This window comes from Petromyzon marinus, unplaced genomic scaffold, assembly GCF_048934315.1.
Source record: "Petromyzon marinus isolate PM22_M1 ecotype Great Lakes invasive population unplaced genomic scaffold, UKy_Petmar_22M1.pri1.0 PM_Scaffold_6, whole genome shotgun sequence".
Taxonomy (NCBI): domain Eukaryota; kingdom Metazoa; phylum Chordata; class Hyperoartia; order Petromyzontiformes; family Petromyzontidae; genus Petromyzon; species Petromyzon marinus.
Window position 1 is genome coordinate 3486864 of NW_027423612.1, and position 71265 is coordinate 3558128.

Consider the following 71265-nt stretch of genomic DNA (forward strand, 5'->3'; position numbering starts at 1 on the left):
GTCTCTCTCTCCCCGTGTCTATCTCTCCCCGAGTCTCTCTCTCCCCGTGTCTCTCTCTCCCCGTGTCTCTCTCTCCCCGTGTCTCTCCCCGTGTCTCTCTATCCCCGTGTCTCTCTCTCCCCGTGTCTCTCTCTCCCCGTGTCTCTCTCTCCCCGTGTCTCTCTCTCCCCGTGTCTCTCTCTCTCCCCGTGTCTCTCTCTCCCCGTGTCTCTCTCTCCCCGTGTCTCTCCCCGTGTCTCTCTCTCCCCGTGTCTCTCCCCGTGTCTCTCTCCCCCCGTGTCTCTCTCTCCCCATGTCAATTACACACAGATACATACACAGATACATACAGATACAGATACACACAGACACACACACAGACACACACAGATACACAGACACACACATATACATACAGATACACACAGATACACACAGACACACACAGATACACACAGACACATATAGATACACATAGATACACACACAGCCACACACAGACACACACAGATACACACAGATACAGACAGATACACACAGATACAGACAGATACACACAGACACATACAGATAAACGTCTTCATTAACATAGTAGATTAAAACCAGCGTTCAGGGTTTGTGACTTGGTGCTCACATAATCGCAAACATTTAAGCAAGCAAACCAATTACTTTAAGAAACAAGAATAGACAATTTTGCATTCTCCATGTTTTTTCTTTATACGACTTAATCCCTCCGCCCCAGGAGTGATGGCACAGAGGTCACAGCGTTGAGTTGGTACCACTGTTCACCTGGGTTCGATTCCAGGCAGCTGCCTGTGGATATGTATATGGTCCTCAAGTGCAATTAATTTATTGACTGTCTGGTCACCAATGATTTATGCACTTGATTTAGCTCAATTCCAGCTGTGAGATAAAAAATGTCAGGTTGACTACCATGCAAATTACCTCACTCTCATTAGCAGAGCGAGTCGGAGGTTAAGGTGTGTAATATGTGTGTGGACATTAGAAATAGCTTCAAGGGATTTGTGAGGTCGCTTTATAATATCCGTTTTTGTGGGCTGTTTTCAAACACGAAGGACTGAACTTCTCTGGCAGAGTTCCATTCGTCTTCTGACGTGTCACCAATACTAAAATCAGGATAAACTGGGGGGGGGGGGGGGGGGGGGGGAATTACACCAATAAATTTCCATCCTGAAACCCACCATCAAAGCATAAGTTACCTTCATCTGGCACTGGGGATGTCGGTGCTGTTGACAGAGGAGCAGTGGTTGCTGGAGAAATCAGCGAGCAGCAAAACCTGACCTTGTAGTTGTAGCAGAATGGCATGGTCTGATCCGTGTGTGAGCATTTCAACCCCACGTCCTTGTTACAAGTGATTGCCTGGCCCAACTCCTCCCAATGGTGTGTTCGGGTATTTGTCCGCACGGCAGTCGATGTTTTCCACCAAGAATCCCGGTGCGCAGACAACTTTCCCTGAGGCTATGACCTTCTGGTACGACTCCTCGTCGCCATCGTTGTCGGCGTCCGGAGAATGTTCGCTGTACCACTCAGACCAGCTTCCTGAGCAGGGCACTTGACTCACGCTCGTCGTCGCTGTTGGCTGCTGCACGGTGGCACCTTCAACCGGAGCGCCCACCGTGGTCGAACGTCCCTTGGGCGGTTGCATCGGAGCCACGTCGGGCACAGCTGTGCTCGAGCCGACGATGGGTGGCTCGGTTGGGAGCGGCGGTACGGCGGTGGTGGTGGTGGTGGCGTTGTTCACGTCGATGGGAGTTATCCCGCACTCCACGGAGTCTTCCACCTCCCCGAGTTGCAAGCAAGTTTTGGTGGTCGCGCAGTACTGATCGGGGTCTAATTATCTTGATATGAAGGCGCCCAGCTCGTACAGTTGTTCGTGGTAACAGCATCCATCTGGATATAAAATATTAGTGAGCGTTATGGGGTCGGGGGGGGGGGGGTTGTAATAACTGGCTTTTGAGCAATTGATTGCTCATTCCACTGCTAACACACTGCTGGGTGGACAGAGGCGAGGGGGGGTTTGAGAAACCTTCACCATATTTTCAACTTCTGCGCTGGGAGATTGAATCAAACTGGCAGCCTCTGGATTGCAAGCCCAGTATGCCAAGCATTACGCCGCAGCAGTACACCAATGTTGGTTTAATCGCACTGGTTATGCAATTCATTCGAGGGTGGCTACGTATTATGAAAGAGATCGCAATAATATCAGCTAATGACACGTATGCAAAAAGGTGATTTTGAGACAACAAAAGGTGACCATAGCCTCGGTCTTCCCATCGTGCCTGGGCATGTCACAGGCCATCTTAAAGAAAAGGTTCCCCCCTGTCCCTGACATGAAGGAATGGCTGTCCTTGGGTACCTGGTATTTCGCAAAGCAGCTCAGCATTGTCGCATGTGCTGCAGTCACACAGAGAAGACACACAACAAGGGCAATTATACAGGCACATGCCGTTGTATTTATAAAATAATGTTCAAAGTGAATGTGATACTGGAGAGAACGAGCACTCAAGCAGAGCACATGGATGGCCGTCGGTGTCCAGTGGAAGAGGTTCAGTAATTCCGCACAAACCGATGGCTTTTCAATCACCAGTGCGCATACTCATGCCGTCTGCTGCTGCATGCAGCTTAAATTATCACGCAAGCAATGTTCCGACCGAATGTTTTCAGTTTATCTTTTGTGTTGCAATTGCCGCGATTGGGGATTTACCTTGTGACCTACGTTGTGACAGGACTGTAAATTATCATAATATAAACTATCTACATAAATAAAGATATTTAACCTGTATGTATCAAAAACCTCTAGTGTACTTTCCGACAAGGTAGGAAGCTGAAATGTGCTACCCAGTAAACTTTTATGACACAAATAGCAGGAGAAACAATCTGAATATTCGAGATTTTTTTTATTTTAAGGCCCCCAAATCTCTATTTTAAGCACTCAATAAACATGTTTGTTCGTGTCATTCAGCAGAAACCATTCAAAATATAACATTGCGGGTTTTTTTCTTTTGATAAAACGTTAAACAGCAATAAAATTAAATTTCGATTTAAAGCTTTCGTGACTGCAATGATTCATCTTCTTTGGTTCTTTCGGTAAAGTCACGTAGAATGAGAATAAAATAATAAATTGATAAAATAAAATAACACAATAATATTCTCACGACGTTTCGGCCACAACACAAGCGGCCTTCATCAGGTGAAGCGAGCGAGACTGTCTGGTAGGACAGCGCTGGAGTGAGAGAGCCACGTTCAGATCACGGCTTTTAAGCTTAGAGTCGCGGCATCTCTTCAGAAAGGTGAGAGACTCGATTAGTTGAGCCTTCTTATCCCGAAGTCTGTTGAATGATCTTAAGGATGTGTGGAACCGCCTCTACGGGGAGGGATTCCACACATCCTTAAGATCATTCAACAGACTTCGGGATAAGAAGGCTCAACTAATCGAGTCTCTCATCTTCTTATCCCGAAGTCTGTTGAATGATCTTAAGGATGTGTGGAACCGCCTCTACGGGGAGGGATTCCACACATCCTTAAGATCATTCAACAGACTTCGGGATAAGAAGGCTCAACTAATCGAGTCTCTCACCTTTCTGAAGAGATGCCGCGACTCTAAGCTTAAAAGCCGTGATCTGAACGTGGCTCTCTCACTCCAGCGCTGTCCTACCAGACAGTCTCGCTCCCTTCACCTGATGAAGGCCGCTTGTGTTGTGGCCGAAACGTCGTGAGAATATTATTGTGTTATTTTATTTTATCAATTTATTATTTTATTCTCATTCTACGTGACTTTACCGAAAGAACCAAAGAAGAGCAATAAAATTCTATCTTTTATTGTTTTTGAGACATTTCGGATTCAAGTGGTTTTGAATGAAAAAATAACACATGTTATGATGTTCAAATCTGAATAATTCCAAAACGGTAAAAGATAGGAGCTTCACCTCATAGAATATAAAGTTCATTTTTTTGTGTTCTTTCTAATAAAAAAAAAGAGCGTAATCTTTAAATTGAGCGATTTCTGATGGGTACGTCTTTAAATATAAGAAGTTGAATCAAGTTGTCAACACATTTGTGTTTTTTTTGCGGAAAATACCTAATTTTTTTAGTAGGTGTTAGTGTCTGATCGTAGATAAAAATTGTAAAAAAAAACATCAGGTTCATTTTTATATTTATTGAAAACTTGTGTCTGGCGAAGACAGGCTTAATGAACTAATTCTAATATAAACAATGATAATTATTTTTTCTTATTTTACCAGGTAAGGCTCACTGTACCTATTCAGCTCTTTTTCTTAGAAGCCACCTTGCCCACAAGTGAGAGCCCAACAAAGTGGCTTATCACGTGTCAATATATATCAGCCAAATCCTCTAAATGCGTGTTCCTTAATGTGGAGGGAAAAACCGGAGGACCCCGGGGAAAAATCAACGTGACCACGAGGAGAGAGACACGCAAACTCCAAATATAAAAGCGTCAGGGTCGGGATCGAACCCACGACCTCCTGCATAACAGGCGAGGCAGTCAACATCTCCTAGCCACCGTGCTAACCCATCGCACCACGGCAGCATCCGTGCATTCGGGACAGACGAAACATGTCAAATGGACGCGATGTTGATCCTTGAGCACGCGGTGTCAATGTGGGTGAAAGCAGAGGGATCTCACCAGATTTGGCAAGTCTTGACGATGTGGATCTGCTGCCTGGCCAGGATGACGTCATCCTCAACAAAGCAGCTGCAGTTGGTTTTTGGCACGCAGTATTGCGCGTCTGGCGGGCAGTGCGGGTAGCAGCCTGCAGCAAGAATAGCGGTCAATCGTCATCCCTACGGCTCGCACCAACACCAGGACTACCGTCACTACTAAGACCAAGGGGCCATCCATAAATGACGTCACGCGATTTTGGACGATTTTTGACCCCCCTACCCCCTTGTCACACGGCGTCACAAAAAGTCAGACCCCCCCCCCTCAAATATGACGTTACAAAGTTCTGCATTCTGATGTTGTAGGAGTGTTGTTATAACAATTCTATATTTATTTAAAGTTGCGCATTTTTATGTGACGTCACATTTCTCAAACCCCCCCCCCCGTCACACATCGTGACGTCATTTATGGACGGCCCCATAGCTCGCACCAACACCAGGACTACCGTCACTACTAAGACTAACACCAACCGCCATTCACCACTAGTGGCGGTTACATCACCACGGCACTTGTGCCATGCTAAGGGGCCATCCATAAATGACGTCACGCACCTGGGGGGGGGGGTCAGACATTTGTGACGATGTGTGACGGGGGGGGGTTAGAAATATGACGTCACGTCAAAATGCGCAACTTAATTAAATAGACTTTTTAAGCAATGTTTTCTCCTACAACATCAGAGTGCAGCATCACATTAAATACACACTACAATGACAATAGTTTAAAGCGATTTGAAGCATATTTTATTTTTGTGGGGGGTGGGGGGGCAGAGCTTTGTGACGTCATATTTGAGGGGGGGTCTGACTTTTTGTGACGCCGTGTGACTAAGGTGGGGGGGGGGGGGGGTGTTAAAAAAAATCGTCCAAAATCGCGCGACGTCATTTATGGATGGCCCCAAAGTGCACTTTGAGGTCACGTGAAGTGGCGAAGGCCCACTGGCAGGAGGTCACGGAACAGACCCAGGTGCCACGGGTTGAATGACTGGGATGAGTGGCAGATGCACCAACTGTGCTTCCCACTGCGCCACTGTTCTGCGTTTTAGCTGCTTGTTGTTGTGAGCGTCGCTCCTCTGCCCTCCTTTATTGCTGGAGGACGACTGCCGCCAACTCCCCAAGGAGCGTCCTTCTCGCGCCTCCCACAGGGGCCGATCTTGACACTGCTGCTGCTGTTGTTGTTTTCCTCGCACTTTCTGTTTATAGGTGGCGTCGTGTCGCCACTTTCGAAGGGTTTAGCCAGAGATCAATCTATTTAATTTTTGGTCCGTGTTTTAGGCAACTGAGAAAATGGGAGACGTCTTCTGGCGTTGCTTGGCACAAAGGGCAGCAGTTTGGGTCGTTTGGGTCGATTCGATTTTGGTAATCGGCGAGCATGGAGCAGTGACCTGCCGCTGCTCGTACCAGTTGTCGGTAAGTCCAATCAGCTCCACATCCTTCGGCTCCACATGAGTCCATCTTTTCTCTAGCCTGTGCCATGCCCGTTTAGTCCCATATATCTGGCCAAACAGATGCTCCTTGGGCATGTGGTGGCTTAGCATGCAGGCTACATAACCCAGCTAACGCAGCCAACCACTAACACCACCACTACCGCTATTAACATTGGCAACCAATGCCATCAGTACTGGCACCACCACTGCCACCACAACTATCACAATAATGGAGCGTTTTGTAAGGTTGCACTCAGGGTCAGCAGATCAGAGGAGGTGGACAAACGTATGCATTCAGAGGATGTTGATACTGACGATGATGACGACGATGACAATGATGACGACAAGAACGATTATGATGCTAATGAGTTGATAGTGATGATGCAGTCAAAACAAACCTTCGATGGGAGGCAGGGAACCTTGGTTCAGTTTCTGGAGGTGGCTGCAGGTGCTGGGAAGGGAACTGCATGGATTGCAGTGCCACGTGCATTCCGATTCCTCGTTGTAGAAGTCGCAGAAGACGGCTGAAGGTGGGGGGGGGGGGTGCGTCGCGCGGAGGGGAGAGGGATTAACAGAGGTAACATCATAAGAAACTCATCATTGGCATCGATCTCCGCGATGCCTGAAGGGTTGCACCACTAGCTCGGCACGACATCCAACGTTTCTCACCGCGCGCTAGGGGTTTCTTCAGGAATTTCATCTGCTAGAGAAGCTCGTAGCGCGCGAAGCAAAATGTCGGGAAAATCGTCCGGAGCAAAACGTGGAACGACCCGAAAAACACACCGTCAGGCTATGTGTGTGTGTGTGTGTTTGTTGAACTTCTTTCCCACCGTACGTAGCCAATCGTGCTAATCGGTGGTGTGGACTATACGGTAGACACCCTCTTAACGACGGCATTTGGTTCAACAAAACCGGTCATTAAGTGATTTGGTCGTTAAGCGAGTATAGTAAATACAGGCAAGTCCCCGGGTTACGGAAGGGTTAGGTTCCTGAGCAATATCCACAATCCGAATTTTCCGTATGTCGGAAACTGAACCATTTTCCCCGAAAATCACGATGAAATCCCACATCCGGAAATAGTTGTGCCTCCCCTACGGTTTGCACTCAGTGCTGTATCGTGCTGTTGTCCGTTTTCTATCACTACCCATGTCGTATCGCAGTACATACGCTCTGCACTTCTTATGATTCTTTCATTTGATCGAATATCTACCCTAACACTGCCCATAATTAAACTAATGGAACATAAACTGTATCCAATTGTTGATTTTAATATTCATTGTTAACAGAAAGCAGTCACTTCCGAATGTTTACCGTGCATTTGGCTAGACCTAGACTTCACATACAAAAAGACAAAGATCCCCCAGTATCGCCTTAACAGACTTCTAGGGCAAGTGCTGAGTCGCTGAGAGCAGAGTTGCTGTGTGCAGAGTGTCTGAGTGCGGAGTCTCTGTGTGCGAAGTCTCTGTGTGTGGAGTCGCTGTGTGCAGAGTCTCTGAGTGTGGAGTCGCTGTGTGCAGAGTCGCTGTGTGTGGAGTCGGTGAGTGCGGAGTCGCTGAATGTAGAGTCTCTGTGTGTGAAGTCGCTGAGTGCAGAGTCGCTGTGTGCAGAGTCGCTGAGTGTGAAGTCGCTGAGTGTGAAGTCGCTGAGTGCAGAGTCACTGTGTGCAGAGTCGCTGAGTGCGGAGTCGCTGTGTGTAGAGTCTCTGTGTGTGAAGTCGCTGAGTGTGGAGTCGCTGTGTGCAGAGTCGCTGAGTGTGAAGACGCTGTTTGCGGAGTCTCTGAGTGTGGAGTCGCTGTGTGCAGAGTCGCTGTGTGCAGAGTTTCTGAGTGCGGAGTCGCTGTGTGCAGAGTCGCTGAGTGTGAAGACACTGAGTGTGGAGTCGCTGTGTGCGGAGTCGCTGAGTGCGGAGTCGCTGAATGCGAAGTCTCTGAGTGCAGAGTCGCTGAGTGCGGAGTCGCTGAGTGCGGAGTCGCTGTGTGCGGAGTCGCTGTGTGTGGAGTCGCTGTGTGCAGAGTTGCTGTGTGTGGAGTCGCTGAGTGTGGAGTCGCTGTGTGCAGAGTCGCTGAGTGTGAAGACGCTGAGTGTGGAGTCGCTGTGTGCGGAGTCGCTGAGTGCGGAGTCTCTGAGTGTGGAGTCTCTGAGTGCAGAGTCTCTGAGTGTGGAGTCTCTGAGTGCGGAGTCTCTGAATGCGAAGTCTCTGAGTGCAGAGTCGCTGAGTGCGGAGTCGCTGAGTGTGGAGTCGCTGTGTGCAGAGTGTCTGAGTGCGGAGTCGCTGTGTGTGGAGTCTCTGAGTGCAGAGTCGCTGAGTGCGGAATCGCTGAGTGTGGAGTCGCTGTGTGCGGAGTCGCTGTGTGCAGAGTCTCTGAGTGTGGAGTCGCTGTGTGCAGAGACGCTGTGTGCAGAGTCTCTGAGTGCGGAGTCGCTGTGTGCAGAGTCGCTGAGTGTGAAGAAGCTGAGTGCAGAGTCTCTGAGTGCGGAGTCTCTGAGTACGGAGTCTCTGAATGCGAAGTCTCTGAGTGCAGAGTCGCTGAGTGCGGAGTCGCTGAGTGTGGAGTCGCTGTGTGCAGAGTCGCTGTGTGTGAAGACGCTGAGTGTGGAGTCGCTGTGTGCGGAGTCGCTGAGTGCGGAGTCTCTGAGTGCGGAGTCTCTGATTGCGAAGTCTCTGAGTGCAGAGTCGCTGAGTGCGGTGTCGCTGAGTGTGGAGTCGCTGTGTGCAGAGTCGCTGTGTGTGGAGTCGCTGAGTGTGGAGTCGCTGTGTGCAGAGTCGCTGAGTGTGAAGACGCTGTTTGCGGAGTCTCTGAGTGTGGAGTCGCTGTGTGCAGAGTCGCTGTGTGCAGAGTCGCTGAGTGTGAAGACGCTGAGTGTGGAGTCGCTGTGTGCGGAGTCGCTGAGTGCGGAGTCTCTGAGTGCGGAGTCGCTGAATGCGAAGTCTCTGAGTGCAGAGTCGCTGAGTGCGGAGTCGCTGAGTGCGGAGTCGCTGTGTGCGGAGTCGCTGTGTGCGGAGTCGCTGTGTGCAGAGTCGCTGTGTGTGGAGTCGCTGAGTGTGGAGTCGCTGTGTGCAGAGTCGCTGAGTGTGAAGACGCTGAGTGTGGAGTCGCTGTGTGCAGAGTCGCTGAGTGTGAAGACGCTGAGTGTGGAGTCGCTGTGTGCGGAGTCGCTGAGTGCGGAGTCGCTGAGTGCGGAGTCTCTGAGTGCGGAGTCTCTGAATGCGAAGTCTCTGAGTGCAGAGTCGCTGAGTGCGGAGTCGCTGAGTGTGGAGTCGCTGTGTGCAGAGTGTCTGAGTGCGGAGTCGCTGTGTGTGGAGTCTCTGAGTGCAGAGTCGCTGAGTGCGGAATCGCTGAGTGTGGAGTCGCTGTGTGCGGAATCGCTGTGTGCAGAGTCTCTGAGTGTGGAGTCTCTGAGTGCGGAGTCGCTGTGTGCAGAGTCGCTGAGTGTGAAGAAGCTGAGTGTGGAGTCTCTGAGTGTGGAGTCTTTGAGTGCAGAGTCTCTGAGTGCGGAGTCTCTGAGTGCGGAGTCTCTGAATGCGAAGTCTCTGAGTGCCGAGTCGCTGAGTGCGGAGTCGCTGAGTGTGGAGTCGCTGTGTGCAGAGTCGCTGTGTGTGAAGACGCTGAGTGTGGAGTCGCTGTGTGCGGAGTCGCTGAGTGCGGAGTCTCTGAGTGCGGAGTCTCTGAATGCGAAGTCTCTGAGTGCAGAGTCGCTGAGTGCGGAGTCGCTGAGTGTGGAGTCGCTGTGTGCTGAGTGTCTGAGTGTGGAGTCGCTGTGTGCAGAGTCGCTGTGTGCGGAGTCGCTGTGTGTGGAGTCGCTGTGTGCAGAGTCTCTGAGTGCGGAGTCTCTGAATGCGAAGTCTCTGAGTGCGGAGTCTCTGAGTGCGGAGTCTCTGAATGCGAAGTCTCTGAGTGCAGAGTCGCTGAGTGCGGAGTCGCTGAGTGTGGAGTCGCTGTGTGCTGAGTGTCTGAGTGTGGAGTCGCTGTGTGCAGAGTCGCTGTGTGCGGAGTCGCTGTGTGTGGAGTCGCTGTGTGCAGAGTCTCTGAGTGCGGAGTCTCTGAGTGCGAAGTCTCTGAGTGCGGAGTCTCTGAATGCGAAGTCTCTGAGTGCAGAGTCGCTGAGTGCGGAGTCGCTGAGTGTGGAGTCGCTGTGTGCTGAGTGTCTGAGTGTGGAGTCGCTGTGTGCAGAGTCGCTGTGTGCGGAGTCGCTGTGTGTGGAGTCGCTGTGTGCAGAGTCTCTGAGTGCGGAGTCGCTGAATGCGAAGTCTCTGAGTGCAGAGTCGCTGAGTGCGGAGTCGCTGAGTGCGGAGTCGCTGTGTGCGGAGTCGCTGTGTGTGGAGTCGCTGTGTGCAGAGTCGCTGTGTGTGGAGTCGCTGTGTGCAGAGTCGCCGTGTGCGGAGTCTCTGAGTGCGGAGTCCCTGTGTGCAGAGTCGCTGTGTGTGGAGTCGCTGTGTGCAGAGTCGCTGTGTGTGGAGTCGCTGTGTGTGGAGTCGCTGTGTGCAGAGTCGTTGAGTGTGAAGACGCTGAGTGTGGAGTCGCTGTGTGCAGAGTCGCTGAGTGCAGAGTCTCTGTGTGTAGAGTCGCTGAGTGCAAAGTCGCTGAGTGCAGAGTTGCTGAGTGCGGAGACGCTGAGTGCGGAGTCGCTGTGTGCAGAGTCGCTGAGTGCGGAGACGCTGAGTGCGGAGACGCTGAGTGCAGAGTCGCTGAGTGTGGAACCGCTGATAGCAGAGCTGCTGAGTGCAAGATAGGTGGGGTGCAGAATAGACAAGAGCGGGGAGAAGTCAAGTGTATGTGACCGTAAAGAAAAGAGATTACTTATTACTCCGTGTCGGTGTGAGGATTTTTTAAAGACACTAGACTATATAGCAGTGTACACTACACTACTATACACTACACTACTATATACTACACTGCTATCCACTAAACTACTATATACTACACTATACACAACACTACTATCTACTACACTATACACAACACTACTATATGCTACACATTTGGCTCTATGGAGGCCCGTGGTTAAGTGATTAGTCGTGAACAGGGGTGCTCGTTAAGAGGGGTTCTAATCTCCTGTGAAAACACATGGGGTGATTTTTTTAAATGGTCGCTGTCATCGTGGCCATCATCATCATTATCATCCTCGCTTCGGCAACCCAAAGCCCCCGGTCGGTCAGTCCGCATTTGCTGGGAAGTCGCTCCCTCTCACACGAACCGTCGTGTCGGGACAATGGCGCCGTGGGAGATGCGCTGAGCGGCTGAGCAAACCGTTCATTGCCCGAGGCCGAGCGGCCGGGTTTGAGGAGCAAAGAGGACAAACGAGCAGGCCGGTGAGTGGAGCGACCGTGACCACCTACCGCCCCCCCCCCCTCCCCCTGTCACATGCATTCCACTCACGGCAGCGGTCGGGAGTCCTCCACTTGATGCACACGCCGGCCTCGTGCAGACCTGGGCGTACGCAGCCACCGCAGTGCAGAAGCACTCGCAGTCGCTGCCATCGCATGCGCACGAGTCGTGAATGCACGCCTCCAGGAACGGCGCATGGTCCACCTGGGTCAGGACAAGGGGAGCGAGGTGATATTGGAAATCCGCGATCAGTCGCCGACAGAAAGACAAGGGAGAGGCGCAGCCACGTCGGGTGTCGAGGACGTCCACAAAACAACAACAACCGCCGTTCACCACTAAGTGGCGGTGACGTCACCACGTCAGGTGAAGAAACGGGACTCTCCGGAAGACAGCGCTGTCTTCCGGACAGTCCTGTTTCTTCACCTGAGGAAGGCTACTTGTGTTGTGGCCAAAACGTCGTGAGAATTTATTCTGTTATTATTTTTTAATTATTATTTTATCTCCATTCTACGTGACTTTACCGAAAGAACCCAGAAGATGAATCCCTGCAGTCACGAAAGCTTTAAATCGAAATATAATTGTGGCTGTGTCGGGTGGTGGCGGATTTAACGACACATTTATATTCACACGATCTAGCCCAAAAAAAACCATATAGTTGTATGGTGCACACTACCATGGCCACGGGGAAACCACAGACAAGCAGGAAGGCAGCCAGAACCAGTGTCAACAATTGCCTAAGCTCTGTGGTCATATATTTGGGTGTCTATTTATATCATTGACCCCTCCACTTGCTCCTCATGCCTTCTCATCGTGGACCATCGACGACCCACGGGTAGTGGGTCGTGGCATGAGCTGAAGACGTCACTGGCGAGGACGTAACACTGGCGCAGCGCCCACGCTTGGCGGTGCGGATTCTGCTGGCAAGGCTCCGCCGCCTCTGTCATGGCGGCGCAGCTCTCCTTTATCCTCCAACTGTTGCCGAACGCCAGCACGGACGCGGCCGTGGAGCCGTCGGCCGCTGTCAAGTCGTCGCTGTCGCGCCCATTGTAGTTGCCGCAGAGGCCGCACAGGGTGCTCTGGGGTGGGGTGTGGGGGGGGTCGGGAGCGGGGTGGCACCGAGCCGTGAGCGAAACGAAGCCGAGAGTTTACGACTCCCGGGCAGCCCAAAGGGGGTGACCCCCTCGGATTCGCGAGAGAAACTGTATCAACTTGAACTCGTTTGATCCTAATCTAATGATTATAATTATCCGGTGGCTTCCGGTGGGGAGGGAGGGTGCAGATTTTCATGTCAGAAAATCACCAAACATCATAATTTAAAATAACCTCATTTTGGGCATTCTTGTATGACATAACTTTTTTTAGGTGTTGCCGTATGTTTTCAGCGTTTACTATCGTAGTGTAGTAGTATAGTAGTTTAGCATAATATTGTAGTAGTAGTATAGCAGCATACTAAAGTAGTATAGTAGTGTAGTAGTAATGTAGTAGTATAATAGTGTAGCAGTATACTATAGTAGTGTGATGGGACTTTGTAGGATGAACGTTGAGAGATTTATAAGGGGCACGGGATGACCAATAAGGTCTGAATTGGTCTGTAATAAGGTAGGGCACTAATAAGGTGTTGACAGGTATGAATCTAAGATCGGCAGTTCATGCGCATGTGGAGGAGTAAAGTACGCAGCTCCGATCTCTTCCGGGACATCTCGCCGGTGTAGGACTTTCTAGAACTCCCCTCTAAGAGGCCGTTCCGTCGGCATGGTTATAAGCAACCATTTGCAGTGCTCCACAATTCTCTTTGTCCCTAACACCTCTCTTTGTCCGGGCAGTTGGCTCGGCAGTTGAGCGAGTGGCTCGCAATCGAAAGATTGCAAATCTCTGGTTGGGAGGTGACAACTCGGCCTCCATAATCCGTCTGGGATCTATATGCTGATTAAGACTCTTTGGGGAAGTCTGAATAATCATTTGAGTAGGATAAAAGTGTGGGTTTTTTTATTTAAAAAATACAGTGAGGGAAAATAGTATATGATCCCCTGCTGATGTTGTACGTTTGCCCACTGAAAAAGAAATGATCAGTCTATAATTTAAAAGTTAGGTTTATTTGAACAGTGAGAGACAGAATAACAACACCAAAATCCAGAAAAACGCATGTCAAAAATGTTATAAATTGATTTGCATTTTAATGAGGGAAATAAGTATTTGACCCCTCTGCAAAACATGACTTAGTACTTGGTGGCAAAACCCTTGTTGGCAATCACAGAGGTCAGACGTTTCTTGTAGTTGGCCACCAGGTTTGCACACATCTCCGGAGGGATTATGTCCCACTCCTCCTTGCAGATCTTCTCCAAGTCATTAAGGTTTCGAGGCTGACGTTTGGCAACTCGAACCTTCAGCTCCCTCCACAGATTTTCTATGGGATTAAGGTCTGGAGACTGGCTTATAATCTCTCGCTCACCTCCATCTAACAATAATAAGCGGAATAATTAGTATTATTCTACACGCACAGGTTTCGCTCTCCCCGTTGAAAAGACAGAACTCGGACACGCGATTAATAGTAGACGAGTGGGAAAGGAAGTAGGAAAATGATCCCGGTGCCAACAGCTGCCCAAGCCCTATGGACCTCGATGTGTTAATGTTTTTCAGCTAATTATTAAGTGCTTATACACATATACACAAAGACAACCCATGTGCCCGAGAGGGCAACAACAACAACACCACTACCCCATGCAGATCGAAACAGATGGCTATTAATCCACGTGCTCCACTGCCAACTCTTGGCGAGCCAGGGTGTGGATCCTCCTCAACGCCGCATCCTAGGGGAAGGGATATTCGCAACATCTGTGTGGTGATCCGCCAAACCCTCGCTGCTGCCTCCACGGAGCTTGATCACACCGCGGGGGAGGCAGCCACGTCCAGCAGCAGCATAGCAACCACCGTCCATTTCTATCTCCTGTACATTGCACCACCTTGGCTTTGGCCCTGACCGTGTACTTGGAGTCGACCTGTGACGAAGATGCTTGTGCGCTGGTCCCACGTGACCATGACGCCACCACCACCTCCAGCACCATCACCACCAACCACCACCAAAATCACCACCAACACCACCACCGCGACGCTGACCTTGTACTTGGAGTCGACCTTGACGAAGATGCTCGTGCGCCGGTCCCACATGACCATGATGCCGATGCCGGTCTGCACGATGCGGTAGAGCCCCACCGAGTGGATGGTCAGGTCATCCACCATCGCCGGGATCTCTCCGGCCACGGGCACCACCATCACCTCCCCGGCCACCATGTGAACCTCCACGTTGTAATCCTGTAGTGGACGAGGAAGGGAGAGAGGGAGGGAGAAGACGGAGGGAGGTGAGGGGGGGGGGGTTACAGAGGGAGGTGAGGGGAGGGAAAGTTTGAAGAGGGAGGGAGACGACAGAAAGAGCCCAGTGGCCAAGCACATTCGGCATGGACCCTGATGCCAGGGAATAAACTAAACTGGCGATGGGGGTGAGGGAACCTGTCGTCTAAACTTCCTGGACCTCCCCTGGCCCGTGGATACCGCGAACTTTTGCACTCCCTCGTTTGCACACTCAATTGCTATGCTAAGAACAAAGAGCCAGCGAAGACTTACTCTTTGGTTCTATTCGGTAAAGTCACGTAGGTAAAAAATAAAACAACAAAAATCACGACGTTTCGCCACAACACAAGCGGCCTTCATCACAAGCGGCCTTCATCAGGTGATGAAGGCCGCTTGTTTTGTGGCCGAAACGTCGTGATTTTTGTTGTTTTGTTTTTTACCTACGTGACTTTACCGAATAGAACCAAAGAGTATGGATCCTTGCAGTCACGAAAGCTTCAAATCTAGAACAGCATAGACTTATCGAAGAAACCAATCGACTCGCGCGTACACCGAGACGCGCAAGCTCATCAACTCGCAGCGCTTGGAAAGCTCGCGCTTAACCCAGCCCGCGTCGCAGCGCGGTCAGCCAGCCATTGGAGTGGCTCTTGACTTCACCTTGATGTAGAAGCGGATCGCCTTGGAGCAGCTCGAGTCCACAGCGCTGCAGCCCTTGCCGGTGATGATCTGAAAGTTGCCCTCGGCTGTGGAGCAGTAGTCCTGGTCGGCACAAAGCGAGCGCAATTAGGTGATCCATCCATCCAATCGTCGTGCATCCCTCCGTTCGTCCATAGGTAAATCCGTCCATTATGTGCGATCATTCTCCCCCACCCAGTTGTGGCGCTGCCTGCTGTAAAGTGTATAGTGTACTATACACTATACAGTAAACATTACTATACACCACTATACGCTACACTACACACTATACTATACACTACACTATACACCACTATACACTACACTACACACTATACTAGACACTACACTATACACTACACTATACACTACACTATACACTACACTATACACTACACTATACATTACTATACACCACTATACACTACACTATACACTACATACTACACTATACAGTAAACATTACTCTACACTACTATACACTACACTACACACTACACTATACACTACTATACACTACTATACACTACACTACTATACACTACTATACACCACTACACTATACACTACCTTATACTACCACTACACACTGCCTTATACTATTATACACTACACAAGTATACTACACTACATACTACACTATATACTACACTATACACTACTGTACTACACTGCTATACACTACACTACTATACTACACTTTACACTATACACTACATACTACACTTTACACTATGTACTACACTACACTATATACTATACTACATACTACACTTTACACTATGTACTACACTACACTATATACTACACTACATACTACACTTTACACTACATACTACACTACACTATATACTACACTACACTATATACTACACTACTATACACTACACTATACACTCCACTACTAAACACTACACTACTATACACTACACTTAACACTGCTATACACTGCACCACTGTACTACATATTATTGGTTCTTTCGGTAAAGTCACGTAGAAGGGAAATAATAAAATAATAAAAGTATAAAATAATAAAATTATCACGACGTTTCGACTGCAACACAAGCAATCATCATCAGGTGTCAAAACCACAGCAAGAAAATTTGAAAGAAAAAACGCCACTTTTTTCAAATTTTCTTGCTGTGGGTTTCACACCTGTTGATTATTGCTTGTGTTGCAGTCGAAACGTCGTGAGAATTGTACTATTTTATAGTTTTATTGTTGTATTGTTTCCCTTCTATGTGACTTTACCGAAAGAACCAAGAATATGAATCCCTGCAGTCACGAAAGCTTTAAATAAATTTTTTACTATACTACACTTTAGACTATGTACTACACTGCACTATATACTACACTACATACTACACTTTAGACTGTGTACTACACTACACTATATACTACACTACATACTACACTTTACACTGTGTACTACACTACACTATATACTACACTACTATACACTACACTATATACTACACTTTACACTATGTACTACACTACACTATATACTACACTAAATACTACACTACACTATATACTACACTACTATACACTACACTACTATACACTACACTACTAAACACTACACTATACACTCACTACTATACACTACTAAACACTAGACTACTATTCACTACACTTAACACTGCTATACAATACACTACTATACTACACTTTACACTATGTACTACACTATATACTACACTACTATAGACTACACGATACACTACACTACTATACACTACACTACTAAACACTACATTACTATACACTACACTAAACACTACTATACACTACACCACCATACTACACTTTACGCTATGTACTACACTACACTATATACTACACTGCTATACACTACACTATATACTACACTACTATACACTACACTACTATACACTACACCACTATACACGACACTACTATACACTACACTATACACTACTAAACACTACACTACTATACACTACACTACAATACACTACACTAAACACTACTATACACTACACTATACACTACTATACACTACACCACTATACTACACTTTACACTATGTAATACACTACACTATACACTACACCACTATACACTACACTACTAAACACTACTATACACTACACCACTATACGCTACACTATACACTACTATACGCTACACCACTATACTACATTTCTTTTGAACTGCTTGTTGTGTTTAGTTTGTTGTCCTTACCCCGCACCTCCGATTAGCACGGTTGGCTAAGTACGGTGCGAAAGAAGTTCAACACACATGTAGAAATGTCGATGTTTGTAAGTCCCGACCAAAAACCAGTTTCCTCTCATGCACTTTGATCCTCTGGCTCTTCTTCTGCCCTTCACACCCCCCCCCCCTGGTTCATGCTTATTCTTCTTTGTGCGTGGCACCTCGAGATTTTATCGTGAAAGGCGCCTGATAGTCACAAATTATTGTTACGGATTCATTATGAATTAATGAATTCACTCGCCCGACGTCAGTCCGTGGCGTGCGTGAGCAAGGCGCGTCCGTTCTGGTGCCCACCTGCACGATGCTGGAGTCGCAGTTTCCGTCGAAGACGAACCTCTTGCCATCGAAGGTGATGTAGTGGCCGTCCCCGTACATGCGGCACGTGCCAGGGTGCTCGGCCGAGTTGCAGCTCCACGCGCCGCTGCCGCTCGTGCTGCACCCGCGCACGCGCGCGACGTCTCAAAGGGAGGGGGCGGCGAGCCCTTCAAACCCCTTAGCCCAATATTTTCTCTCGGAATAACAACATTTTTTATATCCCAACGGGTATTTGGTCAAGTCTAAGGAGACTCAAAAGTAGGTGGCTTCCGCGCCACCCGGATATGACGTCACAGGCCGGTCCCGGCTGCTTTCACAATGTCATGGATGCGCTCCTGGAAAACCCCGTCCTCGCAAATCGGATACCTTTAATTCTCCCATAAATGGCAGAAACAGTAGACGCGTCGCTTGCCCGTGTGTATTTTTCCTCCTTATCAGCCACATTCAACGGGGTTTAAACGGTACAAAATTCACCAACGCACTTAATAATTATACAAAAGCTCGCTGCGCCAAAATGACACTGGAAACTGGACCATGTCCAAACGTGCTCGGAGTCTTGTCGGAAGACGCGCCGTAATTCAAGTTTCTGCGTCCTAAACCTATGCAGGTGAAGAAATGCTGTTGTCTTTCCCCCCCCCCCCCCCCACACAAAGCGGTAGCCATCTTAACGCGCAGCCACCAGGCTCGGGACAGCCGCGCCGCGCTAAGCCCCCACTTGCTCACCACACGTTGCAGTCCACCTTGATTGTATCCCCCTTGCCATAGACAATGCCGTGGTGCCGGCACGGGCAATCCTCCGCGGGATACAGTTGCCGTTGTCGTCTGGGATGAATCCATCCCCGCATGGGCAGTCCGATTCGCACGGCGGCTAAGACGGAGGCCGAGAAGTGGGGCAAACAACAGAGGAAGAGTAAGAAGCCGGGGATTCGCCTTTCGCTCCGAGCCATCCATCGCGCAATGCCTGTGCTACTAGTCTGGCCAAGAGGGCATCGAAGAAGGTCGCTTTTTCCTCTCCATGTCAAAGTCCGTCTTTAACGCCGAGCAATTATCACTGTCGCACGAAGGACACTTTTCGGCTAAGGTTTTCCCCTGCTGATGTCGTGGCTGTAGTGGAGTGCCCAGTGACTGCCTCACTGCTGCAGCAGAGAGAATTCGGAGTGAATCAAGTTGTCACGGGGGGCGATCGATGCTCCAGCACTCACCGATTCACTCCAGTCAGCTCCTGATTGCTCACCGGCAGTCAGTCGCCTGCTGGTCGCTCTTCTATCGCTACTACTACCGTGGTTACTCGTTCCCGTGAGCTTCACTCGCCCGTGTTGAAGACTCTATCTCTACTGGACACTAACCGTTTCGTCCCGTCCATACTGTGTTCAACCACCACCATCACACAGGTCAAAAAGCTTGTGCCCTGAAGCATACGATTATCACTGTTGCTAAGCACAGACCAAATAGCTTAAAAGCCAGTAAAGGACATTTGCTAAAGTCTGAATTCATATCCCACGGTTTAATACTTTATGTCCCCATGCTCAATGCATGACATGGGCAAAAGACAAAGCTACCCGAGTGGCATGGAACAGGTAGTAAGCCACTTTGGTCTGCGCTATTTCTAAAGAAGAGTAGCAAAGCGACGCTAACTTTATCCTCTTAAGCCCTCTTGTCGTGGCCAGCAGCCCTCAGACATTGGCTATTTAACTGCTGAATCATATTGCTGATGCTGCTACTGCTGCTGCTGCGATCATACAAGAGAGCATAGAACAGAACCCTCTGAGTGGTGGGTGAAAGCCAACCCCGTGGGCTGTGTCTAAGGGGGGGTCGAGTGTACTCACGCAGGGCAAGTTGATGGTCTGGCAGGTCCTCTCGCAGGCCTTCGTGTGGCTCCTGCCTCTCAGGGCGCTGCCATCGACCAGGAGTTGGAGGGCATTTTCGACCTCTGCCCAATGACATTTCACCATGGAGGACGTCAAATACAAAATATCCCGTGCCGCCATTCGCGAAAAGAGTAGCAGGCCAATGCGCACGCTGGGCACGTCAAAAACACAAATTTGCCAATTTCGAACACAAAAAAATTGACCGCAAATTACTCGATTAGCATCACAACGACAACAGCCGCTATTTGCCACTAAGTGGCGGTGACATCACCATGGCGCATGTGCCAGGCTATGTGCATGTTAAGGCCATCATGTGAGGTGTGTTGAACGCTAACCGCCGGCAGGAGGCCATGGGACAGACCCTCCTGGCACCATGAGAAACGGTGCGATTGCCAAAGGTGTTCGTGATTTAATTCTGTTCGTTGAGATGGGCCGAGGTTGCCCGGGAGGGAGGTAATTCTACTGTTGAGCGGTGCGAGGGAAGAAGCGGACAGAGAAGTGGACGTGACCTGCAGTGTGGTGAGTGGGTGGGTGGCTGAGTTGGGTGGTGAGTGTGGGGAGAGCGGCAGTGTGGCGGTTAGCGTGCTGCGCTATGGACCCGGCGACCCGAGTTTGATTCCCGCTCACGACCAATAACGCTGGTGAATATCTGAATCGGTCCTGGGCCTCTCCTAGGTCGACTCAGCTGTGCTGGCCTTGCTGACAGTACTTACCCAACAACAGCACATTAAGGCTATGTGGGGGGTCTTTTTTGTCTTTGAATTAGTAAGCGAGCGAACGAGTTGGTTGAGTGAGTGGGTGAGAAAGTTAGCAAGTGAGCGAGTGAGTTGTGAGCCGTGGTGGTGGTGGTTGATGCGGTCTGTGAGGGCAGGCAAACTTACGGAGGGGGCTTTCACGTCGCATTCTTCCGCCTGCGGTCACGCGGGGATACAGAGAGCGCCAAACATCGGTGAGAACCTCGCGTGGTGGCAGTGTGGTCAATGGTATCGTTTGTGGTGTTGGTGGTGGGGGGGGGGATTGGCGCTGCAGGACTCACCGAGCATGGTGATGGGGTTTTCGCACCTGAGAACTCCGTACTCGCAAGCACTGCCAAGGAGACACATCAACATGGCGTGGTTAAAGCTCTCATGTGTACTAATTCACCCCCCCCCCCTCCCCTCCCTGGGAAAGTGACATGACCCGGCTAGAAAAAAAAGCCAGAAATCGATTATTTCAATTGTTGGTAAGGACAATCCTTAGAGCAAGCCAAGGCACGTGCAAATGGCGCGGCGATGTCGCGTCATTTGCACGTGTTATTTAGTGAATGTCACGCCGCCACAAAGGCATCATTTGCCCAGGCCCCTGGCCCTGCTTGGCAGATGTTTCAGCTATAGCTCGGCACTTGCTAACGGCCAGTGGGGGGAAAAAAATCCCACCTATACCGCGAAGGGTCACTCTGCTCTGGCTCGGCTCAGATGCGGCAGTGGAAAAGGCCCATGAAGGCGACCATTCATACCAGGCTAGATCGCCGACCCAGTAGAATTTCCCAGGCGGGACAATGTCGTGACCTGTGTAGCATGGGCACTCGATGCCCGGAACACACTCTCCCTCGTGGTCCATGAAAGTCCCCTCTGCACACACACAGCCTGTGGGTTACAGAGAGAGGGAGAAGGTCAGAGGAGGAGGGCCAGAGAGCGGTGCCAATGTAGAGGCTCAGTTTCAGTTTCTTTATTTTGGTATAGCCCTGTGAGCCATTCGGCTCTTGAATCGGGTGCAACCACAACAAACAAAAAAACAAAAACACGAACAAGAAAAACATCTTAAAGTGACTATGTGTGACTGTGCAAACAGAAAATCCATGAAAAAAACAGCAAAAATATTCCTGAGAAAAGCACCGTACACCAACGCTGTGTGCAAAAAATCCCAGTGGGATGCAAGTCAAACAACAACAACAACAACCACAAGACAACTTAGATTAAGGCCATCAGTCTAACTCCGTACTACAACAAAAACAAACATGTCCAAACCCAAAAACTTTTCGAAATCACGAAAAATAAAGCCATAATTGCAACGTAACAGTGATCATAGGGACTATGACCGGATTTTTACAATAAACTACATAAATAACATGTAACACCAAATCCTAGAGCCATAGCTGGCTGCATGAGTTACTCCACAACAACAGAAGCATCAGTCGGAGTATCAAATTTTTCAATGCACCTTTAAGATCAGCACGCTAAATCAAAATACAGAAAATACTTTGCTGCGTCATTGGGAGCGAAAACATTTTATTTCATTTTACGCCAATGAATAGCAGTGGCAGCTAGGGGTGTACAACTCCTCTAGAGCAGTTTTGAGAGAAGATCTCATTGGTAGCGATTCAAGTTGCAGTTTATTGGCAATAGCATTCCAGACCCTGGGGACATCAATAGCAAAGGCCCTTCCTCCAGTTTTTGTACGGCAATAGGGAATTTGAAGCTGGTATATGAGCGAAGACCTGAGGCCAAATTTGTTCTTTGAAACAGAGAGGAGATCCAGAAGCTAGTCTGCGGATTTTTTTGTAAGTACATCGTGAATAATTAAGATCTGGTGCACAAGCCGTCGAACATTAAGAGATGTTACGTTTGACCCAATGTAGATATCACAGTGGTGAGACCTATATGAGCAGTTCAATGTAAATCTTAAGGCCGAGTGACAAATTGAGTCAAGCGTCTTCAGTACAGTACTTGGGGCTGATTTATACACGATGTCACAGTAGTCAAGTAGAGGCAGTATGGTAGCGTTTATCAATTCCAAACGAAACATTGGGGGGAAGCAGTGCTTGTGTCGATACAGAAAATCTAATTTTAAACAATGGAGCGAGTTTGTGAAATCTGACCCACGGCAACCACCCCCCCCCCTCTGGCCCACCCAACTACCCAGCAGTGTCAATGAGTTAAGTCTGTCGGGCAGGTTACAAAGCAGTGGGTAAACGAGCATAATATGAATGTGATGATAATATAGGACCCTGCCTAATATAGGACCTTGGTTCTGGCTCCTTGTTGCTGGAGGTTGGAGGTGGGGGTGTCTTGTCCTTCGATCCAGTTGGTTCTTGAGGAGGAGGGCCACTCTCTTCAGGAGCTGGCTTTGTTGGCTTTTCCTCAACCGGGGGTTTCGGTGTCACTATGAAAGAAAAGCAAGGGATGGATGTTGACAGAATTAAGATTGCTCATGCATTCTCAATAACTCCTTGTAAAATGTTGTAAACAACCTTCAGACGATACTTTTAATCTGCATCTCAAATGAGTTACTTGGAAGTGTTCCAAAATAATGTACAGCTTTGCCAATCCACTGTTCAATTAAAGCCTCCCCAAGTTGTCTGGGTTTGTGGGATTGTTTGACCGCGCTTCATCATTTTCTTTAGTGTGAGTGTGGGAATCATGGATGGGGAAGCATGGAAGTACAGCACAATAAAGGGTTCTGGCATTCTGCCCTCTGTATTCCACATTGTAAATATTCAGCCTTATGACATCGATTATGCAGGTAGTCACCCATCTAAAATCATCCATGCGTCACCATGTTTAGTTTCTAGCATCTAACGAATTCAGTCACATTCTGTGTGATTTGAACCTAAGCACTATACATCCTGTATATATACTCTGACAAAATGAACACACCTGGCCCTTCTGCGGGCGATGGTCCTGGCTCCTTGTTGCTAGAGGTTGGAGGGTGGGGTGACTTCTCCTTCGATGGAGTTGGTTCTGGAGGAGGTCCACTTTCTTCTGATGCTGCCTTTGTTGGCTTTTCCTCAACCGGGGGTTTCGGTGTTACTTTGAAAGAAGAGAAAGGGATAGATCTTGAAAGAATGTACATTTAAAAGACGTGGGAGCATGGACGTACAGCACAAAAAATTAGTTTAGCATTCAGACCTCTGCAGCCTAAAACTTTCAGTTTATAAATCATGTTAACTGCCGTGGTCACTCATTCATACCATCCAGTTACAATCATACTTCGCCTCTGAGATCTAAAAATGTAGTCGCATTTTGCGTGAATTGATTATGAGTATTATACATCCTGTGTATATATATTCTTAGAGCATGGACACACCTGACCCTTCTGGGTTTGAGGGTCCTGGCTCCTTGATGCCAGAGGTTGGAGGTGCGGGTATCTTGTCCATCGATGCAGTTGGTTCTGGGGGAATAGTGCAAACCTCACTGATTGGCTGTGCCAGGTGGTGGTGCATTTAAAGACACATTTACCTGATCTAAAAAAAACCTCAATTTTGAATGATGGCATTTAATATATTATCCATGTGATTTTGCAACTAATTCCAGAATGGTATCTGGGCTTGCTTTAGATGGAGTTGGTGCAGGGGGTTCACCTGCTCTGGAGCAGCAGAATCTGACCTTGTAGTTGTAACATGGCAAATAGTCCTGATCGTTATTAGAGCATTTCAAGCCTGTGGTCTGGTCACAAGTGATCGTCTGGCCTAATTCCTCCCATGGGGTATTCGGGAATCTTTCTGCTTTGCAGTAACATTTTTCCACTGATGAGTCAGGCAGACAGACCTCTCTCCCCGAGTCTATAATCTTTTGGTAGGATTCCTCATCTCCGCCATTTTCTTCATCAGGATATTGATCATCGTACCAGTCAGACCAGCCTAAAGCACAATCTTCTGTAAACATAGAACATTCATCAGTGATGAAATTCAAACAGATTATGGAAAATATTTAAACCATATGTATGCATTAAAACAGGCCTCAAGACTATCTTACCACACTCCAATCCTTACCTTGTTTGGTGGGTGTTTCATTTGGTTTTGTAGCCTCAATTGGTTGCTGTGTTGCAGGCACAATCAATTCTGCAAAAAATATAAGTGAATTATGGTGTGTATCGCGTAAAATAATACACATCATCATCATCACTGAATATTACATCTCCCAAAATAATGTTTGTTAGGACAGGTAAGCAGTTATGAGTTTCTATTGATTGCATTGAAGTGGACCCATCCAAATGTTGGGTTTACAAATTGAAATGGATGCTGCATCATTTGACCAAATGGCTGCCTTTTTACAACATTCGATTTTGTTAAAAACGTTCTAAACATTGACTCATAGAGACGCATGGAATGGGGGAATAATAACTTCAGAAAATTAGTATCTGGAGCACTGTTAACATCAGCAATTGGGAAATTAGCCAGGTGTAGTGTGTGTATTAAATACGTGTATACCTGTAGCATGATGTTTATCTATGTAGCTTGCATACACGGGCAATGTATTTTACTTGAATTTGTTTACTTTTCAAACGTCTATTATTTTAACGTGGATTATAACCTATCATGTGAAGTCACAAAACGTGTTTAATCTAATTTAAAGTGTTTTTGATCTCACGTGTTTCGAATATATTCATAAGTCAAATATTAGAAAAACTGCCCAAGCATTATGCTTATTTCCCAAAGTATCGGTTTTCAATGTTGAGTAAAAGCTGTCTTTGATCTCAATAAAGGTACAATACTTCTGATTGGTGGAATGTTTACAAGGTGAAGGACGGTCATGTTACTGACGTGATTTATTTTAACTAGAAGATAATTGATGTTGTTCATGTTCCCATTGTCATAGTTACCTTCACCGATAGTGATGATCTCTTTAGGCACTGGTGGGGACTTTGGTTTCCTTTTCGTTGTTTCCGGAGCAGCTGCTGTTGGTGGTTTCTCAGGGGCCCCTTTGGTTGGGGCCTGAGTAATGGGTGGTGGAGGGGGGCCACCTGATTTGGAGCAGCAGAATCTGACCTTGTAGTTGTAACATATAAACATGCCTTGATCGTCATGAGAGCATTTCAGGCCTGTGCTCTTGTCACATGTGATCGTCTGGCCCAATTCCTGCCATGGGGTATTAGGGAATCTCTCTGCTTTGCAGTCATTTTTTTCCACTGATGAGCCAGGCAGACAAACCACTTTCCCTGAGGTTATGACCTTCTCGTATGATTCATCATCTCCACCATTTTCTTCATCAGGATATTGATCATCGTACCACTCAGACCAGCCTGTAGCACAGTCTTCTTCTGCAAAGATACATTCTCAATCAGTCTTCAAACGGTTACAATGTATATATGAACTCCATTTCTCTAAGATAATGTTCTGACAGCTATAAAATGCATCATACCTATGAATGCGCCGTTGGTAGGAGTGTACAGCGAAATATGTATTTACGTACAGCAAGGATACAGTGAGCCTCTTAATCATGAAAGGACTGTACATAGAGCTGCCGAATTTTCGTTGAGTATCAACCCGAAAGACTGATGAGCTGCAATACCCCTTCTGTTAGCACCACCTTCTTTTACGAAGATACGGTCACTCAATAACTCTGACACAGAGTGACCTACTGCTTCGTAAGTTCCTCCTATTCTGCTACCAACCCAGCCTAGAGTCTGTGAGTCATACCCTCTTCCAGTAAATGAGCCAAGGTTGGGACCAGAACACTGTAAAGTGGTACAAAAGCCCAAATTAAAATGCTTCAGGACACTAGCATAGTCTTTTTGCAACCGGGAATGTCCCGGCACAACCAGAACAACTGGTTGCTTTGACTGAACATATGATGTATTCATAATAAAGGTTTTTGGGTTAGATCGCGTTATTTATAAATGTGTGGTAACCCTCCACCACCCGACACGGCCAATCAGCAAAAAGTGTCACGTTGAGAAAAGACAAATAGTTCACTACTTTAGCCCACCGGTGTGTTGAAGAGTGAATCCACAACATTTACAGTTTGAGTACGACGTTTCGCTGGTAATTACATCCAGCATCATCAGGGAATTCGCCAGAATGGCAAAGCCCTCACTTGATCCCGGTCTTAAATAGAGCAGCAGGGTGACGTCATCTTTTAACTCATTCAGGTGCAGTGATTTGAGGCAGAGGGGGGGGTATTGTAATTATATAATCGATTGGTAATCAGTCAATGGTTATGATTAGTAATGAGTTGTAGATTAGTATTAGTTGCGTGTGTTTGTGTGATTATATGCTATGTTAGTAATACGTTCATTAGTATGTGTTTCCCCTATAAGGAATTGTAATATGTATTATTTAATAATACGCTTCCAAGCCGCACTAATCCTGTAGCTGATCCTAAGTAGTGTACCTTTATTATGAATCATAGTGGACGCGAAAGCCTACGTGTTAAACTGATATGATTGTATGTAATATATTATCCACATGTGATCTTGCAACTAATTCCACCATGGTACTTGGGCCTGGAGTTGGGGGTGATGGTTCTGGCTCCTTGCTGCTGGAGGTTGGAGGTGCGGGTGTCTTGTCCTTCGATCCAGTTGGCTCTGGAGGAGGAGCGCCACTCTTTTCAGAAGCTGGCTTTGTTGGCTTTTCCTCTACCGGGGGTTTCGGTGTCACTTTGAAAGAAAAGCAAGGGATCGATGTTGACAGAATGTAGATTCATATTCTTAGTTTTTTCGGTAAAGTCACGTTGAAGAGAAACAACAGAATAACAAAATATATATAAAACAATAAAAAATTCTCACGACGTTTCGACCATAACTCAAACGGTCATCATCAGGTGTGTCGGTTTGCATAAATGTATTTTTAAAACGGCATATTTATTTATTTATATTTAAAAAAATAACGTTTGCGTCACGCGCAACGATTGGCAGTTTGCCCAGGACTAGTCCATCTATTTTTTGAAAAGAGGAGGGGGGAGACGAATTTTTTATGTATGCTGTCTGAAAGCCACTGTAAGCGTGAACAATCAATCAAGAACTGAAATGATTTATCAAATCTTTCCAATGATTGCTAAGATAGAATCCATCTTCTCGGTTGAAATTGTCTCTGTGCATGTATATGTGGATAGCCTCATGAACGAATCTCTCATGGAAGCCAGATGGCTTACAAAGAACCTCCGTCTTGGAAAAGTCAATGGCATGTGAGCCTACTGAATTAGAACAATGATCTGCTACGGCCGAGGTGTTGGTCCTACCGTGTTTAAGGTCTGCTTTATGTTCACGAATGCGGTCCGAGATATGGCGTTTGGTTTCTCCAATGTAACTACTACCACAGAGGCAACTTAGTTTGTAGACACCAGGGTATTGTATGTCCGGAATCACATCTTTTACAGACGGAACCAGATCACGGATTTTATGTAATGTGTTGAAACGGACCTGGATCTTGTGTTTATTCAAGGTTTTGGAGATCTTTTTTGTGATCCCAGCAATGTAGGGTAAAGTGATGGTTTTGAAAGGCTCCTCAAGAGGGTTCTTCTTCATGGTTTGAGTGATAGCTTCGCGGATTGTATAGTCGGAGTAACCATTAGCCCTAAGAGCTTGGTGTACGTGCTTGAGTTCACTGCTTATGTGTTCCTGGTCGGATATGCATTGGGCTCTATGATACAGAGTCTTGATGAGAGAATTCTTCTGTGATGGATGGTGGTGGGAATCCGGTTTCAGATAAGCATCCGTATGGGTAGCTTTCCTGTAGACAGAGTGGCTCATTGAACCATCAGGTCTCTTTTTAATTAGGACATCCAAAAAAGGTATCTTGCCATCTATTTCGACTTCCATGGTAAATCTGATGGCTGGGTGTATGGAATTGATGTGGTCGAAGAATTGGTCTAGAGCAGGCCGGCCATGTGGTCCGTTTCAACACATTACATAAAATCCGTGATCTGGTTCCATCTGTAAAATATGTGATTCCGGACATACAATACCCTGGTGTCTACAAACTAAGTTGCCTCTGTGGTAGTAGTTACATTGGAGAAACCAAACGCCATATCTCGGACCGCATTCGTGAACATAAAGCAGACCTTAAACACGGTAGGACCAACACCTCGGCCGTAGCAGATCATTGTTCTAATTCAGTAGGCTCACATGCCATTGACTTTTCCAAGACGGAGGTTCTTTGTAAGCCATCTGGCTTCCATGAGAGATTCGTTCATGAGGCTATCCACATATACAAGCACAGAGACAATTTCAACCGAGAAGATGGATTCTATCTTAGCAATCATTGGAAAGATTTGATAAATCATTTCAGTTCTTGATTGATTGTTCACGCTTACAGTGGCTTTCAGACAGCATACATAAAAAATTCGTCTCCCCCCTCCTCTTTTCAAAAAATAGATGGACTAGTCCTGGGCAAACTGCCAATCGTTGCGCGTGACGCAAACGTTATTTTTTTATATATAAATAAATAAATATGCCGTTTTAAAAATACATTTATGCAAACCGACACACCTGATGATGACCGTTTGAGTTATGGTCGAAACGTCGTGAGAATTTTTTATTGTTTTATATATATTTTGTTATTCTGTTGTTTCTCTTCAATGTGACTTTACCGAAAAAACTAAGAATATGAATTACTGCAGTCACGAAAGCTTTAAATCAGAATGTAGATTGTTTAGACGTGGGAGCATGGATATACAGAACAATAAAGGTGCGTGGCATTCTGCCCTCTGCAGCCACATTGTTAAACATTAGCCTATGATATCTGTTACACAAGTAGTCACCCATCCCAACCTCATCCAGGTGCAAGTCTAATTCGATTATGAGATCTAACATATTAAGTCGCATTGTGTAATCTGATCCTAAGTAGTATACAGCCGTTATATTTATAAATAATCTTGCAAAATGAACACACCTGGCCCTTCTGGGGGTGATGGTTCTGGCTCCTTGTTGCTGGAGGTTGGAGGTGGGGGTGGCTTCTCCTTCGATGCAGTTGGTTCTTGAGGAGGAGGGCCACTCTTATCAGGAGCTGGCTTTGTTGGCTTTTCTTCAACCGGGGATTTCGGTGTCACTTTGAAAGAAAAGCAAGGGATGGATGTTGATAGAATGAAGATTGTGCATGCATTCCCAATTACCCCTTGCAAATAGTTGTAAACAACCTTCAGACGATACTTTTAATCTGCATTTCAAATGAGTTACTGGAAAGTGTTCCAAAATAATGTACAGGTTTGCCAATCCACTGTTCAATTAAAGCCTCCCCACGCTGTCTGGTTTTGTGAGGTTATTTGACCGTGCTTCATCATTCTCTTTAGTGCGAGTGTGGGAATTATAGACAGGGAAGCATGGAAGTACAGCACAATAAAGGGTTCTGGCATTCTGCCCTCTGTAGTCCACATTGTAAATATTCAGCCTTATGACATCAATTATGCAGATAAATAATCTTGCAGGTAGTCGCCCATCTAAAATCATTAATGCGTCACCATGTTTTGTTTCTAGCATCTACCGAATTCAGTCACAATCTGTGTGATTTGATCCTAAGCAGTATACATCCTGTATATATATTCTTACAAAATGAACACACCTGGACCTTCTGCGGGCGATGGTTCTGGCTCCTTGTTGCTAGAGGTTGGAGGTGGGGGTGACTTCTCCTTCGATGGAGTTGGTTTTGCAGGAGGAGGGCCACTTTCTTCTGATGCTGCCTTTGTTGGCTTTTCCTCAACCGGGGGTTTCGGTGTTACTTTGAAAGAAGAGAAAGGGATAGATCTTGAAAAAATGTACATTTAAAAGACGTGGGAGCATGGCCATACAGCACAATAAATGAGTTTAGCATTCAGACCTCTGCAGCCTAAAGCTTTCAGTTTATGAATCATGTTAGCGTAAGTGGTCACCAATTCATACCATTCAGTTACAATCATACTTCCTCTCTGAGATCTAAAAATGTAGTCGCATTTTGCGTGATTTGATTCTGAGCAATATACATCCTGTGTATATATATTCTTAGAACATGAACACACCTGGCCCTTCTGGGTTTGAGTGTCCTGGCTCCTTGATGCCAGAGGTTGGAGGTGCGGGTGTCTTGTCCTTCGATGCAGTTGGTTCTGTAGGAAAAGTGCAAACCTCACTGATTGGCTGTGCCAGGTGGCGGTGCATTTAAATACACATTTACCTGATCCAACAAAAAATGATGGCATTTAATATATTGTCGATGTGATTTTGCAACTAATTCCAGAATGGTACCTGGGCTTGCTTTAGATGGAGTTGGTGCAGGGGGTCCACCTGCTCTGGAGCAGCAGAATCTGATCTTGTAGTTGTAACATGGCAAATAGTCCTGATCGTTATTAGAGCATTTCAAGGCTGTGCTCTGGTCACAAGTGATCGTCTGGCCCAATTCTTCCCATGGGGTATTCGGGAATCTTTCTGCTTTGCAGTCAATTTTTCCACTGATGAGTCAGGCAGACAGACCTCTCTCCCCGAGTCTATAATCTTTTGGTAGGATTCCTCATCTCCGCCATTTTCTTCATCAGGATATTGATCATCGTACCAGTCAGACCAGCCTAAAGCACAATCTTCTGCAAATATAGAACATTAATCAGTGATGAAATTCAAACAGATTATGGAAAATATTTAAGCCATATGTATGCATTAAATCAGGCCTCAAGACTATCTTTCCACACTCCAATCCTTACCTTGTTTGGTGGGTGTTCATTTGGTTTTGTAGCCTCAATTGGTTGCTGTGTTGCAGGAGCAATCAATTCTGCAAAAAATATACATGAATTATGGTGTGTAATGCAAAAAATAATACACATCATCATCACTGAATATTACATCTCCCAAAATAATGTTTGTTAGGACAGGTAAGTAGTTATGAGTTTCTATTGATTTCATTGAAGTGGACCCATTAAAATGTTGGGTTTACAAACTGAAATGGATGCTGCATCATTTGACCAAATGGCTGCCTTTTTACGTTTGATTTTGTTAAAAACGTTCTAAACATTGACTCATAGGGATGCATGGAATAGGGGAACAATAACTTCAGAAAATTAATATCTGGAGCACTGTGTTAACATCAGCAATTGGGAAATTAGCCAGGTGTAGTGTGTGTATTAAATACGTGTATACCTGTAGCATGATGTTTATCTATATATGTTGCATGGGCAATGTATTTTACTTGAATTCGTTTACTTTTCAAACATCTATTATTTTAACGTGGATTATAACCTATCATGTGCCATCACAAAACGTGTTTAATCTAATTTAAAATGTTTTTGATCTCACGTGTTTCGAATATATTCATAAGTCAAATATTAGAAAAAACTGCCCAAGCATTATGCTTATTTCCCAAAATATCGGTTTCAATGTTAAGTAAAAGCTGTCTTTGATCTCAATAAAGCTGCAATACTTCTGATTGGTGAAATGTTTACAAGGTGAAGGCCGGTAATGTTACTAACGTGATTAATTTAACTAAAAGATAATTGATGTTGTTGATGTTCCCATTGTCATAGTTACCTTCACCGATAGTGATGGTCTCTTTAGGCACTGGTGGGGACTTTGGTTTCCTTTTCGTTGTTTCCGGAGCAGCTGCTGTTGGTGGTTTCTCAAGGGCCCCTTTGGTTGGGGCTTGAGTAATGGGTGGTGGAGGGGGGCCACCTGATTTGGAGCAGCAGAATCTGACCTTGTAGTTGTAACATATAAACATGCTTTGATCATCATTAGAAAATTTCAGGCCTGTGCTCTGGTCACAAGTGATCGTCTGGCCTAATTCCTCCCATGGGGTATTCGGGAATCTTTCTGCTTTGCAGTAAAATTTTTCCACTGATGAGTCAGGCAGACAGACCTCTCTCCCCGAGTCTATAATCTTTTGGTAGGATTCCTCATCTCCGCCATTTTCTTCATCAGGATATTGATCATCGTACCAGTCAGACCAGCCTAAAGCACAATCTTCTGTAAACATAGAACATTCATCAGTGATGAAATTCAAACAGATTATGGAAAATATTTAAACCATATGTATGCATTAAAACAGGCCTCAAGACTATCTTACCACACTCCAATCCTTACCTTGTTTGGTGTGTGTTTCATTTGGTTTTGTAGCCTCAATTGGTTGCTGTGTTGCAGGAACAATCAATTCTGCAAAAAATATAAGTGAATTATGGTGTGTATCGCGTAAAATAATACACATCATCATCATCACTGAATATTACATCTCCCAAAATAATGTTTGTTAGGACAGGTAAGCAGTTATGAGTTTCTATTGATTGCATTGAAGTGGACCCATCCAAATGTTGGGTTTACAAATTGAAATGGATGCTGCATCATTTGACCAAATGGCTGCCTTTTTACAACATTCGATTTTGTTAAAAACGTTCTAAACATTGACTCATAGAGACGCATGGAATGGGGGAATAATAACTTCAGAAAATTAGTATCTGGAGCACTGTTAACATCAGCAATTGGGAAATTAGCCAGGTGTAGTGTGTGTATTAAATACGTGTATACCTGTAGCATGATGTTTATCTATATAGGTTGCATGGGCAATGTATTTTACTTGAATTCGTTTACTTTTCAAACATCTATTATTTTAACGTGGATTATAACCTATCATGTGCCGTCACAAAACGTGTTTAATCTAATTTAAAATGTTTTTGATCTCACGTGTTTCGAATATATTCATAAGTCAAATATTAGAAAAAACTGCCCAAGCATTATGCTTATTTCCCAAAATATCGGTTTCAATGTTAAGTCAAAGCTGTCTTTGATCTCAATAAAGGTGCAATACTTCTGATTGGTGAAATGTTTACAAGGTGAAGGCCGGTAATGTTACTAACGTGATTAATTTAACTAAAAGATAATTGATGTTGTTGATGTTCCCATTGTCATAGTTACCTTCACCGATAGTGATGGTCTCTTTAGGCACTGGTGGGGACTTTGGTTTCCTTTTCGTTGTTTCCGGAGCAGCTGCTGTTGGTGGTTTCTCAAGGGCCCCTTTGGTTGGGGCCTGAGTAATGGGTGGTGGAGGGGGGCCACCTGATTTGGAGCAGCAGAATCTGACCTTGTAGTTGTAACATATAAACATGCTTTGATCATCATTAGAAAATTTCAGGCCTGTGCTCTGGTCACAAGTGATCGTCTGGCCTAATTCCTCCCATGGGGTATTCGGGAATCTTTCTGCTTTGCAGTAAAATTTTTCCACTGATGAGTCAGGCAGACAGACCTCTCTCCCCGAGTCTATAATCTTTTGGTAGGATTCCTCATCTCCGCCATTTTCTTCATCAGGATATTGATCATCGTACCAGTCAGACCAGCCTAAAGCACAATCTTCTGTAAACATAGAACATTCATCAGTGATGAAATTCAAACAGATTATGGAAAATATTTAAACCATATGTATGCATTAAAACAGGCCTCAAGACTATCTTACCACACTCCAATCCTTACCTTGTTTGGTGGGTGTTTCATTTGGTTTTGTAGCCTCAATTGGTTGCTGTGTTGCAGGCACAATCAATTCTGCAAAAAATATAAGTGAATTATGGTGTGTATCGCGTAAAATAATACACATCATCATCATCACTGAATATTACATCTCCCAAAATAATGTTTGTTAGGACAGGTAAGCAGTTATGAGTTTCTATTGATTGCATTGAAGTGGACCCATCCAAATGTTGGGTTTACAAATTGAAATGGATGCTGCATCATTTGACCAAATGGCTGCCTTTTTACAACATTCGATTTTGTTAAAAACGTTCTAAACATTGACTCATAGAGACGCATGGAATGGGGGAATAATAACTTCAGAAAATTAGTATCTGGAGCACTGTTAACATCAGCAATTGGGAAATTAGCCAGGTGTAGTGTGTGTATTAAATACGTGTATACCTGTAGCATGATGTTTATCTATATAGGTTGCATGGGCAATGTATTTTACTTGAATTCGTTTACTTTTCAAACATCTATTATTTTAACGTGGATTATAACCTATCATGTGCCGTCACAAAACGTGTTTAATCTAATTTAAAATGTTTTTGATCTCACGTGTTTCGAATATATTCATAAGTCAAATATTAGAAAAAACTGCCCAAGCATTATGCTTATTTCCCAAAATATCGGTTTCAATGTTAAGTCAAAGCTGTCTTTGATCTCAATAAAGGTGCAATACTTCTGATTGGTGAAATTTTTACAAGGTGAAGGCCGGTAATGTTACTAACGTGATTAATTTAACTAAAAGATAATTGATGTTGTTGATGTTCCCATTGTCACAGTTACCTTCACCGATAGTGATGGTCTCTTTAGGCACTGGTGGGGACTTTGGTTTCCTTTTCGTTGTTTCCGGAGCAGCTGCTGTTGGTGGTTTCTCAAGGGCCCCTTTGGTTGGGGCCTGAGTAATGGGTGGTGGAGGGGGGCCACCTGATTTGGAGCAGCAGAATCTGACCTTGTAGTTGTAACATATAAACATGCTTTGATCATCATTAGAAAATTTCAGGCCTGTGCTCTTGTCACATGTGATCGTCTGGCCCAATTCCTGCCATGGGGTATTAGGGAATCTCTCTGCTTTGCAATCTATTTTTTCCACTGATGAGTCAGGCAGACAGACCACTTTCCCTGAGGCTATGACCTTCTGATAAGATTCCTCATCTCCGCCATTTTCTTCATCCGGATATTGCTCATCGTACCAGTCAGACCAGCCTGGAGTACAGCCTTCTGCAAAAATACATTCTTTATCAGTCTTCAAACGGTTACTATGTTTATATCAACTACATTTCTATAAGGTAATGTTCTGACAGATATCAAATGCATCATACCTACGAATGTGCCGTTGGTAGGAGTGTACAGCGAAATATGTATTTACATGCAGTAAGTATAGTGAGTCTCTTCATCATGAATGGACAGTACATAGAGCTGCCGAATTTTCAATGAGTGTCAACCCGAAAGGCTGGTGAGCTTCCATACCCCTTCTGTTAGCACCACCTACTTTTTGCGAAGATACGGTCGCTCGATTACTCTGACACAGGCTGACCTACTAATCCGTGAGTTCCTCCTATTCTGCTACCAACCCAGCCTAGAGTCTGTGAGTCATAACCTGTTCCAGTAAATGAGCCAAGTTTGGGACCAGAACACTGTAAAGTAGGACAAAAGCCCAAATTTAGAATGCTTCAGGACACTAGCATAGCCTTTTTGAAACCGGGAATGTCCCGGCACAACCAGAACATTTGGTTGCTTTGACTGAAAATAAGATTGTATGTAATATGTTATCCACATTTGATCTTGCAACTAATTCCACCATGGTACCTGGGCCTGGAGTTGGGGGTGATGGTTCTGGCTCCTTGCTGCTGGAGGTTGGAGGTGGGGGTGTCTTGTCCTTCGATCCAGTTGGTTCTGCAGCAGGAGCGCCACTCTCTTCTCGAGCTGGCTTTGTTGGCTTTTCCTCTACCGGGGGTTTGGGTGTCACTTTGAAAGAAAAGCAAGGGATGGATGTTGACAGAATTCAGATTACTCATGCATTTTCAGTTGAACCTTGTAAAATGTTGTAAGCAACCTTCAGACGATACTTAAAATCTGCATTACGAATAAGTTACTGGAAAGTGATACTAAATAATGTAGAGATCTTTGCCAATACACTGTTCAATTAAAGCCTACCCACGGTGTCTGGCTGGGGGGGTTATTTGACGATGCTTCATCATCCTCTTCAGTGCGAGTTATTGACCGAGGAATGGGGAGCATGGAAGTACAGCATAATAAAGAGGTGTGGCATTCTGCTCTGTGCAGTCCATATTGTAAATATTCAGTCGATGACATCTGTTACACAGATTGTTACCTATCCAAAAACTATCCAGGAGCAAGTCTTAATTAGTTCATGAGATCTAACAAATTAAGTCACGTTGTTTGATTTGATCCTAAGCAGTATACGTCCTGTATATATATAATCTTACAAAAGGAACACACCTGGCCCTTCTGGGGGTGATGGTTCTGGCCCCTTGTTGCTGGAGGTTGGAGGTGCGGGTGTCTTGTCCTTCGATGCAGTTGGATCTGGAAGAGGAGCGCAAACCTTACTAATTGGCTGTGTCGGGTGGTAGCGGAGTTAAAAACTAATTTATATTTATGTGATCTAACCCAGAAAACATCATGGATATGATGATATCAATATATTAACCATGTGCTTTGCAACTAATATTACCAATGTACCTGGGCTTCGTGAAGATGGACTTGGTGCAGGAGGTCCACCTGCTCTGGAGCAGCAGAATCTGACCTTGTAGTTGTAACATGGCAGTCCTCCTTGATCCTCATTTACACATTTCAGTCCTTTATTCTTGTCACAAGTTATTGTCTGGCCCAATTCCTGCCATGGGGTATTGGGGAATCTCTCTGCTTTGCATTCAATGTTTTGCACTGGTGAGTCAGGCAGACAAACCACTTTCCCTGAGGCTATGACCTTCTGGTAAGATTCCTCATCTCCGCCATTTTCTTTATCAGGATATTGCTCATCGTACCAATCAGACCAGCCTGGAGTACAGTCTTCTGCAAAGATACATTTTAAATCAGCCTTCAAACGATTACTATATATATCAACTCCTTTTTCTCCATGGTGATGTTCTGACAGCTAGAATTTTTATCGAAACTATGAATGCTCCATTGCTATGAGCGTAATACAAACTTTGAATATCATTTTGCACAGGAAGTATACAATGAGTCTCTTCATCCTGAGTTAACCGTACGTAAACCTTTAGAATGTTGTAGAGGCTCAAAGCTAAAGAACAGTGAGCTGCCAACTCCTTCTGTTAGCATGACCCACTTTTACATAGATACGCTGCCTTAATCACCAGCACTGCCCACATAGTTGGTAGTTTCACGTGGTAACAAGGTGACCTACTGCTCGGTAAGTTACTCCTATTCCGCTACGAACACAGCCTAGAGTTCATTAGTCCCACCCTGTTCCAGTAAAATGAGCCAAGTATGGGACCAGAAGACTATAAAGCAGGACAAAATCACACTTTTACAATGCTTCAGGACCCTACAATAGACTTTTGTAACCGGCAATGTCCCGACCCTACCGGAGCATATGGTGGCTTGAATTGAACATATGATTGCATTTAATATATTATCCATATTTGATTTTGCAACTAATTCCAATATGGTACCTGGGCCTGGAGTTGGGGGTGATGGTTCTGGCTCCTTGTTGCTGGAGGTTGGAGGTGGGGGTGTCTTGTCCTTCGCTCCAGTTGGTTCTTGAGGACGAGCGCCACTCTTTTCAGGAGCTGGCTTTGTTGGCTTTTCCTCAACCGGGGGTTTGGGTGTCACTTGGAAAGAAAAGCAAGGGATGGATGTTGACAGAATTTAGATTGCTCATGAATTTTCAGTTGAACCTTGTAAAATGTTGTAAGCAACCTTCAGTCGATATTTTCAATTTGCATTACGAATAATTTACTTGAAAGTTATACTAAATCATGTATAGCTGTTTGAAAATACAATGCTCAATTAAATCCTCCCCACGGTGTCTGCGTTGGGGGAGTTATTTTACCATCCTTCATCATGCGCTTCAGTGGGGTTTATTGAACGTCCGATGAGGGAACATGGAAGTACATCACAATTAAGAGGTGTGGCATTCTGCCCTGTGAAGTCTATATTGTAAATATTCAGCCTATGACATCTTCTTCTTTGGTTCTTTCGGTAAAGTCATGTAGAATTATAATAAAATAATAAATTGATAAAATAAAATAACACAATAATATTCTCACGACGTTTCGGCCACAACACAAGCGGCCTTCATCAGGTGAAGGGGGCGAGACTGTCTGGTAGGACAGCGCTGGAGTGAAAGAGCCACGTTCAGATACGGCCTTTAAGCTGTGTGAGAGGAACAAAGCGCCTTGACAAAGGAATTAGCATATAATTTAGCATTGAAATGGCTGAATGATTAGCTTGTGACTGGTCACAGAAATAGCTATGTTAAAAGTTAAAGCATACACACCCGCAGAGGCACCCATTGTTAAAGGGATTAGCATAGAATTTAGCATTGAAATAGCTAAGTTAAGGCATACACATCTTGACAATGGAATTAGCATAGAATTTAGCATTGAGATAGCTGAGTGATTAGCTTGTACCTGCTGCAGAAACAGAGCTTGTACCTGCTTTAGAAATAGCTACGTTAAAGTCAGAGCATACACATTCACCGAGGCCCTTAGTACAAATCAAACAGGAGAATTTAGCATTGAAATAACTAGGCGAATCCAGCATTGAAACAACTGAGTGATTAGCTAGTGACTGGTCACAGAAATGACTACACATCTGAGCTATTCACAGTACTATATAGTGAACCAATAAAAACTAAAATATAAATTACCTTCATGTTATCAATAAACTCTATATTCTCCAATCAGCTAAGCTACCAACAATAAGTCGTTATATATCACAATGCTATATGGCGAAAAAATGGGTGGATTCTTACCCTCAAATTTCAGCACCACGGATAGCTACGGGCCCCGTTCAGACGGACGAGTTCGTCCATGGTCGGAACAGAGGAGGGGGAGAGAGACAGCTGCGAGGCCCTAGTATACTCCATGTTGTAAAACTATACCATTAACCGTGGTGTGAGAGGTATTAAGAGGCAATGCTGGCGAAAGAGCTGCGGTCTGAAGGTCATCGTAAAAATACAATTAATTAAGAACAGAAATGATTTAAAACATCTTTCCAGTGGTTACTAAGCCTGAATCCATCTTCTCGGTTGAAATTGTCTCTGTGCTTGTATATGTGAATGGCCTCATGAACGAATCTCTCATGGTAGCCGGTTGGTTTGCAAAGAACCTCCGTCTTGGAGAAGTCAATGTCATGTGAGCCCACTGAATTATAACAGTGATCTGCCACGGCAAGAGGAGTTCGTCCTACCGTGTTTCAAGTCTGCTTTGTGTTCGCGGATGCGGTCCGAGATATGTCTTTTAGTTTCTCCAATGTAGCTACTACCACAGAGGCACTTTAGTTTGTAAATGCCCGGGTACTGTATGTCTGGAACAGCATCTTTTACAGATGGAACTAAATCACGGATTTTATGTACTGTGTTGAATCGGACCTGGATCTTGTGTTTGTTCAGGATTTTGGAGATCTTTTTAGTGACCCCTGCAATGTAGGGTAAGGTGATGGTTTTGAGTGGCTCCACAAGAGGATCCTTCTTCATGACTGAAGTGATGGCTTTGCGGATTGTGTAGTCGGAGTAGCCATTAGCCCTGAGAGCCTGGTGTACGTGCTTGAGTTCACTGGTAATGTGTTCCTGGTCGGAAATGCATTGGGCTCTATGGTATAGAGTCTTGATGAGGGAGTTCTTCTGGGATGGATGGTGGTGGGAATCCGGTTTCAAGTAAGCATCTGTATGGGTAGCTTTCCTGTAGACAGAGTGGCTCATTGAACCATCATGTCTTCTTTTAATTAAGACATCCAAAAAGGGTAGTTTGCCATCTTTATTATCATCTTTATCATTGCCATCTTTATTATCATTCTACGTGACTTTACCGAAAGAACCAAAGAAGATGAATCATTGCAGTCACGAAAGCTTTAAATCGAAATTTAACCGCCTCTACGGGGAGGGATTCCACACATCCTTAAGATCATTCAACAGACTTCGGGATAAGAAGGCTCAACTAATCGAGTCTCTCACCTTTCTGAAGAGATGCCGCGACTCTAAGGTAATACCAACCGCATTTACACTAACCTCTGCTGTTGCAACTTCTCTCAATGCAAAACGAATTCTAGCTAGAACTAGCTTCGCTCTTATCTCGGAAAAAATCAGACTTACACGCACCGAACTCGATCAGTTAGACAAGACACTCTACAAATCACACTTAAAATTGACAGCAACAATGTCTACATCGGATTGGGAACATGTAGACAATATGACTACCTCTTCGGCTGCCACTATGTCGAACAAATGTAGGGACAATTTGATTTCCAAATTCAATCACCTCTCCAGCAAAAAATCGGATCCACACACCGAAAAGATAGACGTCAACAAAGTCGTAATTAATCGCAGTAACAGTTCCATTTCTGATGGTCTGAAATCCGTTTTAGCTAAAGGTCTAAACTTTGCTGTCACACCGAGACACTTACCGGTTAATGATATCATTGCCCATGTCGACGTTGCACTCAAGGGCTTGAGTCACATCGCTGCAGACGTAGCAAGATCTGAAATCGCTGCAACCCTCAAAAACGCTAAGTTGCCACCCAGCAACATCAGCAAAGACGAACGTTTTGAATTATCTCAATTAAAAAATAGGGATGATATTGTCGTCCTCTCAGCCGACAAAGGCAATGCCACTGTCATCATGGACAAAACAGAATATAACAACAAAATTCAAGAACTACTCAACGATGGCAGCTACACAAAAATAAAAAGAGATCCCACCAACAGCCTGGTCACCAAAACGAACAAAATAATCTCTGATTCAACAGCATTAATTGATGAGATCAAACAGTTCTCGTTGAAGCCCTCTGCTGCCAGACCACCAAGATTATATGGCCTTCCAAAGATACACAAAGAAGATACACCCCTTCGTCCCATCGTCTCTACTATCAGCTCCCCCACCTACAAACTGGCACGTTTTCTTGCTGATATACTGCGACCTTTCACTGGAAAAACCACCTCTGCGGTACTAAATTCTACTCACCTGGTATCGACAATCAAAGGCATTTCCCTGTCCCCAAACGACCTGCTTGTCAGTTTTGATGTGGTGTCCTTGTTCACCAAAGTCCCGGTACCTGACACCATCGCTATCATTGAAGACCTGGTTCATCAAGGACTGCATACTGATGTACCCCCCCTGGTGAGACATTGCTTAACCAACACTTACTTCACCTGGAATGGAACTTTCTACAAACAAACTGAGGGCACCCCAATGGGCTCCCCCCTATCTCCGGTTGTAGACAACGTATTCATGGAAAAATTTGAAACTGACGCCATCCAGACTGCCACTCTACGCCCGACCTTATGGAAGAGGTACGTTGATGACACCTTTGTCATCTGGCCACATGGCCAGCCTGCTCTAGACCAATTCCGCGACCACATCAATTCCATACACCCAGCCATCAGATTTACCATGGAGGTCGAAAAAGATGGCAAACTACCCTATTTGGATGTCTTAATTAAAAGAAGACATGATGGTTCAATGAGCCACTCTGTCTACAGGAAAGCTACCCATACAGATGCTTACTTGAAACCGGATTCCCACCACCATCCATCCCAGAAGAACTCCCTCATCAAGACTCTATACCATAGAGCCCAATGCATTTCCGACCAGGAACACATTACCAGTGAACTCAAGCACGTACACCAGGCTCTCAGGGCTAATGGCTACTCCGACTACACAATCCGCAAAGCCATCACTCCAGTCATGAAGAAGGATCCTCTTGTGGAGCCACTCAAAACCATCACTTTACCCTACATTGCAGGGGTCACTAAAAAGATCTCCAAAATCCTGAATAAACACAAGATCCAGGTCCAATTCAACACAGTACATAAAATCCGTGATTTAGTTCCATCTGTAAAAGATGCTGTTCCAGACATACAGTACCCGGGCGTTTACAAACTAAAGTGCCTCTGTGGTAGTAGCTACATTGGAGAAACCAAAAGACATATCTCGGACCGCATCCGCGAACATAAAGCAGACTTGAAACACGGTAGGACGAACTCCTCTGCCGTGGCAGATCACTGTTATAATTCAGTGGGCTCACATGACATTGACTTCTCCAAGACGGAGGTTCTTTGCAAACCAACCGGCTACCATGAGAGATTCGTTCATGAGGCCATTCACATATACAAGCACAGAGACAATTTCAACCGAGAAGATGGATTCAGGCTTAGTAACCACTGGAAAGATGTTTTAAATCATTTCTGTTCTTAATTAATTGTATTTTTACGATGACCTTCAGACCGCAGCTCTTTCGCCAGCATTGCCTCTTAATACCTCTCACACCACGGTTAATGGTATAGTTTTACAACATGGAGTATACTAGGGCCTCGCAGCTGTCTCTCTCCCCCTCCTCTGTTCCGACCATGGACGAACTCGTCCGTCTGAATGGGGCCCGTAGCTATCCGTGGTGCTGAAATTTGAGGGCGCTTTGTTCCTCTCACACAGCTTAAAGGCCGTGATCTGAACGTGGCTCTTTCACTCCAGCGCTGTCCTACCAGACAGTCTCGCCCCTTCACCTGATGAAGGCCGCTTGTGTTGTGGCCGAAACGTCGTGAGAATATTATTGTGTTATTTTATTTCATCAATTTATTATTTTATTCTCATTCTACGTGACTTTACCGAAAGAACCAAAGAAGAGGAAAATGTGACCACATCCATAACATGTGTCATAGTCTGCATGTTATAGGCTGCAGAGGGCAGGATAACACATTCCTTTATTTTGCTGTAAATACATGCTCCCAAGTCAATGCAAAATACCTTCTGTCAACACCAATCCCTTGCTTTTCTTTCAAAGTGACACCGAAACCCCCGGTTGAGGAAATGCCAACAAAGCCAGCTCCTGAAGAGAGTGGCGCTCCTCAAGAACCAACTGCACCGAAGGACAAGACACCCCCACCTCCAACCTCCAGCAACAAGGAGCCAGAACCATCACCCCCAGAAGGGCCAGGTGTGTTCATTTTATAAGATTATATATACAGGAAGTATACTGCTTATGATCAAATCAAACAACGGGACTTAATTTGTTAGATCTCAGAAACTAATTAAGACTTGCTTATGGATAGGTGTTGGATAGGTGACAATCTGTGTAACAGATGTCATAGGTTTCGATTTAAAGCTTTCGTGACTGCAATGATTCATCTTCTTTGGTTCTTTCGGTAAAGTCACGTAGAATGATAATAAAATAATAAATTGATAAAATAAAATAACACAATAATATTCTCACGACGTTTCGGCCACAACACAAGCGGCCTTCATCAGGTGAAGGGGGCGAGACTGTCTGGTAGGACAGCGCTGGAGTGAAAGAGCCACGTTCAGATACGGACGTTAAGCTGTGTGAGAGGAACAAAGCGCCTTGACAAAGGAATTAGCATATAATTTAGCATTGAAATGGCTGAATGATTAGCTTGTGACTGGTCACAGAAATAGCTATGTTAAAAGTTAAAGCATACACACCCGCAGAGGCACCCATTGTTAAAGGGATTAGCATAGAATTTAGCATTGAAATAGCTAAGTTAAGGCATACACATCTTGACAATGGAATTAGCATAGAATTTAGCATTGAGATAGCTGAGTGATTAGCTTGTACCTGCTGCAGAAACAGAGCTTGTACCTGCTTTAGAAATAGCTACGTTAAAGTCAGAGCATACACATTCACCAAGGCCCTTAGTACAAATCAAACAGGAGAATTTAGCATTGAAATAACTAGGCGAATCCAGCATTGAAACAACTGAGTGATTAGCTAGTGACTGGTCACAGAAATGACTACACATCTGAGCTATTCACAGTACTATATAGTGAACCAATAAAAACTAAAATATAAATTACCTTCATGTTATCAATAAACTCTATATTCTCCAATCAGCTAAGCTACCAACAATAAGTCGTTATATATCACAATGCTATATGGCGAAAAAATGGGTGGATTCTTACCCTCAAATTTCAGCACCACGGATAGCTACGGGCCCCGTTCAGACGGACGAGTTCGTCCATGGTCGGAACAGAGGAGGGGGAGAGAGACAGCTGCGAGGCCCTAGTATGTTCCATATTGTAAAACTATACCATTAACCGTGGTGTGAGAGGTATTAAGAGGCAATGCTGGCGAAAGAGCTGCGGTCTGAAGGTCATCGTAAAAATACAATTAATTAAGAACAGAAATGATTTAAAACATCTTTCCAGTGGTTACTAAGCCTGAATCCATCTTCTCGGTTGAAATTGTCTCTGTGCTTGTATATGTGAATGGCCTCATGAACGAATCTCTCATGGTAGCCAGTTGGTTTGCAAAGAACCTCCGTCTTGGATAAGTCAATGTCATGTGAGCCCACTGAATTATAACAGTGATCTGCCACGGCAGAGGAGTTCGTCCTACCGTGTTTCAAGTCTGCTTTGTGTTCGCGGATGCGGTCCGAGATATGTCTTTTGGTTTCTCCAATGTAGCTACTACCACAGAGGCACTTTAGTTTGTAAACGCCCGGGTACTGTATGTCTGGAACAGCATCTTTTACAGATGGAACTAAATCACGGATTTTATGTACTGTGTTGAATCGGACCTGGATCTTGTGTTTGTTCAGGATTTTGGAGATCTTTTTAGTGACCCCTGCAATGTAGGGTAAAGTGATGGTTTTGAGTGGCTCCACAAGAGGATCCTTCTTCATGACTGGAGTGATGGCTTTGCGGATTGTGTAGTCGGAGTAACCATTAGCCCTGAGAGCCTGGTGTACGTGCTTGAGCTCACTGGTAATGTGTTCCTGGTCGGAAATGCATTGGGCTCTATGGTATAGAGTCTGATGAGGGAGTTCTTCTGGGATGGATGGTGGTGGGAATCCGGTTTCAAGTAAGCATCTGTATGGGTAGCTTTCCTGTAGACAGAGTGGCTCATTGAACCATCATGTCTCCTTTTAATTAAGACATCCAAAAAGGGTAGTTTGCCATCTTTTTCGACCTCCATGGTAAATCTGATGGCTGGGTGTATGGAATTGATGTGGTCGCGGAATTGGTCTAGAGCAGACCAAATAGGAGACTCAAAAGTAGGTGGCTTCCGCGCCACCCGGATATGACGTCACAGGCCGGTCCCGGCTGCTTTCACAATGTCACGGATGCGCTCCTGGAAAACCCCGTCCTCGCAAATCGGATACCTTTAATTCTCCCATAAATGGCAGAAACAGTAGACGCGTCGCTTGCCCGTGTGTATTTTTCCTCCTTATCAGCCACATTCAACGGGGTTTAACCGGTACAAAATTCACCAACGCACTTAATAATTATACAAAAGCTCGCTGCGCCAAAATGACACTGGAAACTGGACCATGTCCAAACGTGCTCGGAGTCTTGTCGGAAGACGCGCCGTAATTCAAGTTTCTGCGTCCTAAACCTATGCAGGTGAAGAAATGCTGTTGTCTTTCCCCCCCCCCCCCCCCCCCCCCACATAAAGCGGTAGCCATCTTAACGCGCAGCCACCAGGCTCGGGACAGCCGCGCCGCGCTAAGCCCCCACTTGCTCACCACACGTTGCAGTCCACCTTGATTGTATCCCCCTTGCCATAGACAATGCCACGGTGCCGGCACGGGCAATCCTCCGGCGGGATACAGTTGCCGTTGTCGTCTGGGATGAGTCCATCCCCGCATGGGCAGTCCGATTCGCACGGCGGCTAAGACGGAGGCCGAGAAGTGGGGCAAACAACAGAGGAAGAGTAAGAAGCCGGGGATTCGCCTTTCGCTCCGAGCCATCCATCGCGCAATGCCTGTGCTACTAGTCTGGCCAAGAGGGCATCGAAGAAGGTCGCTTTTTCCTCTCCATGTCAAAGTCCGTCTTTAACGCCGAGCAATTATCACTGTCGCACGAAGGACACTTTTCGGCTAAGGTTTTCCCCTGCTGCTGTCGTGGCTGTAGTGGAGTGCCCAGTGACTGCCTCACTGCTGCAGCAGAGAGAATTCGGAGTGAATCAGTTGTCACGGGGGGCGATCGATGCTCCAGCACTCACCGATTCACTCCAGTCAGCTCCTGATTGCTCACCGGCAGTCAGTCGCCTGCTGGTCGCTCTTCTATCGCTACTACTACCATGGTTACTCGTTCCCGTGAGCTTCACTCGCCCGTGTTGAGGACTCTATCTCTACTGGACACTAACCGTTTCGTCCCGTCCATACTGTGTTCAACCACCACCATCACACAGGTCAAAAAGCTTGTGCCCTGAAGCATACGATTATCACTGTTGCTAAGCACAGACCAAATAGCTTAAAAGCCAGTAAAGGACATTTGCTAAAGTCTGAATTCATATCCCACGGTTTAATACTTTATGTCCCCATGCTCAATGCATGACATGGGCAAAGGACAAAGCTACCCGAGTGGAATGGAACAGGTAGTAAGCCACTTTGGTCTGCGCTCTTTCTAAAGAAGAGTAGCAAAGCGACGCTAACTTTCTCCTCTTAAGCCCTCTTGTCGTGGCCAGCAGCCCTCAGACATTGGCTATTTAACTGCTGAATCATATCGCTGATGCTGCTACTGCTGCTGCTGCGATCATACAAGAGAGCATAGAACAGAACCCTCTGAGTGGTGGGTGAAAGCCAACCCCGTGGGCTGTGTCTAAGGGGGGGTCGAGTGTACTCACGCAGGGCAAGTTGATGGTCTGGCAGGTCCTCTCGCAGGCCTTCGCGTGGCTCCTGCCTCTCAGGGCGCTGCCATCGACCAGGAGTTGGAGGGCATTTTCGACCTCTGCCCAATGACATTTCACCATGGAGGACGTCAAATACAAAATATCCCGTGCCGCCATTCGCGAAAAGAGTAGCAGGCCAATGCACACGCTGGGCACGTCAAAAACACAAATTTGCCAATTTCGAACACAAAAAAATTGACCGCAAATTACTCGATTAGAATCACAACGACAACAGCCGCTATTTGCCACTAAGTGGCGGTGACATCACCATGGCGCTTGTGCCAGGCTATGTGCATGTTAAGGCCATCATGTGAGGTGTGTTGAACGCTACCCGCCGGCAGGAGGCCATGGGACAGACCCTCCTGGCACCATGAGAAACGGTGCGATTGCCAAAGGTGTTCGTGATTTAATTCTGTTCGTTGAGATGGGCCGAGGTTGCCCGGGAGGGAGGTAATTCTACTGTTGAGCGGTGCGAGGGAAGAAGCGGACAGAGAATTGGACGTAACCTGCAGTGTGGTGAGTGGGTGGGTGGCTGAGTTGGGTGGTGAGTGTGGGGAGAGCGGCAGTGTGGCGGTTAGCGTGCTGCGCTATGGACCCGGCGACCCGAGTTTGATTCCCGCTCACAACCAATAACGCTGGTGAATATCTGAATCGGTCCTGGGCCTCTCCTAGGTCGACTCAGCTGTGCTGGCCTTGCTGACAGTACTTACCCAACAACAGCACATTAAGGCTATGTGGGGGGTCTTTTTTGTCTTTGAATTAGTAAGCGAGCGAACGAGTTGGTTGAGTGAGTGGGTGAGAAAGTTAGCAAGTGAGCGAGTGAGTTGTGAGCCGTGGTGGTGGTGGTGGTTGATGCGGTCTGTGAGGGCAGGCAAACTTACGGAGGGGGCTTTCACGTCGCATTCTTCCGCCTGCGGTCACGCGGGGATACAGAGAGCGCCAGACATTGGTGAGAACCTCGCGTGGTGGCAGTGTGGTCAATGGTATCGTTTGTGGTGTTGGTGGTGGGGGGGGGGATTGGCGCTGCAGGACTCACCGAGCATGGTGATGGGGTTTTCGCACCTGAGAACTCCGTACTCGCAAGCACTGCCAAGGAGACACATCAACATGGCGTGGTTAAAGCTCTCATGTGTACTAATTCACCCCTCCGCACCCCCCCCCCCTCCCCTCCCTGGGAAAGTGACATGGCCCGGCTAGAAAAAAAAGCCAGAAATCGATTATTTAAATTGTTGGTAAGGACAATCCTTAGAGCAAGCCAAGGCACGTGCAAATGGCGCGGCGATGTCGCGTCATTTGCACGTGTTATTTAGTGAATGTCACGCCGCCACAAAGGCATCATTTGCCCAGGCCCCTGGCCCTGCTTGGCAGATGTTTCAGCTATAGCTCGGCACTTGCTAACGGCCAGTGGAGGGAAAAAAATCCCACCTATACCGCGAAAGGTCACTCTGCTCTGGCTCGGCTCAGATGCGGCAGTGGAAAAGGCCCATGAAGGCAACCATTCATACCAGGCTAGATCGCCGACCCAGTAGAATTTCCCAGGCGGGACAATGTCGTGACCTGTGTAGCATGGGCACTCGATGCCCGGAACACACTCTCCCTCGTGGTTCATGAAAGTCCCCTCTGCACACACGCAGACTGTGGGTTACAGAGAGAGGGAGAAGGTCAGAGGAGGAGGGCCAGAGAGCGGTGCTAATGTAGAGGCTCAGTTTCAGTTTCTTTATTTTGGTATAGCCCTGTGAGCCATTCGGCTCTTGAATCGGGTGCAACCACAACAAACAAAAAAACAAAAACACGAACAAGAAAAACATCTTAAAGTGACTATGTGTGAATGTGCAAACAGAAAATCCATGAAAAAAACAGCAAAAATATTCCTGAGAAAAGCACCGTACACCAATCCTGTGTGCAAAAAAATCCCAGTGGGATGCAAGTCAAACAACAACAACAACCACAAGACAACTTAGATTAAGGCCATCAGTCTAACTCCGTACTACAACAAAAACAAACATGTCCAAACCAAAAAACTTTTCGAAATCACGAAAAATAAAGCCATAATTGCAACGTAACAGTGATCATAGGGACTGTGACCGGATTTTTACAATAAACTACATAAATAACATGTAACACCAAATCCTAGAGCCATAGCTGGCTGCATGAGTTACTCCACAACAACAGAAGCATAAGTCGGAGTATCAAATTTTTCAATGCACCTTTAAGATCAGCACGCTAAATCAAAATACAGATAATACTTTGCTGCGTCATTGGGAGCAAAAACATTTTATTTCATTTTACGCCAATGAATAGCAGTGGCAGCTAGGGGTGTACAACTCCTCTAGAGCAGTTTTGAGAGAAGATCTCATTGGTAGCGATTCAAGTTGCAGTTTATTGGCAATAGCATTCCAGACCCTGGGGGCATCAATAGCAAAGGCCCTTCCCTCCAGTTTTTGTACGGCAATAGGGAATTTGAAGCTGGTATATGAGCGAAGACCTGAGGTCAAATTTGTTCTTTGAAACAGAGAGGAGATCCAGAAGCTAGTCTGCGGATTTTTTTGTAAGTACATCGTGAATAATTAAGATCTGGTGCACAAGCCGTCGAACATTAAGAGATGTTACGTTTGACCCAATGTAGATATCACAGTGGTGAGACCTATATGGACAGTTCAATGTAAATCTTAAGGCCGAGTGACAAATTGAGTCAAGCTTCTTCAGTACAGTACTTGGGGCTGATTTATACACGATGTCACAGTAGTCAAGTAGAGGCAGTATGGTAGCGTTTATCAATTCCAAACGGAACATTGGGGGGAAGCAGTGCTTGTGTCGATACAGAAAATCTAATTTTAAACAATGGAGCGAGTTTGTGAAATCTGACCCACGGCAACCACCCCCCCCTCCCTCTGGCCCACCCAACTACCCAGCAGTGTCAATGAGTTAAGTCTGTCGGGCAGGTTACAAAGCAGTGGGTAAACAAGCATAATCGTAATAATATGAATGTGATGATAATATAGGACCCTGCCTAATATAGGACCTTGGTTCTGGCTCCTTGTTGCTGGAGGTTGGAGGCGGGGGTGTCTTGTCCTTTGATCCAGTTGGTTCTTGAGGAGGAGGGCCACTCTCTTCAGGAGCTGGCTTTGTTGGCTTTTCCTCAACGGGGGTTTCGGTGTCACTATGAAAGAAAAGCAAGGGATGGATGTTGACAGAATGAAGATTGCTCATGCATTCTCAATAACTCCTTGTAAAATGTTGTAAACAACCTTCAGACGATACTTTTAATCTGCATCTCAAATGAGTTACTGGGAAGTGTTCCAAAATAATGTACAGCTTTGCCAATCCACTGTTCAATTAAAGCCTCCCCACGTTGTCTGGGTTTGTGGGATTGTTTGACAGCGCTTCATCATTTTCTTTAGTGTGAATGTGGGAATCATGGATGGGGAAGCATGGAAGTACAGCACAATAAAGGATTCTGGCATTCTGCCCTCTGTATTCCACATTGTAAATATTCAGCCTTATGACATCGATTATGCAGGTAGTCACCCATCTAAAATCATCCATGCGTCACCATGTTTAGTTTCTAGCATCTAACGAATTCAGTCACATTCTGTGTGATTTGAACCTAAGCACTATACATCCTGTATATATACTCTGACAAAATGAACACACCTGGCCCTTCTGCGGGCGATGGTCCTGGCTCCTTGTTGCTAGAGGTTGGAGGTTGGGGTGACTTCTCCTTCGATGGAGTTGGTTCTGGAGGAGGAGGTCCACTTTCTTCTGATGCTGCCGTTGTTGGCTTTTCCTCAACCGGGGGTTTCGGTGTTACTTTGAAAGAAGAGAAAGGGATAGATCTTGAAAGAATGTACATTTAAAAGACGTGGGAGCATGGACGTACAGCACAAAAAATGAGTTTAGCATTCAGACCTCTGCAGCCTAAAACTTTCAGTTTATAAATCATGTTAACTGCCGTGGTCACTCATTCATACCATCCAGTTACAATCATACTTCGTCTCTGAGATCTAAAAATGTAGTCGCATTTTGCGTGATTTGATTATGAGTATTATACATCCTGTGTATATATATATTCTTAGAGCATGGACACACCTGACCCTTCTGGGTTTGAGGGACCTGGCTCCTTGATGCCAGAGGTTGGAGGTGCGGGTATCTTGTCCATCGATGCAGTTGGTTCTGGGGGAACAGTGCAAACCTCACTGATTGGCTGTGCCAGGTGGTGGTGCATTGAAATACACATTTACCTGATCTAAAAAAAACCTCAATTATGAATGATGGCATTTAATATATTATCCATGTGATTTTGCAACTAATTCCAGAATGGTATCTGGGCTTGCTTTAGATGGAGTTGGTGCAGGGGGTCCACCTGCTCTGGAACAGCAGAATCTGACCTTGTAGTTGTAACATGGAAAATAGTCCTGATCGTTATTAGAGCATTTCAAGCCTGTGCTCTGGTCACAAGTGATCGTCTGGCCTAATTCCTCCCATGGGGTATTCGGGAATCTTTCTGCTTTGCAGTAAAATTTTTCCACTGATGAGTCAGGCAGACAGACCTCTCTCCCCGAGTCTATAATCTTTTGGTAGGATTCCTCATCTCCGCCATTTTCTTCATCAGGATATTGATCATCGTACCAGTCAGACCAGCCTAAAGCACAATCTTCTGTAAACATAGAACATTCATCAGTGATGAAATTCAAACAGATTATGGAAAATATTTAAACCATATGTATGCATTAAAACAGGCCTCAAGACTATCTTACCACACTCCAATCCTTACCTTGTTTGGTGGGTGTTTCATTTGGTTTTGTAGCCTCAATTGGTTGCTGTGTTGCAGGAACAATCAATTCTGCAAAAAATATAAGTGAATTATGGTGTGTATCGCGTAAAATAATACACATAATCATCATCACTGAATATTACATCTCCCAAAATAATGTTTGTTAGGACAGGTAAGCAGTTATGAGTTTCTATTGATTGCATTGAAGTGGACCCATCCAAATGTTGGGTTTACAAATTGAAATGGATGCTGCATCATTTGACCAAATGGCTGCCTTTTTACAACATTCGATTTTGTTAAAAACGTTCTAAACATTGACTCATAGAGACACATGGAATGGGGGAATAATAACTTCAGAAAATTAGTATCTGGAGCACTGTTAACATCAGCAATTGGGAAATTAGCCAGGTGTAGTGTGTGTATTAAATACGTGTATACCTGTAGCATGATGTTTATCTATGTAGCTTGCATACACGGGCAATGTATTTTACTTGAATTTGTTTACTTTTCAAACCTCTATTATTTTAACGTGGATTATAACCTATCATGTGAAGTCACAAAACGTGTTTAATCTAATTTAAAGTGTTTTTGATCTCACGTGTTTCGAATATATTCACAAGTCAAATATTAGAAAAACTGCCCAAGCATTATGCTTATTTCCCAAAGTATCGGTTTTCAATGTTGAGTAAAAGCTGTCTTTGATCTCAATAAAGGTACAATACTTCTGATTGGTGGAATGTTTACAAGGTGAAGGACGGTCATGTTACTGACGTGATTTATTTTAACTAGAAGATAATTGATGTTGTTCATGTTCCCATTGTCATAGTTACCTTCACCGATAGTGATGATCCCTTTAGGCACTGGTGGGGACTTTGGTTTCCTTTTCGTTGTTTCCGGAGCAGCTGCTGTTGGTGGTTTCTCAGGGGCCCCTTTGGTTGGGGCCTGAGTAATGGGTGGTGGAGGGGGGGCACCTGATTTGGAGCAGCAGAATATGACCTTGTAGTTGTAACATATAAACATGCCTTGATCGTCATGAGAGCATTTCAGGCCTGTGCTCTTGTCACATGTGATCGTCTGGCCCAATTCCTGCCATGGGGTATTAGGGAATCTCTCTGCTTTGCAGTCATTTTTTTCCACTGATGAGCCAGGCAGACAAACCACTTTCCCTGAGGCTATGACCTTCTCGTATGATTCATCATCTCCACCATTTTCTTCATCAGGATATTGATCATCGTACCACTCAGACCAGCCTGTAGCACAGTCTTCTTCTGCAAAGATACATTCTCAATCAGTCTTCAAACAGTTACAATGTATATATGAACTCCATTTCTCTAAGATAATGTTCTGACAGCTATAAAATGCATCATACCTATGAATGCGCCATTGGTAGGAGTGTACAGCGAAATATGTATTTACGTACAGCAAGGATACAGTGAGCCTCTTAATCATGAAAGGACTGTACATAGAGCTGCCGAATTTTCGTTGAGTATCAACCCGAAAGATTGATGAGCTGCAATACCCCTTCTGTTAGCACCACCTTATTTTACGAAGATACGGTCGATCAATAACTCTGACACAGAGTGACCTACTGCTTCGTAAGTTCCTCCTATTCTGCTACCAACCCAGCCTAGAGTCTGTGAGTCATACCCTCTTCCAGTAAATGAGCCAAGGTTGGGACCAGCACACTGTAAAGTAGTACAAAAGCCCAAATTAAAATGCTTCAGGACACTAGCATAGTCTTTTTGCAACCGGGAATGTCCCGGCACAACCAGAACAACTGGTTGCTTTGACTGAACATGTGTTAAACTGATATGATTGTATGTTATATATTATCCACATGTGATCTTGCAACTAATTCCACCATGGTACCTGGGCCTGGAGTTGAGGTTGATGGTTCTGGCTCCTTGCTGCTGGAGGTTGGAGGTGGGGGTGTCTTGTCCTTCGATCCAGTTGGCTCTGGAGGAGGAGCGCCACTCTCTTCAGGAACTGGCTTTGTTGGCTTTTCCTCAACCGGGGTTTTGGGTGTCACTTTGAAAGAAAAGCAAGGGATGGATGATGACAGAATGTAGATTGTTTAGACGTGGGAGCATGGATATACAGAACAATAAAGGTGCGTGGCATTCTGCCCTCTGCAGCCACATTGTTAAACATTAGCCTATGATATCTGTTACACAAGTAGTCACCCATCCCAACCTCATCCAGGTGCAAGTCTAATTCGATTAAAAGATCTAACATATTAAGTTGCATTGTGTAATCTGATCCTATGTATTATACAGCCATTATATTTATATATAATCTTGCAAAATGAACACACCTGGCCCTTCTGGGGGTGATGGTTCTGGCTCCTTGTTGCTGGAGGTTGGAGGTGGGGGTGGCTTGTCCTTCGATGCAGTTGGTTCTTGAGGAGGAGGGCCACTCTTATCAGGAGCTGGCTTTGTTGGCTTTTCTTCAACCGGGGGTTTCGGTGTCACTTGGAAAGAAAAGCAAGGGATGGATGTTGATAGAATGAAGATTGCGCATGCATTCCCAATTACCCCTTGCAAATAGTTGTAAACAACCTTCAGACGATACTTTTAATCTGCATTTCAAATGAACTACTTGAAAGTGTTCCAAAATAATGTACAGTTTTTTCCAATCCGCTGTTCAATTAAAGCCTCCCACGCTGTCTGGGTTTGTGGGGTTATTTAACCGTGCTTCATCATTCTCGTTAGTGCGAGTGTGGGAATTATCGATAGCGAAGCATGGAAGTACAGCACAATAAAGGGTTCTGGCATTCTGCCATCTGTAGTCCACATTGTAAATATTCAGCCTTATGACATCAATTATGCAGGTAGTCACCCATCTAAAATAATTCATGCGTCACCATGTTTAGTTTCTAGCATATACCGAATTCAGTCACAATCTGTGCGATTTGATCCTAAGCAGTATTCATCCTGTATATATATACTCTTACAAAATGAACACACCTGGACCATCTGAGGGTGATGGTTCTGGCTCCTTGTTGCTAGAGGTTGGAGGTGGGGGTAACTTCTCCTTCGATCAGAATCAGAATCAGAAAGGGTTTTATTCGCCATGAAAGCTCACACCGACACGGAATTTACTTTGGCAGGATGGTGCATACATTCAACATATAGGAATCTAAAATCTTAAATAAGTTTTAAACAAGTCTTACTGTAATAATAAGGGTTAAAAGTCTAACTAACACCAAGGGGCTGAAGTATATCAAATTGAATAAATATCGAATATAAAATAGCTTTAAGATATAATTTAAAAATAAAAAATACAAATAGGTTAACATAGTTAATATCGGCAAGGTGTCATTATGTAGATAAAATGTTAAAATCGGTGTAAGCCCTTGGCCTTGTTTAACAGGCCAGCAGCAGATGGGAAGAAACTGTTTTTATGGCGTGAGGTTTTGGTCCTGATGGACCGAAGCCTTCTGCCGGAGGGGAGTAGCTGAAACAGAGAGTGTCCAGGGTGGGAGGAATAGGCCATAATCTTCCTCGCTCGCCTCATGGTCCTTGTCGTGTGCAGGTCCTCGAGGGTTGGTAGATTGCAGGCAATTACCTTCTCAGCAGTGTGGATGATACGCTGCAGTCTGCTCTTGTCCTTGGCAGTGGCAGCAGCGTACCAGACGGTTATGGAGGAGGTGAGGATGGATTCAATGATCGCTGTATAGAATTGCACCATCATTGTCTTTGGTAGGTTGAATTTCTTCAGCTGCCGTAGAAAGTACATCCTCTGTTGAGCTCTCTTGGTGAGGGAGCTGATGTTCAGTTCCCACTTGAGGTCCCGGGAGAGAATAGTGCCCAGGAAGTGGAAGGACTCTATAATTTTGACTGGGGAGTCTAACAGGGTGATGGGGGTGAGTGGGGCTGTATTCTTCCTGAAGTCCACAACCATCTCAACTGTCTTTAGAGCATTTAGCTCTAAGTTGTTCTGGCTACACCAGGTCACCAGGTTGTCAGCTTCCCACCTATAGTCAGACTCATCCCCACCAGAGATCAGCCCAATGAGGGTGGTGTTGTCCGCAAACTTCAAGAGTTTGACGGACAGATGATTGGAGGTGCAGCTGTTGGTATACAGGGAGAAGAGCAGTGGGGAAAGGACGCAGCCCTGAGGAGTTCCGGTGCTGATGGACCTGGAGTCAGAGACTTGTGTTCCCAGCTTAACGCACTGCTTCCTGTCAGACAGGAAGTCTGTGATCCACCTGCAGGTGGAGTAGGGCACGTTCAGCTGGAAGAGCTTGTCCTGAAGCAGGGTAGGGATGATGGTGTTGAAGGCAGAGCTGAAGTCCACAAACAGGATCCTGGCGTAGGATGCTGGGGCGTCCAGATGCTGTAGGGTGAAGTGGAGGGCCATGTTAACTGCGTCGTCCACAGACCTGTTGGCTCTGTAGGCAAACTGAAGGGGGTCCAGAAGAGGGTCTGTGATGGCTTTGAAGTGTGCCAGGACCAGGCGCTCAAAAGACTTCATTACCACAGATGTAAGGGCGACCGGTCTGTAATCATTTAGTCCTGTTGGCCTTAGCTTTTTGGGCACAGGGATGATGGTGGAGGACTTGAGACAGGCTGGTACATGGCATGTCTCCAGGGAGGTGTTAAAGATGTTGGGGAACACCGGAGACAGCTGGTCAGCGCAGTGCCTGAGGGTGGCTGGAGAGACAGAGTCTGGCCCGGCTGCTTTGAGTGGATTCTGCCTCTTGAAAAGTCCATTAACTTCTCCCTCCTGAAAGGAGAGAGTCGTCTCTGTAGTATGGGTGGGGGATGGGGCCTCTTGGGTGGGAAGGGGTGGTTCAGGACAGTTCAATTGTCTTTCAAATCTACAGTAGAACTCGTTCAGGTCGTTGGCTAGGCGGGAGTCGTTAGTGGTGTGGGGGGCTCTGGGTTTGTAGTTGGCGATCTGCCTGAGCCCTCTCCAAACAGAAGCAGCGTCGTTAGTAGAGAACTGGTGTTTTAGTCTCTCTGAGTACAGTCGTTTAGCCTCTCTCACCGCTTTGCTAAACCTGTTCTTCGACTCCTTGAATCTGTCTCTATCTCCACTCCTAAACGCTTCCTCCTTCTCCAACCTCAACCTTCTGAGCTTTGCTGAGAACCAGGGCTTATTGTTGTTAAAGTTCACCCTGGTACGTGTTGGGATACAGCAGTCCTCACAGAAGCTGATGTAGGACGTCACAGCCTCTGTGAGTTCATCCAGACTATTGGTAGCAGTCGTGAACATATCCCAGTCAGTACAGTCTAAGCATGCCCGCAAATCTTCCACAGCCTCACTGGTCCACTGTTTAGATGTCCTCACAGCAGGTTTACAGAGTTTTAGTTTCTGCCTGTATGCAGGAATCAGGTGGACCATGGCATGGTCAGAGTGTCCTAGTGCTGCTCAGGGGACGGCGTGGTAGGCTCTACTGACTGTAGTGTAGCAGTGATCCAGAGTGTTCCCTTCTCTGGTTCGGCATTTAATGAATTGTATGTATTTGGGGAGTTCGTGGCTGAGATTACCTTTGTTAAAGTCGCCAAGTACGATAACCAACGAATCTGGATTTGCTCGCTCCACACTCAGAATCTGATCGGCGAGCATGCGTTGGGCCTCTTTAACCTGAGGACAAGGCGGCAAATAAACTCCGACCAAAATGAGCGACGCGAACTCGCGAGGCGAGTAAAACGGTTTACAAGTTATAAAAATTGATTCAAGGAGTGGAGAACAATGTTGCAGAATCACTGTGACATCTACACACCAGCCACTGTTAATGTAAAAACAAATACCACCGCCTTTCGTCTTGCCGGAGAGTGCTATGTCACGATACAATCTTACAAGATAGAATCCTGCTAGTTGTAGCGAGGTGTCCGGAATCAAATCACACAGCCATGTCTCCGTGAAGCACAAAACAGAAGATGAAAGAAAGTCTTTGTTTTTTACCATCAGTAGCTGAAGTTCATCCATTTTGTTGTACAGTGAACGTACGTTGGAGAGGAAAAAGCTCAGGAGCACTGTTCGGATCCCGCGTCTGCGTAGCCGTACTAGAGCCCCCGACCGTTTACCCTTTGGGCGGCGTTTCGCTGCTTGAGCAAAGCCTAGTGCGGCATTTACTAAAAAGCCTACTAATTATGTCGCTGGAAGCAGAAAAGTAGGAATTAAATCCACAGGAGTTGTTTCCCTGATATTTAAAAGTTCGTCTCTTGTTAGAGAACTCCGAAAATCTTGGCAAAACACTGAATTGACAGACAAAACAAGACAAAACAGGGCGCACCGACCGGCTGAGGCTACCATCATCCGCGCCATCTTCGCACCAGCACGGGTGTGCTGAACAGCAGGCCCCTCTCACCAGCACAGCTATGATGAACAGCAGGCCCTTCTCACCAGCACGGGTGTGATGAACAGCAGGCCCCTCTCACCAACACGGGTGTGCTGAACAGCAGGCCGCTCAACAGCAGGCCCCTCTCACCAGCACCGGTGTGATGAACAGCAGGCCTCTCTCACCAGCACGGTTGTGTTGAACAGCAGGCCCGTCTCACTAGCACGGGTGTGATGAACAGCAAGCCTCTCTCACCAGCACGGGTGTGTTGAACAGCAGGCCCCTCTCACCAGCACGGGTGTGATGAACAGCAGGCCTCTCTCACCAGCATGGGTGTGTTGAACAGCAGGCCCCTCACAAGACAAAACTGGACAAAACAGGGCGCATCATCCGGCGGAAGCTGCCATCATCGGCGCCATCTATGGGATGGAGTTGGTTGTGGAGGAGGAGGGCCACATTCTTCTGGTTGTGGAGGAGGAGGGCCACTTTCTTCTGAGACGTGGGAGCATGGACGTACAGCACAATAAATGAGTTTAGCATTCAGACCTCTGCAGCCTAAAACTTTCAGTTTATGAATCATGTTAGCGGAAGTGGTCACCCATTCATACCATTCCGTTACAATCATGCTTCGTCTCTGAGATCTAAAAATGTAGTTGCATTTTGCGTGAATTGATTCTGAGCAATTTACATCTTGTGTATATATATTCTTAGAACATGTACACACCTGGCCCTTCTGGGTTTGAGGGTCCTGGCTCCTTGATGCCAGAGGTTGGAGGTGCGGGTGTCTTGTCCTTCGATGCAGTTGGTTCTGAGGGAAGAGTGCAAACCTCAATGATTGGCTGTGCCAGGTGGTGGTGCATTTAAATACACATTTACCTGATCTAACCCAAAAAAACTAAATTATGAATGATGGCATTTAATATATTATCCATGTGATTTTGCAACTAATTCTAGAAAGGTACCTGGGCTTGCTTTAGATGGAGTTGGTTCAGGGGGTCCACCTGCTCTGGAGCAGCAGAATCTGACCTTGTAGTTGTAACATGGCAGTCCTCCTTGATCCTCATTAACACATTTCAGTCCTTACTTTCTTGTCACAAGTGATTGTCTGGCCAATTCCTGGCATGGGGTATAAGGGAATCTCTCTGCTTTGCATTCAGTGTTTTGCACCGGTGAGTCAGGCAGACAAACCACTTTCCCTGAGGCTATGACCTTCTGATAAGATTCCTCATTTCCGCCATTTTCTTCATCAGGATATTGCTCATCGTACCAGTCAGACCAGCCTGGAGTACAGTCTTCTGCAAAGATACATTCTTAATCAGTCTTCAAACGGTTACTATGCATATATCAACTACATTTAAATAAGGTAATGTTCTGACAGCTATAAAATGCATCAAACCTATGAATGCGCCATTGGTAAGAGTGTATAGCGAAATATGTATTTACATACAGCCAGTATACAGTGGGCCTCTTCATCATGAATGGACTGTACATAGAGCTGCCGAATTTTCGTTGAGTATCAACCCGAAAGACTGATGAGCTGCAATACCCCTTCTGTTAGCACCACCTTCTTTTGCGAAGATACGGTCGCTCAATAACTCGGACACAGGCTGACCTACTGCTCCGTAAGATCCTCCTATTCTGCTACCAACCCAGCCTAGAATCTGTTAGTCATACCCTGTTCCAGTAAATCAGCCAAGTTTGGGACCAGAACACTGTAAAGTAGGACAAAAGCCCAAATTTAAAATGCTTCAGGACACTAGCATAGCCTTATTGAAACCGGGAATGTCCCGGCACAACCAGAACAACTGGTTGCTTTGACTGAACATATGATGTATTCATAATAAAGGTTTTTGGGTTATATCACGTTATTTATAAATGTGTGGTAACCCTCCACCACCCGACACGGCCAATCAGCAAAAAAGTGTCACGTTGAGAAAAGACAAATAGTTCACTACTTTAGCCCACCGGTGTGTTGAAGAGTGAATCCACAACATTTACAGTTTGAGTACGACGTTTCGCTGGTAATTACATCCAGCATCATCAGGGAATTCGCCAGAATGGTAAAGCCCTCACTTGATCCCGGTCTTAAATAGAGCAGCAGGGTGACGTCATCTTTTAACTCATTCAGGTGCAGTGATTTGAGGCAGAGGGGGGGGTATTGTAATTATATAATCGATTGGTAATCAGTCAATGGTTATGATTAGTAATGAGTTGTAGATTAGTATTAGTTATGTGTGTTATTGTGATTATATGCTATGTTAGTAATACGTTCATTAGTATGTGTTTCCCCTATAAGGAATTGTAATATGTATTATTTAATAATACGCTTCCAAGCCGCACTAATCCTGTAGCTGATCCTAAGTAGTGTACCTTTATTATGAATCATAGTGGATGCGAAAGCCTACGTGTTAAACTGATATGATTGTATGTAATATATTATCCACATGTTATCTTGCAACTAATTCCACCATGGTACCTGGGCCTTGAGTTGGGGGTGATGGTTCTGGCTCCTTGCTGCTGGAGGTTGGAGGTGGGGGTGTCTTGTCCTTCGATCCAGTTGGCTCTGGAGGAGGAGCGCCACTCTTTTCAGGAGCTGGCTTTGTTGGCTTTTCCTCTACCGGGAGTTTCGGTGTCACTTTGAAAGAAAAGCAAGGGATCGATGTTGAAAGAATGTAGATTGTTTAGACGTGGGAGCATGGATATACAGAACAATAAAGGTGCGTGGCATTCTGCCCTCTGCAGCCACATTGTTAAACATTAGCCTATGATATCTGTTACACAAGTAGTCACCCATCCCAACCTCATCCAGGTGCAAGTCTAATTCGATTATGAGATCTAACATATTAAGTCGCATTGTGTAATCTGATCCTAAGTAGTATACAGCTGTTATATTTATAAATAATCTTGCAAAATGAACACACCTGGCCCTTCTGGGGGTGATGGTTCTGGCTCCTTGTTGCTGGAGGTTGGAGGTGGGGGTGGCTTCTCCTTCGATGCAGTTGGTTCTAGAGGAGGAGGGCCACTCTTATCAGGAGCTGGCTTTGTTGGCTTTTCTTCAACTGGGGGTTTCGGTGTCACTTTGAAAGAAAAGCAAGGGATGGATGTTGATAGAATGAAGATTGTGCATGCATTCCCAATTACCCCTTGCAAATAGTTGTAAACAACCTTCAGACGATACTTTTAATCTGCATTTCAAATGAGTTACTGGAAAGTGTTCCAAAATAATGTACAGGTTTGCCAATCCACTGTTCAATTAAAGCCTCCCCACGCTGTCTGGTTTTGTGAGGTTATTTGACCGTGCTTCATCATTCTCTTTAGTGCGAGTGTGGGAATTATAGACAGGGAAGCATGGAAGTACAGCACAATAAAGGGTTCTGGCATTCTGCCCTCTGTAGTCCACATTGTAAATATTCAGCCTCATGACATCAATTATGCAGATAAATAATCTTGCAGGTAGTCGCCCATCTAAAATCATTCATGCGTCACCATGTTTTGTTTCTAGCATCTACCGAATTCAGTCACAATCTGTGTGATTTGATCCTAAGCAGTATACATCCTGTATATATATATTCTTACAAAATGAACACACCTGGACCTTCTGCGGGCGATGGTTCTGGCTCCTTGTTGCTAGAGGTTGGAGGTGGGGGTGACTTCTCCTTCGATGGAGTTGGTTTTGCAGGAGGAGGGCCACTTTCTTCTGATGCTGCCTTTGTTGGCTTTTCCTCAACCGGGGGTTTCGGTGTTACTTTGAAAGAAGAGAAAGGGATAGATCTTGAAAAAATTTACATTTAAAAGACGTGGGAGCATGGCCGTACAGCACAATAAATGAGTTTAGCATTCAGACCTCTGCAGCCTAAAACTTTCAGATTATGAATCATGTTAGCGGAATTGGTCACCAATTCATACCATTCAGTTACAATCATACTTCGTCTCTGAGATCTAAAAATGTAGTCGCATTTTGCGTGATTTGATAATGAGTATTATACATCCCGTGTATATATATTCTTAGAGCATGGACACACCTGACCCTTCTGGGTTTGAGTGTCCTGGCTCCTTGATGCCAGAGGTTGGAGGTGCGGGTGTCTTGTCCTTCGATGCAGTTGGTTCTGTAGGAAGAGTGCAAACCTCACTGATTGGCTGTGCCTGGTGGTGGTGCATTTAAATACACATTTACCTGATATAACCCAAAAAAACTCAATTACGAATGATGGCATTTAATATATTATCCATGTGATTTTGCAACTAATTCCAGAATGGTACCTGGGCTTGCTTTAGATGGAGTTGGTGCAGGGGGTCCAGCTGCTCTGGAGCAGCAGAATCTGACCTTGTAGTTGTAACATGGCAGTCCTCCTTGATCCTCATTGACACAATTCAGTCCTTTATTCTTGTCACAAGTTATTGTCTGGCCCAATTCCTGCCATGGGGTATTAGGGAATCTCTCTGCTTTGCATTCAATGTTTTGCACTGGTGAGTCAGGCAGACAAACCACTTTCCCTGAGGCTATGACCTTCTGATAAGATTCCTCATCTCCGCCATTTTCTTCATCAGGATATTGCTCATCGTACCAGTCAGACCAGCCTGGAGTACAGTCTTCTGCAAAGATACATTCTTAATCAGTCGTCAAACGGTTACTATATATATCAACTACATTTAAATAAGGTAATGTTCTGACAGCTATAAAATGTATCATACCTGTGAATGCGCCGTTGGTAGGAGTGTATAGCGAAATATGTATTTACATACAGCCAGTATACAGTGGGCCTCTTCATCATGAATGGACTGTACATAGAGCTGCCGAATTTTCGTTGAGTATCAACCCGAAAGACTGGTGAGCTGCAATACCCCTTCTGTTAGCACCACCTTCTTTTGCGAAGATACGGTCGCTCAATAACTCGGACACAGACTGACCTACTGCTCCGTAAGTTCCTCCTATTCTGCTACCAACCCAGCCTAGAATCTGTTAGTCATACCCTGTTCCAGTAAATCAGCCAAGTTTGGGACCAGAACACTATAAAGTAGGACAAAAGCCCAAATTTAAAATGCTTCAGGACACTAGCATAGCCTTTTTGAAACCGGGAATGTCCCGGCACAACCAGAACAACTGGTTGCTTTGACTGAACATATGATGTATTCATAATAAAGGTTTTTGGGTTAGATTGCGTTATTTATAAATGTGTGGTAACCCTCCACCACCCGACACGGCCAATCAGCAAAAAAGTGTCACGTTGACAAAAGACACATAGTTCACTACTTTAGCCCACCGGTGTGTTGAAGAGTGAATCCACAACATTTACAGTTTGAGTACGACTTTTCGCTGGTAATTACATCCAGCATCATCAGGGAATTCGCCAGAATGGTAAAGCCCTCACTTGATCCCGGTCTTAAATAGAGCAGCAGGGTGACGTCATCATTTAACTCATTCAGGTGCAGTGATTTGAGGCAGAGGGGGAGGGTATTGTAATTATATAATCGATTGGTAATCAGTCAATGGTTATGATTAGTAATGAGTTGTAGATTAGTATTAGTTATAATATGTGTTATTGTGATTATATGCTATGTTAGTAATACGTTAATTAGTATGTGTTTCCCCTATAAAGAATTGCAATATGTATTATTTAATAATACGCTTACAAGCCGCACTAAGCCTGTAGCTGATCCTAAGTAGTGTACCTTTATTATGAATAATATTGGACGCGAAAGCCTACGTGTTAAACTGATATGATTGTATGTAATATATTATCCACATGTGATCTTGCAACTAATTCCACCATGGTACCTGGGCCTGGAGTTGGGCTTGATGGTTCTGCCTCCTTGTTGCTGGAGGTTGGAGGTGGGGGTGGCTTGTCCTTCGATGCAGTTGGTTCTTGAGGAGGAGGGAAACTCTTATCAGGAGCTGGCTTTGTTGGCTTTTCTTCAACTGGGGGTTTCGGTGTCACCTTGAAAGAAAAGCAAGGGATGGATGTTGATAGAATGAAGATTGTGCATGCATTCCCAATTACCCCTTGCAAAAAGTTGTAAACAACCTTCAGACGATACTTTTAGTCTGCATTTCAAATGAGTTACTGGAAAGTGTTCCAAAATAATGTACAGTTTTTCCAATCCGCTGTTCAATTAAAGCCTCCCACGCTGTCTGGGTTTGTGGGGTTATTTCACCGTGCTTCATCATTCTCGTTAGTGCGAGTGTGGGAATTATAGACAGCGAAGCATGGAAGTACAGCACAATAAAGGGTTCTGGCATTCTGCCCTCTGTAGTCCACATTGTAAATATTCAGCCATATGACATAGATAATGCAGGTAGTCGCACATCTAAAATCATTCATGCGTCAACATGTTTAGTTTCTAGCATCTACCGAATTCAGTCACAATCTGTGATTTGATCCTAAGCAGTATACATCCTGTATATATATACTCTTTCAAAATGAACACACCTGGACCTTCTGAGGGCGATGGTTCTGGCTCCTTGTAGCTAGATGTTGGAGGTGGGGGTGACTTCTCCTTCGATGGAGTTGGTTCTGGAAGAGGAGGGCCACTTTCTTCTGGAGCTGCCTTTGTTGGCTTTTCCTCAACCGGGAGTTTCGGTGTTACTTTGAAAGCAGAGAAAGGGATAGATCTTGAAAGAATGTACATTTAAAAGACGTGGGAGCATGGATGTACAGCAAAATAAATGAGTTTAGCATTCAGACCTCTGCAGCCTAAAACTTTCAGTTTATGAATCATGTTAGCGGAAGTGGTCACCCATTCATACAATTCAGTTACAATCATACTTTGTCTCTGAGATTTAAAAATGTAGTCGCATTTTGCGTGATTTCATTCTGAGCAATATACATCCTTTGCGCTGTTTTTGAGTTGTACGCCTTTTGGCGTCTTCTGGTCCAACACCAATGGAGACTAGGCTCTAAGAAAAGCTGTCTCGGGTGTGGACCAATCAAATTCAAGCACAGTGCATATTATTATCAGAGTTGTCTTTTTAGTTTGCATTTTGACTGCTTGTGTTGTGGTTATTGCAAACATGATGCCTTGAATAAAGGTGTCAGTTTTTGTGCCAGTTAAAAGGGTAAAACCTATTCCTATATCTTGTTTCTGGCAAAGGAGGTCTCATAATGTAAATGCTCACCCCGAGCCCTCAATATTCTGATAGTGCGCTGTTTTTGAGTTGTACGCCTTTTGGTGTCTTCTGGTCTAACACCAATGGAGACTAGGCTCTAAGAAAAGCTGTCTCGGGTGTGGACCAATCAAATTCAAGGACAGTGCATATTATTATCAGAGTTGTCTTTTTTGTTTGCATTTTGACTGCTTGTGTTGTGGTTATTGCAAACATGATGCCTTGAATAAAGGTGTCAGTTTTTGTGCCAGTTAAAAGGGTAAAACCTATTCCAATATACATCCTGTGTATATATTTGAGGGTCCTGGCTCCTTGATGCCAGAGGTTGGAGGTGCGGGTGTCTTGTCCTTTGATGCAGTTAGTTCTGTAGGAAGAGTGCAAACCTCATTGATTGGCTGTGCCTGGTGGTGGTGCATTTAAATACACATTTACATGATATAACCCAAAAAAACTCAATTACGAATGATGGCATTTAATATATTATCCATGTGATTTTGCAACTAATTTCAGAATGGTAGCTGGGCTTGCTTTAGATGGAGTTGGTGCAGGGGGTCCAGCTGCTCTGGAACAGCAGAATATGACCTTGTAGTTGTAACATGGCAGTCCTCCTTGATCCTCATTGACACATTTCAGTCCTTTATTCTTGTCACAAGTTATTGTGTGGCCCAATTCCTGCAATGGGGTATTAGGGAATCTCTCTGCTTTGCATTCAATGTTTTGCACCGGTGAATCAGGCAGACAAACCACTTTCCCTGAGGCTATGACCTTCTGGTAAGATTCCTCATCTCCGCCATTTTCTTCATCAGGATATTGCTAATCATACCAGTCAGACCAGCCTGGAGTACAGTCTTCTGCAAAGATACATTCTTAATCAGTCTTCAAACGGTTACTATGTATATATCAACTACATTTAAATAAGGTAATGTTTTGACAGCTATAAAATGCATCATACCTATGAATGCGCCGTTGGTAGGAGTGTACAGCGAAAAATGTATTTTCTTACAGCAAGCATATAGTGAGTCTTCATCATGAATGGACTGTACACAGAGCTGCCGAATTTTCATTGAGTATCAACCCGAAAGACTGGTGAGCTGCCATACCCCTTCTGTTAGCACCACCTACTTTTACGAATATGCGGTCGCTCAATTACTCTGACACAGGCTGACCTACAGCTCCGTAAGTTCCTCCTATTCTGCTACCAACCCAGCATAGAATCTGTTAGTCATAACATGTTCCAGTAAATCAGCCTAGTTTGAATCTAGAACACTGTAAAGTAGGAGAAAAGCCCAAATTAAAATGCTTCAGGACACTAGCATAGCCTTTTTGAAACTGGGAATATCCCGGCACAACCAGAACATATGGTTGCTTTGACTGAACATATGATTGTATGTAATATATTATCCACATGTGATCTTGCAACTAGATTTAAAGCTTTCGTGACTGCTAGGATCCATACTCTTTGGTTCTATTGGGTAAAGTCACGTAGGTGAAAATAAAATAACAAAAAAATAACAAAAATTCACGACGTTTCGGCCACAACACAAGCGGCCTTCATCAGGTGAAGAGACGAGACTGTCTGGAGGACAGCGCTGGAGTGGAAGAAGCCACGCTCAGATCACGACCTTTAAGCTGTGTGAGAAGAAAAACACCAAGCGCCTTGACAAAGGAATTAGCATATAATTTAGCATTGAAATGGCTCATTGAAATAGCTAAGTTAAAGTATACACATCCGCAGAGGTACCCCTTGACAAAGGAATTAGCATAGAATTTAGCATTGAAATAGCTGAGTGATTAGCTTGTAACTGGTCACAGAAATAGCTATGTTAAAGTTAGAGCATATACATTCACCGAGGCACCTAGTACTCATCAAACAGGAGAATTTAGCGAAACACAACCACGCTCAGACAGCGGACCTTTAAACTGTGTGCGAGCAAACAACGTGTTCTGACAAAGAAATTAGCATAAAAATTAGCATTTGATTGGCGGATTTTTGGAAAGAGGTGGTGTACGTGCCGGTGGACTTGCCATTTGGCGCGGGGCGGGGGGAAGGGGGGGAGGGGGAGTTTACCTATTGATGGTGTGAAAAGGGAATTTATAAGAGCTGCGAAAGTTTGGGGTACCACTACTTGAAAAATATACTGTACCATTGAAATTAGTTTAATGTTTAGTTCGATTTAGAACAGCTTTCCAATGGTAGCTTAATTTGAAACTATCCTCTCGGTTGAAATTGTGTCTGTGTTTGTAGATCTGAATTGCTTCATGAACAAATCTCTGATAAAAGCCCGTGGATTTGCAAAGAACCTTGGTATCGGAGAAAATTATATCGTGATCCCCCACAGCGTTGTAACAGTGATCAGCCACGGCAGAAGAATTCGTTTTGCCATGTTTCAAATCTGATTTGTGCTCGCGAATTCGGTCAGAGACATGTCGCTTTGTCTCACCGATATAGCAATCACCGCAGGTACAACTCAATTTGTAAACCCCGGGGTACTGTCAATTAGGAATGACATCCTTCACGGATGGGATCAGATCACGAATTTTGTGTACTGTATTGAATCGGACCTGGATCTTGTGTTTGTTCAGAATTTTGGAAATCTTTTTAGTAACGCCTGCTATATGTGGAAGTGTGATGTTTTGACCGGAGTATCAAGTGGTTGTTTCTGTATGGAGGGAGAGACAGTTTGGCGGATGGTACGGTCAGAGTGACCATTCCTTTTGAGGGCCAGGTGTACATGTTTCAATTCACTGGTCAGGTGGTGTTGGTCCGAAATGCAATGAGCCCTATGGTATAAAGTTTTGATGAGAGAATTATTTTGGGCTGGGTGGTGGTGGGAATCAGGTTTCAAGTAGGAATCTGTGTGGGTGGGTTTCCTGTAAACAGAATGCCCCAATGAGCCATCAGGTCTCCTCTCAAACAGAACATCTAAGAATGGTAGCTTGCCATCTTTCTCCACTTCCATGGTGAACTTGATGGCGGGATGTCTGGAATTGATGTGGTGTAGGAAAAGGTTCAGAGCTGGGAGGCAATGTGGCCAAATGACGAAAGTGTCATCCACATATCTCTTCCACAGGGAAGGTCTGAAGGTGGAAGTCTGGATGGCGTCTGATTCAAATTTCTCCATGAAAATATTGGCTATCACTGGTGATAAGGGGGATCCATGGGGGGACCCTCATTTTGTTTGTAGAAGGAGCCATTCCAAGTGAAGTAGGTATTGTTGAGGCAGTGCCTAACCACTGCAGGTGTGTCGGGGTCTAGTCCATGTTGGACCAAATTTTCAATTATTTCAGTGGTATCAGGTAATGGGACCTTGGTGAACAAAGAGACCACATCGAAGCTGACAAGGATATCGTCAGGGGACAGAACAACGTCTTTGACCATAGAGACCAATTGGGCTGAGTTAAGTACTGCTGAGGTGGTCTTGCCAGTGAAAGGCAGCAAGGTATCTGACAGAAAACGGGCTAGTCTATAGGTAGGGGAGTTGATCGTGGATACAATGGGTCGAAGTGGGGTGCCTTCTTTATGAATCTTGGGAAGACCATAGAATCTAGGGGGTCTTGCAGCAGAAGGTTTTAGGGTGGGACGTTTAGTTGGGTCGATTAGAGAGATCGAACTTGTGATGATCTTGTTGGTTTTTATCGCTAAAAAGGAATGGTCACTCTGACCGTACCATCCGCCAAGCTGTCTCTCCCTCCATACAGAAACAACCACTTGATAATCCGGTCAAAACCATCACACTTCCACATATAGCAGGCGTTACTAAAAAGATTTCCAAAATTCTGAACAAACACAAGATCCAGGTCCGGTTCAATACAGTACACAAAATTCGTGATCTGATCCCATCCGTGAAGGATGTCATTCCTGATTGACAGTACCCCGGGGTTTACAAATTGAGTTGTACCTGCGGTGATTGCTATATCGGTGAGACAAAGCGACATGTCTCTGACCGAATTCGCGAGCACAAATCAGATTTGAAACACGGCAAAACAAATTCTTCTGCCGTGGCTGATCACTGTTACAACGCTGTGGGGGATCACGATATAATTTTCTCCGATACCAAGGTTCTTTGCAAACCCACGGGCTTTTATCAGAGATTTGTTCATGAAGCAATTCAGATCTAAAAACACAGACACAATTTCAATGAGAGGATGGTTTCAAATTAAGCAACCATTGGAAAGATGTTCTAAATCGAACTAAACATTAAACTAATTTCAATGGTACAGTATATTCTTCAAGTAGTGGTACCCCAAACTTTCGCAGCTCTTATAAATTCCCTTTTCACACCATCAATAGGTAAACTCCCCCTCCCCCCCGCCCCGCGCCAAATGGCAAGTCCACCGGCATGTACACCACCTCTTTCCAAAAATCCGCCAATCAAATGCTAATTTTTATGCTAATTTCTTTGTCAGAACACGTTGTTTGCTCGCACACAGTTTAAAGGTCCGCTGTCTGAGCGTGGTTGTGTTTCGCTAAATTCTGTTTGATGAGTACTAGGTGCCTCGGTGAATGTATATGCTCTAACTTTAACATAGCTATTTCTGTGACCAGCTACAAGCTAATCACTCAGCTATTTCAATGCTAAATTCTATGCTAATTCCTTTGTCAAGGAGTACCTCTGCGGATGTGTATACTTTAACTTAGCTATTTCAATGAGCCATTTCAATGCTAAATTATAGGCTAATTCCTTTGTCAAGGCGCTTGGTGTTTTTCTTCTCACACAGCTTAAAGGTCGTGATCTGAGCGTGGCTTCTTCCACTCCAGCGCTGTCCTCCAGACAGTCTCGTCCCTTCACCTGATGAAGGCCGCTTGTGTTGTGGCCGAAACGTCGTGAATTTTTGTTAATTTTTTTTGTTATTTTATTTTCACCTACGTGACTTTAACCAATAGAACCAAAGAGTATCTTGCAACTAATTCCACCATGGTACCTGGGCCTGGAGTTGGGGGTGATGGTTCTGGCTCCATGCTGCTGGAAGTTGGAGGTGGGGGTGTCTTGTCCTTCGATCCAGTTGGCTCTGGAGGAGGAGCACCACTCTCTTCAGGAGCTGGCTTTGTTGGCTTTTCCTCTAAAGGGGGTTTCGGTGTCACTTTGAAAGAAAAGCAAGGGATCGATGTTGACAGAATGTAGATTGTTTAGACGTGGGAGCATGGACATACAGAACAATAAAGGTGCGTGGCATTCTGCCCTTTCCAGCCATATTGTAAAAAAATTGCCTATGATATCTACTACACAAGTAGTCACCCATCCCAACCTCATCCAGGTGCAAGTCTCATTCGATTATGAGATCTAACACATTAAGTCGCATTGTGTAATCTGATCCTAAGTAGTATATAGCCGATATATATATAATCTTGCAAAATGAACACACCTGGCCCTTCTGGGGGTGTTGGTTCTGGCTTCTTCTTGCTGGAGGTTGGAGGAACGGGTGTCATGTCCTTCGATGCAGTTGGTTCTGGAAGAGGAGCGCCACTCTCTTCAGGAACTGGCTTTGTTGGCTTTTCCTCAACCGGGTGTTTCGGTGTTACTTTGAAAGAAAAGCAAGGGATGGACGTTGAAAGAATGTACATTTAAAAGACGTGGGAGCATGGACATGAAGCACAATAAATGGATATAACATACTGCCCTCTGCAGAGTATAACTTGCAATTTATGAATCAAGTTAGCGGAAGTGGTCACCAATTCAAACCATTCATTTAAAATCATACTTCGTCTCTGAGATCTAAAAATGTAGTCGCATTTTGCGTGATTTAAATCTGAGCAATATACATCCTGTGTATATATATTCTTAGAGCATGGACACACCTGGCCCTTCTGGGTGTGAGGGTCCTGGCTCCTTGATGCCAGAGGTTGGAGGTGCGGGTGTCTTGTCCTTCGATGCAGTTGGTTCTGGAGGAAGAGTGCAAACCTCACTGATTGGCTGTGCCAGGTGGATGTGCATTTAAATACACATTTACCTGATCTAACCCAAAAAAACTAAATTATGAATGATGGCATTTAATATATTATCCATGTGATTTTGCAACTAATTCTAGAATGGTACCTGGGCTTGCTTTAGATGGAGTTGGTTCAGGGGGTCCACCTGCTCTGGAGCAGCAGAATCTGACCTTGTCGTTGTAACATGGCAGTCCTCCTTGATCCTCATTAACACATTTTAGTCCTTTATTCTTGTCACAAGTGATTGTCTGGCCCAATTCCTGCCATGGGGTATTAGGGAATCTCTCTGCTTTGCATTCAATGTTTTGCACTGGTGAGTCAGG

The 71265-nt window shown here is 45.2% G+C and overlaps 2 protein-coding genes and 2 long non-coding RNA genes across 6 annotated transcripts; all 4 read right to left on the minus strand.

Annotated features, from left to right (window-relative positions):
* Positions 1–670: 670 nt before the first annotated feature.
* LOC142923714 (mucin-2-like) lies at positions 671–28452 on the minus strand. 3 transcript variants are annotated; one of them, XM_076064689.1, is made up of 18 exons: positions 25450–28449; positions 24620–24688; positions 24209–24502; positions 23935–24018; positions 23505–23657; positions 21365–23010; positions 20906–20955; positions 20751–20780; positions 19828–19931; positions 18725–18869; positions 17981–18119; positions 15428–15529; positions 14540–14734; positions 11477–12501; positions 6497–6622; positions 4643–4769; positions 2357–2394; positions 671–1890 (listed from the first exon to the last, which is right to left on the minus strand). In XM_076064689.1, exons 10-14 carry the CDS (start codon positions 18844–18846, stop codon positions 12193–12195), a joined length of 867 nt encoding a protein of 288 aa, XP_075920804.1. In that variant the 5' UTR covers positions 18847–18869; positions 19828–19931; positions 20751–20780; positions 20906–20955; positions 21365–23010; positions 23505–23657; positions 23935–24018; positions 24209–24502; positions 24620–24688; positions 25450–28449; the 3' UTR covers positions 671–1890; positions 2357–2394; positions 4643–4769; positions 6497–6622; positions 11477–12192. The 3 variants fall into 3 exon arrangements, with proteins under 3 accessions (XP_075920804.1, XP_075920805.1, XP_075920803.1); XM_076064690.1 differs by lacking the exons at positions 23935–24018; positions 24209–24502; positions 24620–24688; positions 25450–28449 and having other exon boundaries at positions 23505–23924; XM_076064688.1 differs by lacking the exons at positions 671–1890; positions 2357–2394; positions 4643–4769; ... (4 more) ...; positions 17981–18119; positions 18725–18869 and having other exon boundaries at positions 19832–19931; positions 25450–28452.
* Positions 28453–29552: 1100 nt separating this feature from the next.
* LOC142923711 (uncharacterized) lies at positions 29553–32480 on the minus strand. The gene is made up of 4 exons (XR_012940807.1): positions 32050–32480; positions 31230–31297; positions 30781–31112; positions 29553–30641 (listed from the first exon to the last, which is right to left on the minus strand). It is a non-coding gene; the product is annotated as an uncharacterized LOC142923711 (long non-coding RNA).
* A 121-nt stretch (positions 32481–32601) lies between these two features.
* On the minus strand, positions 32602–35458 carry LOC142923712 (uncharacterized). The gene is made up of 3 exons (XR_012940808.1): positions 33979–35458; positions 33427–33861; positions 32602–32670 (listed from the first exon to the last, which is right to left on the minus strand). It is a non-coding gene; the product is annotated as an uncharacterized LOC142923712 (long non-coding RNA).
* Positions 35459–45616: 10158 nt separating this feature from the next.
* LOC142923715 (mucin-6-like) lies at positions 45617–53859 on the minus strand. Its single transcript, XM_076064692.1, has 11 exons — positions 52453–53859; positions 51623–51691; positions 51399–51505; positions 50938–51021; positions 50503–50658; positions 49871–50008; positions 48354–48483; positions 47885–47934; positions 47730–47759; positions 46804–46907; positions 45617–45846 (listed from the first exon to the last, which is right to left on the minus strand). The coding sequence occupies exons 4-11, from the start codon at positions 51005–51007 to the stop codon at positions 45697–45699; spliced, it is 828 nt and encodes a 275-aa protein (XP_075920807.1). The 5' UTR covers positions 51008–51021; positions 51399–51505; positions 51623–51691; positions 52453–53859; the 3' UTR covers positions 45617–45696.
* Positions 53860–71265: the final 17406 nt, after the last annotated feature.

Bases quoted from the DNA above. Each gene is read 5' to 3' on its own strand.
- LOC142923714 (XM_076064688.1), bottom strand. From the start codon at position 25,639: ATGTTTATATGTTACAACTACAAGGTCAGATTCTGCTGCTCCAAATCA. The intron at 24,019-24,208 runs GTGAACCCCCTG...CTATTCCCCCAG, and splicing joins ATTCTGCTGCTCCAGAGCAG to AACCAACTGCATCGATGGAC. The intron at 23,658-23,934 runs GTGTGTCCATGC...CTTCTTTCAAAG, and splicing joins CTCAAACCCAGAAGGGTCAG to TAACACCGAAACCCCCGGTT.
- LOC142923715 (XM_076064692.1), bottom strand. From the start codon at position 51,007: ATGGACAAGATACCCGCACCTCCAACCTCTGGCATCAAGGAGCCAGGT. The intron at 47,760-47,884 runs GTGAGTCCTGCA...GCGTGACCGCAG, and splicing joins AAACCCCATCACCATGCTCG to GCGGAAGAATGCGACGTGAA. The intron at 45,847-46,803 runs GTGAGTACACTC...CCTCCGTCTTAG, and splicing joins AGACCATCAACTTGCCCTGC to CCGCCGTGCGAATCGGACTG.